Source organism: Canis lupus, chromosome 27, assembly GCF_011100685.1.
Source record: "Canis lupus familiaris isolate Mischka breed German Shepherd chromosome 27, alternate assembly UU_Cfam_GSD_1.0, whole genome shotgun sequence".
NCBI lineage: Eukaryota > Metazoa > Chordata > Mammalia > Carnivora > Canidae > Canis > Canis lupus.
In genome coordinates, this window is record NC_049248.1 from 46,412,817 (window position 1) to 46,484,778 (window position 71,962).

The 71,962-nt window shown below is 37.9% G+C and overlaps 3 protein-coding genes, 1 long non-coding RNA gene and 1 pseudogene across 4 annotated transcripts; 3 read left to right on the forward strand and 2 right to left on the reverse strand.

The window, feature by feature from the left end:
- The first annotated feature begins 1,076 nt into the window (after positions 1-1,076).
- Positions 1,077-8,616, forward strand: LOC119866338 (annotated as a pseudogene).
- Positions 8,617-11,376: 2,760 nt separating this feature from the next.
- Positions 11,377-12,315, reverse strand: OR6C75 (olfactory receptor family 6 subfamily C member 75). Its single transcript, NM_001389060.1, has one exon. It carries the CDS (start codon positions 12,313-12,315, stop codon positions 11,377-11,379), a length of 939 nt encoding a protein of 312 aa, NP_001375989.1.
- Positions 12,316-27,631: 15,316 nt separating this feature from the next.
- Positions 27,632-37,483, forward strand: LOC119866351. Its single transcript, XR_005380209.1, has 3 exons — positions 27,632-27,901; positions 28,852-29,024; positions 37,234-37,483. It is a non-coding gene; the product is annotated as an uncharacterized LOC119866351 (long non-coding RNA).
- Positions 37,484-43,083: 5,600 nt separating this feature from the next.
- On the reverse strand, positions 43,084-44,046 carry OR9K2C (olfactory receptor family 9 subfamily K member 2C). The gene has a single exon (NM_001017533.1). The coding sequence runs from the start codon at positions 44,044-44,046 to the stop codon at positions 43,084-43,086; it is 963 nt and encodes a 320-aa protein (NP_001017533.1).
- An 11,145-nt stretch (positions 44,047-55,191) lies between these two features.
- On the forward strand, positions 55,192-56,677 carry LOC477589 (olfactory receptor 12). The gene has a single exon (XM_038577886.1). It carries the CDS (start codon positions 55,657-55,659, stop codon positions 56,602-56,604), a length of 948 nt encoding a protein of 315 aa, XP_038433814.1. The 5' UTR covers positions 55,192-55,656; the 3' UTR covers positions 56,605-56,677.
- The last annotated feature ends 15,285 nt before the right edge of the window (positions 56,678-71,962 follow it).

A 71,962-nucleotide genomic window follows, 5' to 3' on the forward strand; every position in this document is an offset into this window, starting at 1 on the left:
GCTAATATGTCAAGGTAGGAGTCTAATGCAATTAGAGAAATATGTAGATATCACCCAAAAATTCTGACTTCGTTCTGAATGCAGGAAGTGCATAATATTTTTCTCTTTTTAAGAAAGAGTTGGAGGGTTTTTATTTTGTTTTTGATTTTGACAGTCCCGAGATTGATTGCTGGGTGTCAGAAGCAGAAATACATGTTTCAGAAGAGGCATGTTGCGGTTGGCTCTCAAAGTAGTAGGCTGTATTGATTTTTTTTTAAATCTAATATGCCTGGTGTTAAATTCCCCTTCCTAACGAAATGTTTATTACATTTATCTATCATCTATCTATCTATCTATCTATCTATCTATCTATCTATCTATCATCTATCATCTATCTATCTATCATCTATCCATCATCTATCTAATGCATAAGCTCTATTCTGAATTTGGGGCTTGAACTCACAACCCCCAAATCACAAGTTGCATGCCTACTGACTTAGCCAGACAGGAGCCCCTCATTATTGAAATAAACTTTTTCTTTTATGGTAGTTCTATATTTACAGAAAAAAACAACAAAGAGAGTACAGAGCACTACTACATATCCGTTGTCAAGCTTCCTACATTGTTAGCACCCTGCATCCCTATGGAATATTTGCCACAACCAAGGAAGCGAGGATGGGATATTACCACTAACTAAACTCCACACTTAATTCAGATTTCACAGACATTTTTTCCTCTACATGTCCTTCTGCTCTTCCAGGATTCTATCCAGGATACAGCATTAATTCTCATCTCTCCCAGGCATCTCTTGACTCAGACAATTTCCTCACAATGGTCTTGTTTGGATGACCTTATGTTTTGAGGAGCCCTGATCAAGTATTTGACAGAATGTCCTTCCATTTGGCTTCCTTTGATGCTTTTATCCCCCTAAACTGAGTGGATTGAAAGACTAGAGAAGTAGCTGTATAATTGGGTAGAAACCAAGGAAACGCGAGGGATGAAGTCCTTAAATGGAGTGTGGGTTCTGAGAAGAAAAACCACAGAGAAAAAGGGGCCTTTTTGTCACCTCATACCGGCAAATTCATACTATCAACAGGATGCAACAGGATGACATAAACTGTGGTCATCAGGCCAAGGTAGTGTTTTCCAGGTTCCTTCATTATCAAAGTATCTTCACAGCTTCCGTAACCCTCTGCCAGCACTTCACCTAGGGCATCTCAGACTCGGGCGGCTAAGCCCACTCTCTTGAGGTTGGAAGGTATCTACATAGGTTATTGGGAATTCTTCTGTACAAAAAATTTTTCTCCTCTGATTTCTTTTCAAATTATGATGTATCGTGGACTTGATATGTATGTTACACTTTGAGTTATCATACAATACCAGGTTCTTTATTTTATGTTCAAGTGTTTCCACCTTGGGTCATTGGACCTCTTTCAATTTGATGCCTGTGTCCTTTCAAAATGCCTCATGATTTTCTTTATGTTTTAAGGACTCTCCTACTGTCTGGCACTGGAAGATTCTTCAGGATCATCTTGAATGTCCCCTGTCCAACCCTAGCATCAGCCATTTGTGCAATCAATCTGCTTCCTTTGGCTGGAGAATGTGATCAGAAACCAGAATCACGTTGCTAGGTGTACTGGTTGCTACTGAGGTGTCATTGCCTCTAGACTCTCAACAACACCCCCACACATGTATGTTTACATAAAATCTGTCATTATCTCTGCATCTGCTCCTCTGCATCAATGCTAAAGATGAGTTCATACCAATGTCCCCAACTCTAATCCTGTATCACACGATTCATCCTCGCCGTCTCCTTTGCTGATCTGTAACCTCCTATTTCAACAGTGAGAAATGTGATGGTGGCCATCACTGGCCATGCATTTTCTTGTTCCTCCTGGGACGTACCCACTCAAGCTTCATGACTGTAAACCTATCTCGCTGAGAAACGACATTACCAACCAGAATGCAGTGTCTATGCGCTGTTCCTTGTGTATTTATTTTTCAATTTTCCAGCCAGAAAGCTGTTTTTTAAAGTTACTTAGGCCAGCAGCTTTCTCTTCATTATCTTCCTTAAAATTATGTCATATATTTGTAATGCAGTGTGATTCTGTGACCACAGCCTCCATTTCTTCCACGGATCCCCTGACTTCTTAAGTTTTAAAAATTTCTGTATGCAAGTATTCATTATTTGTGTCTTGAAGGTCTATGGGCTCTGACAGATGCATAGTGCCAAGGATCCACCACAGTAATACTGTTAAGATTAGTTCCACCACCAAATATCCCTTGGATTTCACGTGAACACAGGTTTTCAAATCAGCTAGGTAGATACCAAGGAGCACAAATTCTGGTTTACCAAAAATGTCTATTTTTAAGTAATAAGGAGCTGCCGCACTGTCTGCTCTATTCTTTTCCACCCTCATGAGTGATAAATGAGATTTCCTATTTCTCTACACCTCACCAATACTGAGTATTATCAAGTTTTGGATTGAAGCTATCTTATAGGTGTACCGTCCATTTTGAACATTCCATTTTTTTGTGGTATATTATATATAAATAATCTCTCCTCTCTCCTTCACTTGTCTCCATGTCCAGGGCTCCCCACCTCCACACGATTGTGATCCACTTCTCTCCAAAATCATATCTCTGCACCTCCTACCTTACACAATGTGGCCTCTTCTCTCCCTCGAGTCGTGCAACTTTTCCGCGAGCTTTCAGATCGAGTGCTAGGGTATTCAGAATGACCTGATTTTACCTAGCTGTGCAGGGGGTGAGGCAAGCCTAGGCTCCTCCTCCTCCTCCTCCATCTTAGCTCATTCCTTCCTATCACTAATGGTGACAACTTTTAATCAGCTCCATTTCTAGTTATCAAATCTCTGTAATAACTTTGTTTTCCTTTATAAAAAATAATACTTCTAATCTAATACTTGAGATAATCCTCACATTCATCCTGTTTTTCTTTCTTTTCATGGCTACAGTGATCATTCGAATTTAGAGCCTATCATCTCAATGAATATAAATTTTTAAATCCTGTATGATTATCTTCTCAGCATTCATATTTTCAAGTTTCCAGATATCTGTTTTCTAAAACACTATTTTAATTGTGTCATTCTTTTCTTAAGAGAAAAGATTGTACTTATTTATTGTGAGACTCTGAGGCTCCTTCCACAGTTTGGCTATTGTGGACATTGCTGCTATAAACATCGGGGTGCAGGGACCCCGGCGTTTCACTGCATCTGTATCTTTGGGGTAAATCCCCAGCAGTGCAATTGCTGGGTCAGAGGTCAGTTCTATTTTTATCTCTTTGAGGAACCTCCACACAGCTTTCCAGAGTGGCTGCACCAGTTCACATTCCCATCAACAGTGCAGAGGGTTCCCCTTTCTCCACATCCTCTCCAGCATTTGTTGTCTCCAGTCTTGTTAATTATCCCCATTCTCACTGGTGGGATCTCATTGTGGTTTTGATTTGTATTTCCCTGATGGCAAGTGATGCAGAGCATTTTCTCATGTGCGTGTTGGCCATGTCTATGTCTTCCTCTGTGAGATTTCTGTTCATGTCTTTTGCCCATTTCATGATTGAATTGCTTGTTTCTTTGCTGTTGAGTTTAATAAGTTCTTTATAGATCCTGGATACCAGCCCTTTATCTGATACGTCATTTGCAAATATCTTCTCCCATCCTGTAGGTTGTCTTTGAGTTTTGTTGACTGTTTCTTTTGCTGTGCAGAAGCTTCTTATCTTGATGAAGTCCCAATAGTTCATTTTTGCTTTTGTTTTCTTGCCTTCATGGATGTATCTTGCAAGAAATTGCTGTGGCCAAGTTCAAAAAGGGTGTTGCCTGTGTTCTCCTCTAGGATTTTGATGGAATCTTGTCTCACATTTAGATCTTTCATCCATTTTGAGTTTATCTTATCTTATCTGTATGGTGTAAGAGAATGGTCCAGTTTGATTCTTCCGCATGTGGATGTCCAATTTTCCCAGCACCATTGATTGAAGAGATTGTCTTTTCTCCAGGGGATAGTCTTTCCTGCTCTGTCAAACATTAGTTGACCATAGAGTTGAAGGTGCGTTTCTGGATTCTCTCTTCTCTTCCATTGATTTCTGTGTCTGTTTTTGTGCCAGGACCACACTGTCTTGATGACCATAGCTTTGCAGTACAACCTGAAATCTGGCATTGTGATGCCCCCCAGCTATGATTTTCTTTTTCAGTATTCCCCTGGCTATTCGGGGTCTTTTCTGATTCCACACAAATCTTAAGATGATTTGTTCCAACTCTCTGAAGAATGGCCATGGTCTTTTGATAGGGATTGCATTAAATGTGTAAATTGCCCTGGCTCACATTGACATTTTCCCCAATATTAATTCTTCCAATCCATGAGCATGGACTGTTTTTCCATCTCTTTGTGTCTTCCTCAATTGCTTTCAGAAGTGTTGTGTAGTTTTTACTGTATAGGTCCTTTACCTCTTTCGTGAGGTTTATTCCTAGGTGTCTTATGCTTTTGGGTGCAATTGTCAATGGGATTGACTCCTTAATTTCTCTTTCTTCAGTCTTTTGTTAGTGTATAGAAATGCCATTGATTTCTGGGCATTGATTTTGTATCCTGCCACGCTACCAAATTGTTGTATGAGTTCTAGCAATCTTGGGGTGGAGTCTTTTGGGTTTTCTATGTAGAGTATCATGTCATCTGCGAAGAGGGAGAGTTTGACTTCCTCTTTGCCAATTTGAATGTCTTTTATTTATTTTGTTGCCTGTTTGCTTAGGCTATGACTTCCAGTACTATGTTGAATAGCAGTGGTGAGAGTGGACATCCCTGTCTTGTTCCTGATCTTAGGGGAAAGGCTCCCAGTGCTTCCCCATTGAGAATGATATTTGCTGTGGGCTTTTCGTAGATGGCTTTTAAGATGTTGAGCAATGTTCCCTCTATTCCTACACTCTGAAGAGTTTTGAACCGGAATGGAGGCTGTATTTGTCAAATGCTTTCTCTGCATCTCTTGAGAGGATCCTATGGTTCTTGTTTTTTCTCCTGCTGATATGATGAATCCCATGGATTGCTTTACGAGTGTTGAACCAGCCTTGTGTCCCGGGGATAAATCCCCCTTGGTCATGGTGAATAATCTTGTTAATGTATTGTTGGATCCTTTTGGCTAGTATCTTGTTGAGAATTTTTGCATCTATGTTCATCACGGATATTGGTCCATAATTCTCCTTTTTTGTGGGGTCTTTGTCTGGTTTTAGAATAAAGGTGATGTTGGCCTCATAGAACGAGTTTGGAAGTACTCCATCTCTTTCTATCTTTCTGAACAGTTTGAGTAGTATAGGTATGTTTCTTCTTTAAACGTTTGATAGAATTTCCCTGGGAAACCATCTGGCCCTGGACTTTTGTGTCTTGGGAGTTTTTTGATGACTGCTTCAATTTCCTCCCTGGTTATTGGCCTGTGCGAGTATAAGGCCTGGGGTATAAGCTGAGGAAGAGAGAACCTCAAGCCGACTCCATGGAGAGCTGAGCATGGAGCCTGACATGGGGCCTTATCCCATAATACTGAGATCATGACCCTAGCCAAATCAATGCCCAACCTGCTGAGCCACCCAGGCATTGCCATGTCATTCTTTTCTAAGAGATTTTGTAAGTTCTCAATTTATATTTAGCAAATTAGGCTTTCTACTACTCTCCAAACTATAACCTCATGAAATTGATGGGCTGCCTCACTCTGCATCCATTCACCTTGCTCTGTCTAGGGTTAGCACACTGATGTGAATTATCCTCAATTTTCTCTCCTTGAGTCTAGTTCTAAATCCTACCAACATCTAAGATTCAGTTCATATCTCTCCAAGTTATACCATTGTTTGCTATAGTAGCCAATTTTGGCACCATTTCTTCACATGCTTTTTCAATACAATTATAGTTATCCTCATATATTGTAGTATCTAAGCATATTTTCATTATCTCATGCATATCATTTGACATTCCCAGCTGGATTTTCTGCTGTCTTAAGATGGAATGAATATCTCTGTAAGGCCCTATAGCATTTATTCCAATTAGGGTGCATTATGGATGCTCATTCATTTATTGATTGAATAAATTTGTATCTCCTTATTCTAAAATAATACCAGTAACTTGCAACAAAAGTAGTGAAAGACATTTTGACAAAAGTAGTATCAAACATTTTTCTAAATATTTTTACACAGACTGCATTATTTGTTTTTCAAATCAATTTTACCAACTGAATATTTGTTCTCCACATCTATTAAATCATTCCCTGACATTTAAAATCATTCTGAATGTTGAAGAAGCTCCTTTATGTGTGCCCCATTAATTACAGCTTAGAAATGACATAACATCAGAATGTTGGGAGTTTTTATTCATTTGACTTGTTCTTCCATCTTAGTTTATATCTTTGTGTAACTTTCTTGTATTATTAGTCTTTACAATTTTTTCTTATATTCTTATTTCTTTTAACTTTTTAGTATTGTTTTCATGATTACATTGTTCTTTGTGTCATGGCTTAATATTTATTATTTAAGTAAACACCGTGTGTGTGTGTGTATATGTGTGTATGTGTGTGTGTGTGTGTTAAGAACTGAAATTGCCAAGTGGTCTTTCATACTTTGATCCAGATTCATGATTTTTCAGAAGTTGGTTTTCCTTTTATTCTCTTTTACTTGTTTCTTTCTTTTTAAATTTTCTTTTCCCCTTTTCTCCTTTCTTTTCTCTCCTTTCCTTTGACCTTTCTTTTTTGCTTTTGCGTGTCCTGGATGATAGTTATTTTTCGGATATTTTCTTTTTTTCTTCCAGTGTTTTTATATTTTCCCTTAAATTATTTCTTCTTCACTCTAATATTCCTAATTATTTCTTGTCTAGATGTACCAAATAAACCAAAGTTTATTTATCCATACATCTACTGAAGGGATCTTGTTATTTTTTGTTTGTTTGATTCAACCTTGCAAACCGTGATTTGCCTTCAACCTATTGTATGCATTGCCACTAGAGGAATTTTTCTTTTTTTAATTTTATTTTTTTTATTAAATTCAATTTGCCAACATGTAGTATAACTCCCAATGCTCATCTCATCATATGCCCTCATTACTAGCCCAACAGTGGAAGGAGCTATGGTGTCCTTCGACAGAGGAAAAGATAAGGAATATTTGGTGTTATATATAATAACATAATATATATGTATATATATGTATATATACATGCAATGGAAAATTACTCAGCCATCAGAAAGGATGAATACCTACTATTTACTTCAACATGGATGGAACTGGAGGGTATTATGAGGAGTGAAATAAGTCAATCAGAGAAAGATAATTTTCATATGGTTTTACTCACATGCAGTTTTTTTTCTCTATGCTAAAAGCCTTCTATGACTACTTGTTACTGGATGACAATGGAGGCTGATGCTTGGAAACACTTTTAGGAGTTGTTTCTGAAATTGGGAATGGTAATTTTTAATATTAGACTTCAGCAAGGGGGTGAGGAATGTGGTTACTATGATCATGCCAATGTCTGACTTATTGAATATGCAGATGAGTAGTTCCTCTCCTTATTTGGAAGTGAAACATCCCTTGTACTAAAATCTCTAATTCATTTCAAAAGTACGTGCATGCACTGTGTGTCTGTTCCTTTACATCTGACAGAAAGCCACATCTTCTCGTGTGGTGCCAGGTCTCAGAGACAGGGTGAAGGTTGGAGTAACCCGACTAAGACATATTGGGCACCTGGTCACCAGGGCTACTTTGATCTACGGCCAAGTGGATATTGTTGCCATCAATGACACCTTCATTGACCTCAACCACATGATCTACATGTCCCAGTATGATTCCACCCATAGCAATAGCAATGCCACAGTCAGTCCTGGGAATGAGAAAATTGTTATCAATGGAAAGCCCATCTCCATCTAGGCCGCCAACATCAAATGGGGTGGTACTGCTGCTGAATTCACTTCATGACTGTGGAGAAGGCTGGGGCTAGTGTGAAGCATGGCACCAAGAGAGTCATCATCTATACCCATCATTCTTCTGATGCCTCCATGTTTGTGAGGAGTGTGAACCATGAGAAGTATGACAATTCCCTCCAGGTTGTCAGAAATACCTCCAATTACTTGGCTCCTCTGGGTAAGGTCTTTCATGACCACTTTAGCAACATGAAGGGACTAATGATGACAGTCCATGTCATCATTGCCACCCAGAAACCATAACTGGCCCTCCTGGGAGGACATGGTGTGGTAGCTGAGGAGCTGCCCAAAACATCATCCCTGTTTCTACTGGCACTGTCAAAGCTGTGGGCAGGGTCATCCCTAGCCAAATGGGAAGTTCGCTGGCATGGTCTTTCATGTCCCCACGCTCAATGGGTCAGTGATGCATCTATCTTGCTGCCTGGGGAGAAAACTGCCAAAAATTATGACATCAAGAAAGTGGTGAAGTAGGCAACATAGAGCACCCTCAAGGACATCCTAGGCCACACTGAGAACTAGGTTGTCTCCTGTGACTTTAACAGTGACACCCACTCTTCTATTTCTGATGCTGGGGCTGGCACTGCCCTCAATGGTGACTTTACCAAGCTCATTTCCTGGTGCCATAATGAATTGGTTACAGGAATAGGATATTGGACATTATGGCCCACGTGGCCTGCAAAGAGTAAGAACCCCCTGGACCACAAGCCCCACTGACAGCATAAGAATAAGTGAGAGGCAGTAAAAATTCATGATTTCATAACACTGTAAAATAATATTTCAATTTAAACATTTAATATTTGTTTTGGAAAGATTTATAGGGATTTTCACATCTTACTGACAATGTGAATGTTAGAATCAATTTCCTCAGGGAAGTTTTTGTCAATCAAGAAGATCAACTTTCCTTTACCTTCTTATTTTCCCCCTCTCTATCCTGTCTTCCTATATCGCTATCATATATACCACACATATGGTATATATTCATTTAGTTGACACTTGCATATTCTTTTCCACATTCCTGATTTTTTCTTTTGCACTTCTGCTTCCTTGGTATAGCCCTGGAAAATCAAGCTTGTATTATTTTGTTTCTTTACAAATTGCTCCATTAAAGAATTTATAATCCAATAAATTATTTAACTTTCACTTTGTGGTTTTATTGTGTTATATCTCTTTGGAAAAAATGTAACTTATTCCATTAACGTAAAATGATAAGAAACAGGTGAGTGCTCAGACAGTCTTGTCTATGAGCAACCAGAAAAGACTATGGATGGTGAGCTCTTCACTTTAACATCTATATCAGCCATGCAGGAAATTAAGATGAAAAACCAAGTCCACTTACTGTGTAGTAAGACTCCTAACTATTGTCCCAAGACAAACAATTTGGTTTAGTGATTCATTGCTGCTGAGGGGCTCACTGACTACAGGAACCAGACTTGGATGCGTTTTAACCATTACCTGCAAGAGTCATTCTCCTGAGTAAGAGTGAGGGAGGTACGACCTGCTGTGAAAGGGGCAATGGAAGGATAAAGACAGTATGGAGATTTTCTGATGAGGAAATCTAATAAGTCATATGTCACCATTTCCAAGATACTCTCTGAAGGCTACATCTCATTGCATCCCAGAGTCTAAGTGTGTCATTTTTCTTCATGTCAGTAGAAAAGACTGTTTTTTTAACAATGGAAATTATCCAATTATAAAAATGAATTTTATCAGGATAGCTTATTTTGCCTTTATAGTCTACAGTTTTCCTTTTAACATGATTGGTAAAATAGGGAAATCTTGAGCAAAAGACTTTCTTTCCTTAGTATTAAGGAGAAATTTTAGAGATATTAGTTAAAATACACATTTTTACTTAGTGCATATAAAATAAAATTTATATTTGTCTGTGGCTTCAAGTAAGCTTCTTATAGTACAGCAATATGGATTTTTTGTATGAATATATAAGCTTCCTTGCTTTGATATGAGAAACAATAAAGGTTATTGACATCTAAAATTTAGTTACCAACAATGTAAGAGGGTTCCCTTTTCTCCACATCCTCTCCAAAATTTGTGGTTTCCTGTCTTGTTAATTTTCCCCATTCTCACTGGTGTGAGGTGGTATCTCATTGTAGTTTTGATTTGTATTTCCCTGATGGCCAGTGATGTGGAGCATTTTCACATGTGCGTGTTGGCCATGTCTATGTCTTCCTCTGTGAGATTTCTTTTCATGTCTTTGCCCATTTCATGATTGGATTGTTTGTTTCTTTGCTGTTGAGTTGAATAGGTTCTTTATAGAACTTGGATACTAGCCCTTTATCTGATACGTCATTTGCAAATATCTTCTCCCATTCTGTAGGTTGTCTTTGAGTTTTGTTGACTGTAACCTTTGCTGTGCAAAAGCTTCTTATCTTTATGAGGTCCCAATAGTTCATTCTTGCTTTTGTTTCTTTTGCCCTCATGAATATATCTTGCAAGAAGTTACTGTGGCCGAGTTCAAAAAGGGTGTTGCCTGTGTTCTCCTCTAGGATTTTGATGGAATCTTATCTCACACTTAGATCTTTCATCCATTTTGAGTTTATCTTTGTGTATGGTGCAAGAGAGTGGTCTAGTTTCATTCTTCTGCATGTGGATGTCCAATTTTCCCAGCACCATTTATTGAAGAGACTGTCTTTCTTCCAGTGGATAGTCTTTCCTCCTTTATTGAATATTTGTTGGCCATAAAGTTCAGGGTCCACTTCTGGATTCTCTATTCTGTTCCATTGATCTATGTATCTGTTTTTGTGCCAGGACCACACTGTCTTGATGACCACAGCTTTGTAGTACAACCTGAAATCTGACATTGTGATGCCCCCAGATATAGTTTTCTTTTTTAAAATTCCCCTGGCTTTTCGGGGTCTTTTCTGATTCCACACGAATCTTAAAATAATTTGTTCTAACTCTCTGAAGAAAGTCCATGGCATTTTGATAGGGATTGCATTAAACGTGTAAATTCATTCATTTGGGAAACATAAATAATAGTGAAAGGGAATAGAAGGGAAGGGAGAATAAATGGGTAAGAAATATCGGAAAGGGAGACAGAACATGAAGACTACTAACTCTGGGAAACGAACTAGGGGTGGTGGAAAGGGAGGAGGGTGGGGGTGACTGGGTGACGGGCACTGAGGGGGGCACTTGATGGGATGAGCACTGAGTGTTATTCTGTATGTTGGCAAATTGAACACCAATAAAAAATAAATTTATTATAAAAAAAGTAAAATTTAGTTACACAGGTGAAGACTGGTCATTTTATATATAAGTGTAAATAGATAAGACCTGACTTTCAGCTAATAAGAAAAAGAGACATTAATGATATAGAAGAATGTTTAAGTGAAAGAACGAAATGAAGGGTTTCAAGAATTTATGTAGTAAAATCCAAGGATTTCCATTCTGCTCTGTTTCAGGGGTATGTATACATTTTTGCATAATGACATTCATTTATATGAAGAAAAGACCATTCTGTGGACCATGTTTTTGAAGGCTTGTTTCACCTGCTGGTTTCTTAAGGTATATATGAAAGGATTGAGAAGAGGAGTCACTGAGGTAATGATCACAGCTACGCCTTTGTTTAAACTCACCCTTTCCTTTGCAGAAGGCTTGATGTACATGAAGATGCAGCTGCCATAAGAGAGGGAGACCACTATCATGTGGGAGGAACACGTGGAAAAGGCTTTTTTCCTTTGACTCGTGGAAGGAATTCTCAGAATTGTGCGGATGATGTGTGTGTAGGAGAGCATAACTAGGGTTAAGGTGACCATAAGCGTTACCACCGCTAAAACAAATGCCATGAGTTCTAGAAAGTGAGTGTTTGTGCAAGAAAGCTGTAGAATTGGTGAAGAGTCACAGACAAAATGATCGATTATATTGGAGGCACAGAAATCCAACTTCAGCACCAGAATTACAGGTGGAAAGATGACCAGGAATCCTGCAAGCCATGAGCTAAAGACAAGGAGGATGCAGACTCTGCTGCTCATGATGGTCATGTAATGCAGAGGTTTGCAGATGGCCATGTAGCGGTCATAGGACATGGCGGTCAGGAGGTAAAACTCTGTCACCCCCAATAAGATGACGAAAAATACCTGAGCCAGACAGTCATTGTAGGAAATGGTTCTGTCTCCCGTCACAACAGTGACAAGGAATCTGGGAATTGCGGCAGATGTGAATGACATTTCTAGGAATGAGAAGTTTCGAAGGAAGAAATACATTGGAGTCTTCAGGTGGGGATCCGTAAGGGTGAGGAAGATAATGACCAGGTTCCCAGTCACACTGCACATGTAGGTGACCAGGAGAAATATGAAAAGTACAACCTGCCACTTTGGGTCATCGGTCAACCCGAGAAGAATAAACTCTGTTACCTTTGTGTGATTTCTCATGATTTTCCTTCTCTCTGCTGCTATTCTCTGTTTTAGCTGAAAATAGATGCAAAAAATGAGACAGAAAAGAAACTGGCACACACACAAGCGTGCACACACACATTTCAAAAACCATTGCTGTCTTTTGCATTAAGGGAAAATGGTTTTGTACTAAAAAGAGACAAAATACTTCTAAATTTATTTATGGTATCATATGTTGGTTCATTGTTTCTATATTTCTTTAGTTTTATTTTCACATATCTCTTTATAAATCTATCTTCTGAATATTTCAGGATATTCCTGAAAGCATGAAAAAGGAGATTAAAACCTCTGACACCCAAACCTCCTTTAATAAAACCATGAGCTTGCTCCCAGCATCCCATCATACTCTTTGAAGGTACTTTTTGTTGTTGCTTTCCTCTTCAGATTTTTATTTATTTTTCTCCTTTGGCTAAAAATTTCTATTTCCCTATTCAAACTTCTGCAATCTACAGAGACCACTCACTTGCGCACCCGGTAAAGTGTCCCTGATAACAGTATACGGACACAGTTAATCTAATTCCATGGCTCTGCCCTAAGACGTTCTAGTGTTCATGACTAAGCTGTTCTAATAGTCTCTTCTAAGATTGTTAATATGTTTTTCTTATGTATTTTTTTATTTATCTCTTTACCTCTCATGACATTCTCCTATATAAAGCAGTATTTTTATTTGAAGTCCTAATTTTGTTTTTGTAAACTCTTAATGTTCTCAAATAACTCAGGTACTTCTTTGCACATTGTCCTTTCTTTCTTGAGGGATGATAAAAGGGAATAGTTCAACATTCAGGCTACGTTTTGGGAGGCCAAAGGTACTATTATTTTTTATTTTCTGTTTGGCTCTAACAAAACCCTGGGTGTTGTTCCGGATTTGTTTGTTTTCCCTGTTCAATGTTATTACTTTCCATAAAAGCTTTAGATGTGCTCTCATCTAAGACCATTTTTCCCTTTTTTTTAAATAATAAATTTATTTTTTATTGGTGTTCAATTTACCAACATACAGAATAACACCCAGTGCTCATCCCGTCAAGTGCCCCCCTCAGTGCCCGTCACCCAGTCACCCCCATCCCCCACCCTCCTCCCCTTCCACCACCCCTAGTTCGTTTCCCAGAGTCAGGAGTCTTTATGTTCTGTCTCCCTTTCTGATATTTCCTACCCATTTCTTCTCCCTTCCCTTCTATTCCCTTTCACTATTATTTATATTCCCCAAATGAATGAGAACATATAATGTTTGTCCTTCTCCCATTGACTCATTTCACTCATTTTAAACATACTTTATCCAGAAAGCCTGGACAGGCTGAAATGTCTCCGTTGTTTTCTCTATCCTTCATCAGTTTCACAGCTTTCATAAGGAATGATATTTTCTGAGGATTAGCCAATTAATTTAAGATGTTAATGAACTTACTAAAATATTTTACCTGCCTCAGTGCCGCATAGAATGATTCTTACTTTCCATCATCTGTGTCTACCTGTTTGTGGTTATCAGATAAGGATCTTTTTGGCTTCTGCCTTTACATGATGGAAGCTAACCTTTACTAAGTATAAAGTCACACCGTGTCAAACGAAAGCATAAAGAATATCTGTTCAGTGTTAAGATATATGAATTAAATTGTTAGGAATCTTGCACAAAAATAATACAGTTTGTGTCCTGAAATTGATATTTACATGATTATTAAAAGGTATCTAAGCATATCTAGATGAACACAAAACATCATGAATATGTGGTTCTATCAATCACAAAATATCTGTGTTCTACAAAACAAAGATGTCAAAAATATTGAAGTAGTTTAATTTTTTTCATTTATATATTCCATATAAATTGTGTGGTTCAATTTTATTCATATATAGCATTGTGCATAATTGAGAATATTTATATAAAGCATAAACATATAGTATAAAAGCAAAAATATATTGCTCTAAGAAACTGTTAAGGACATACTTACTTTTATGTTAAATATGCCTGGTTTTGTCAATGCTGTTTCCTTGATTTATTTAAACATAAATGCTTGGGATTTTTCAAAAGCCTTTGTAATCTGTTTCTCCTCTGTCATTTTATGTTTCTAACCAAATACCCAAAATATTGGTCATAAAAAATAATTCCAAGAGCTCCTCTATTGTGCTTATAAAAGGGGTATTAGCCCATTACTGTCCATCAGCCCAAATTTCTCTAAGGATCTGAGGTCTAGCAGGCCCTAACTATTGTCATTTTAAAAAGTATTATATTGATACTTTAAATGAAATAAGCTATAGTTGAAACAAGGCTAACATATTGTCTTTCCAAGCTTAGTGGACAGAATGATGTGATCTTAGTGATGTTATTCAGGCTAGGCCTAATTTTATCTGCTCCATTCACAATGGACTCAGGGGGATTAGATGAATGAATAAACAGTAGGTTCTATGGTGACTGGCGTTCTCAGGACACGGGCATTAAACTACAGCCCTAAGTAGTACACAATTTAGAATAGAATACTTAGGTGAGATTGGCCTGAAATTAGAACAGAAAAATATATAGAATCAGTTAAACTTTTTCCTTTGGGATTTTACTTATTCATTCATGAGAGACACTGAGCGAGGCAGAGACACAGGCAGAGGGAGAAGCAGGCTCCCTGCGGGGACCCGATGTGGGACTCGATCCAGGACCCAGGGTCATGACCTGGGCTGAAGGCAGATGCTCAACTACTGGCCACCCAAGTGCTCCTAGAATCATTTACACTTTTCTAATATTTTGTAAATTCACAAGAAGAAACTTAGTAATGGGGTAATAGAGGTTAGCAATTTCTGAAGGGCAACAGACCAAGTTGTGATCAGTGGGTGTTTCTCCAATCTTAGGGAAAATATTAAGAATTGACCGTGATGATATAGACTGAGGCTGAGGTCTCCATCATTCTACACCATAAGAGATGTGAGGCTTGTCTTTATGGTTTCACATTTTTCTACTGAATGATGATATAGTAATCTTGATCATGATTAGAATTATTACCATTTCTCATAAAATAATTACTTTAATTTTAAATTATATTTTTCAATAAGTACACTTTTTTATATTTTTAAAAAAGATTTTATTTATTTATTCATGAGAGACACAAAGAGAGGCAGAGACACTTGCAGAGGGAGAAGCAGGCTCCCTATGGGTGGCTCCCCCAGGTCCCCAAGTACCTTGCGATTATGACCTGAGCTGAAAGCAGATGCTCAAACACCCAGGTGCCCCACAATAACTACTTTTTAGGTGCTTATTATGTGTTGGGCTCAAACTTAGGTTCTGAGAAAACAGAGATGATAAATCAACTTTTTGCATGATTTTCACTTGCAGAAAAATGTGAGATTTATTTTTGAAATTGCAGATTCTGTATTTCATGTCCTACTGAAGCAATATCCCACTCTCCCACCTGTATCATCTTATTTCTCATTGCATTGATCTGAAATCATGTGCACAATATCTGTTTCATATAATTATTTGAGACTTATATTTAGTTGCTATTTAATCAAGGAATTACATAAGATATATAAATAGATTAAGTTAAATGAAATTTGGGATTATTTAATGACCTTAAAATGATAGATCCTATCTGAACAAAGATTTTAAGATATTTTTACTGTTTCTTTGGGTGACATGAAGTTACTCAAGGTACATGACTACATAATGCAGAGTGCACTGAGGGATATTTTTAAGGCAGAGCAGCTATTTTGAACTAACAGTGTATTAGTCTATTAATGATAAAAGTCAATAATTTGAATAATGTGCCATAAACATACTCATATTTCATTACAAACATAGTTGCAATTCTATTTTAATGATGTTTGGATGTAGGCCAAAATAACATATTATTATACGTTAAACTAATACATTATGTGAACCTGTTATTTAACAAATATGCATGAAAAATTGTTTTAATGTATACGACATCATTCTAACTTGATTATGTAGGAGAGGAAAGAAAATTTCCCCTCTATTCTTCAGGGTTCTTTTTTTTTTTTTTTTTAATGATAGGCACGCAGTGAGAGAGAGAGAGAGAGAGGCAGAGACACAGGCAGAGGGAGAAGCAGGCTCCATGCACCGGGAGCCCTACGTGGGATTCGATCCTGGGTCTCCAGGATCGCGCCCTGGGCCAGAGGCAGGCGCCAAACCGCTGTGCCACCCAGGGATCCCTATTCTTCAGGGTTCTTGACTGAAATCATCGTCTATAATAAAGGATAGATTAACAAGAGAAAAAGAAAACAAGTTTTTTGGGATTTTGTTGTTGGTTTTTAGAAAGTGCATGTGCATGTATGCGGGGATCAGAAGGGAGGGTCAGAGAGACAGGGAGAGAGAGAGAGCCAACAATCAGGCTCCATGCCCAACATGCAGTTACAGCCCCACATATAACTGGATCTTGAGACCCTGAGATCATGACTTGAGGTGAAATCAAGGGTGGGATGCTTAACAAATTGAACCACAGTAGGCTTCCCAAACTCTGTAGCATAGAAATATCAGAAAGAAGAAAACATTAGGTACATCATGAATGCATAAAATATATGTAGACACCTCTATTCTATCATTTGCTATTGTTAAAGATACACAAATATACTGTAAAAAGTTAAATTTTTTTCTTTGCTCATTTGTTTTGTCCACAGGAGTGAAATCATTTGGCATTTGTCTTTCTCTGACTGAGTTAGAATGGAGATGGGTAGAAAATGGATTAAATAAGTGATTAAATAGGAGATTAAGGAGTGTATTTGTTGTGATGAGCACTGGGTGAGGTATGGAAGTGTTGAACACTATATTGTACACCTGGAACTAATATTACACTGCATATTAACCCGGAATTTATATGATAACATTTTTAAAATGTTAAAATTTATCAAAACTTACACAAACACTTGCAGACTATAGTGGCACCACTTAAAATGGAGGGGAATGTAAGCAGATGCAATGATTCAGTATTAAATCCCAACTGTGTAACATTAACTGTGGATCATACTCTATATCACTGTATGTCATACTGTGCACTGATAACGTTTCTTGCCACCTCTTGTTGCTATTGTGTTGAGCTCGAGTTTTATCAGCTTAAAAGGCCATGTGACCCTATTATCTCAGTGGGAGCCATTCAACTATCCTGGAAATTGCTTATCACCCAAAAAAGTGAAATCTCGCAGTTCTTGAGTAGTTCTCATCGTTTTTGGTGCAGTACCATAAACCCCGAATAAATATGTGCATGGAATGCACATTAAGCGCTGCTGGTGATGTTGGGAATGCTCCTAAGAAGCTGAGAGAAGTCACGACATTATAAGAAAAACTTGGATTGTTTGATGTCTACTATAGATTGAGTCTGCATTAAAAGAATGTTTCCGAATATCTGTATAAATATTTTTTCTTTGAAGTGAAGTTATGTAACATAATCAGAGACAGGTTTTTAAAGATTATTTATTTAATTATTTATTTAATAGAGACGGCACACATGAGTGGGGTGAGGAGCAGAGGGGGAAGGAGAGGAAGAGGGAAAGACCCTAAGCAGACCCCATGCCAAGTGCAGAGCCCAATGCGGGGCTCAATATTATGACCCCAAGGCCGTGACCTGAGCAGAAAACAAAAGTCGGCTGCTTGACTGATGGAGCCATCCATGTGCCCCCAGAGACAGGTTTCAAATTTAATTATTAACTATTTATTAATTTTATCTTTTAGTTACACTATTTTTTATCTTTCATTTTCTATGACACGACTATAACGGATTCAAAAGTAATAAAAAATTCTACCTGTTTTTCCTGAAAATATCTGAAGTCAGACTCCCATGAAGACATATAATAAGCTTTTCCCAAAGCACAAATTTTGATTAAGTTCTTCAGCTATATAGTAGGACACGACCTCATCTGCTCATTTGGTTTCAGAAACATCGATACTATGCTTTCACCTCTGTATGGGATTTAGTTTGGGGAAGAGAGCCTTCAAACTTGCATAGCTAGTGTAGTAGTAAAAAAATGGGAAAAAGGATGAATGTTTGAGTGATTTTTAAGTAATAAAAAATTTTTAATTGATGAAATTTAAAATAAGTAAGGGAGAAAGTTTAAATATCACCAATTCAGGTCTTCTTTAGAAAACAGAATCTAGGGATGCCTGGGTGGCTCAGTGGTTTGGAGTCTGCCTTCTGCCCAGGACATGATCCTGGAGACGTGGGATCGAGTCCGACGATGGGTTCCCTGCATGGAGCTGCTTCTGCCTCTGCCTGTGTCTCTGCCTCTCTCTGTGTGTCTCTCATGAATAAATAAATAAAATCCTAAAAAAAGAAAACAGAATCTATCTTTCCAGCTCTGAAAAACTTAACTCTTAGAAATAAATAGTGTGTAAACTATTAACACCACTGTAGTTAATACAAATTGTATATACAGATCAAGTTAAACCCTAGGAGTATACTAAATGACCAAATTGACTTAATCTTCTGCAAATCTCTTAGTGCAAGATCCTTAGCTTTTATGGAAAGTTACTACCACATGTCAGTATATTAAATCTTCCCTTGCACATAGCATAAACATATTATTCTGCCCATGATAATAAGCCCTACACATGAAGTTATCTTTAGAATTTAATGCTAAGAAAACTTTGCTTTTCTTGATGTGTTGGTATAACATTTTTTCTCCAAGAATACAAAAAAAATAAAATAATGCAAAGACTACTTTCCTGTTCAACCTTGATTGTCATACCTTCAAGGAGCGTATTTGAAACTAAACCATAGAAAAGATTCTAAGTAACCTATATAAAGTTTATACTTTCATTAGTTTTGTAAAATATTGTCATTTTTATTTTGCTGATTATAAACATGAATAGTTGTTTATTGGTTAAAACGGTTCTTTGAAGCCACAATTCCTGGATTAGAATTTTGGCTCCTCTGCTTTATATTAAATTGCTCCATTTTATCAACTCTACAATGATACAAATGGTACATAAGCGGTAGAGGTCAGTTGGTAAAATTGATTTGAGAAACAAATAATGCAGTCTGTGTAAAAATATTTAGAGAAATGTTTGACACAAATTGAGTTTTCAATACTTTTGATAAATTATTTTTCACTACTTTTGTTGCAAGTTACTCCATATTATTTTAGAATAAGGAGATACAAATTCATTCAATCAATAAACAATGAATGAGCATCCATAATGTACATTAATTGCAGAAAATGCTAGAGGGCCTTATAGAGAAATTCATTCCATCTTAAAACAACAGAAAATCCAGCTGGGAATGTCAAATGATATGCATGAGATAATCAAATTATAATTAGATACTACAGTATATGGGGATAACCATAATTATATTGAAAAAGCATGTGAAGAAATAGTGCCAAAATTGGCTACTATAGCAAACAATTGTATAACTTGGAGAGATATGAACTAAATCTTAGATGTTGGTAGGATTTAGAACTAGACTCAAGGAGAGAAAATTGAGGATAATTCACATCAGTGTGCTAACCCTAGACAGAGCAAGATGAATGCATGCAAAGTGAGGCAGCCCATAAATTTCATGAGGTTATAGTTTGGAGAGTAGTAGAAAACCTAATTTGCTAAGTATAAATTGAGAACTTACAAAATCTCTTAGAAAAGAATGACATGGCAATGCCTGGGTGGCTCAGCAGGTTGGGCATTCAACTCTTGATTTTGGCTAAGGTCATGATCTCAGTATTATGGGATAAGGCCCCATGTCAGGCTCCATGCTCAGCTCTCTATGGAGTCTGCTTGAGGTTCTCTCTTCCTCACCCTGCACCCCCACTCACACTGTCTCTCAAAATATATAAGTACAATCGTTTTTCTTAAGAAAAGAATGACACGATTAAAATAGTGTTTTAGAAAACAGAAATCTGGAAACTTGAAAATATGAACGCTGAGAAGATAATCATATAGGATTTAAAAATTGATACTCATTGAGATGAGAGGCTTTAAATTTGATCACTGTAGCCATGAAAAGAAAGAAAAACAGGATGAATGTGAGGATTATTTCAAGTACTAGATTAAAAATATTATCTTATATAAAGGAAAACAAGGTTATTAGAGAAATTTGATAACTAGAAATGGCGCTCATTAAAAGTTGTCACCATTAGTGATAGGAGGGAATGAGCTATGATGAAGGAGTAGGAGGAGGAGTCTAGGCTTGCCTTATCCCCTGCACAGCTATGAAAATATCAGGTCATTCTGAATACCCTAGCACTCGATCTAATAGCTCATTGAACAAGTTGCACAACTCAAGGAAGAGAAGAGGCCACATTGTGTAAGGTAGGAGGTGCAGAGATATGATTTTGGGGAGAAGTGGATCACAATCGTATGGAGGTAGAGAGCCCTGGTCATGGAGATAAGTGAAGAAGAGAGAGAGAGAGAGAGAGAGAGAGATTGGGAGACAGAGATGGAGAGGGAGATTGGTTGAGATTATGAGATTGCATAAGCATAAACAGAACACTTCCCCAAAGCCATTGACTGGGAAAACAGGAGGAGCTGACTTTGTGAGTTTTGTTACCAGTAGAGCTCAAAGACTGGAGTTTAGAGTTCCATAGTGTGTATAGTATAGAGCCCTGAGGGCACTGCAGTGCTCCTGTAGAGAAGGTGGGCAGATAGCAGGGAGGCAAAGTCATGATCTGAGGATCATCTGGGACATACCAGGAACAACCTTTCCCCCTTTTGGAGTGCACTGAGGGGAGGTGGCATTGCCTACCTGGGGGGACAAAGGAGCTGGCAAGCTCCACTGCCCCTCAGCATAAACTTCAGTAAGCAGGACAACATCAATAATGGCAGCCTAAACTGCTCACACCAAACCCCCTTCCTGGTGCTTTGCAGGTGTTGCTTTTCCCACACAAGTCTGCCTGAGAACCAGTTCAGTGGCCCCCTCACCCAGAAGACCGGCACAAACTCCCATATACACCATGTCTACTGACCATCGAGTACTATAAAGCTTCAGTTCTAGTGGAAATAGCATGAGGTCTCTCTTAACAAGCAGGCTAGAGCATATCTAGTTAAAATTCACCGCACTCTTGCCAAGGTCCAAACACTCCTCATTGCGGGCAAGGACACACTCTGCATAAGACTGATCTGAGGGAGAGAGCAGCCAAAACACAGTAGCAATGTGCATGTAGCATACACCAGAAACATTTCCGAAAGCACCAGGTCCCAGACATCATATGATGACCTCATCTTCAGAAAGCCATTGCTCTCAGGAGTAGGAAACATAGCAGGTTTTCCTAACACAGAAAAGAATACAGAGACCTAGACAAAATGCCAATATGGAGGAATTCATCCCAGAAGAAAGAACAAGAAAAGGTCACAGAGTTTAAAACAGATACAAGAATAGGCCTCATCCAGAATTTAAAGCTACAATCATAAGGATACTACCTGGGCACAAGAAAAGCTTAGAAGATACCTGGGAATCCCTTACCATAGAGTTAAAACCAAATTAGACTGAAATGAAAAATGCAATAACTGACATTCAACACCAACTGGATGTAATGATAACAAGTATGGAGAATCAGAAGAATGAATAAGTGAAATAGAAGATTAAATTATGGAAAATAATGAAGCTGCATGAAAGGGGAAAAGAAAAATCTAGGATCACAAAAGTAGACTTAGGGAAGTCAGTGACTCCATAAAACATAACTTTGGTATCATAGACTGTAAGAGAAGAGAGGTAAAAGGGGGCAGAAGGCTTACTGGAGAAAATTATAGCTAGAAAATTCCCTAATCTGTGGAAAGAACTACATCCAAGTCCAACAAAAGCAGGCCAACACCAAGAATTATCATAGTAAAATTTGCAAAATACAGAGATAAGGAAAGAATCTTGAAAGAACAAGGGAAAAGAAGTCCCTAACAGACAAGGGAAGACAAAGAAGGTTAGCAGCAGATCTCTCCACAGAAACTTGGCAGGCCAGAAGAAGGTAGCATGAAATATTCCATGTGCTGCATGGGGAAAATATGCAGCCAAGAGTACTCTACCCAGTAAGACTGTCATTCAGAATAGAGGGAGACATAAAGATTTCCCCAGACAGACAAAGACTAAAGGAGTTCATGACCACTAAACCAGACCTGAAATATATGAAAAGGAATTCTTTGAGTGATGGCTCAGTCAATTAAGTGTCTACTTTTGGCTCTGATCCTGGTCTCAGGATCCTGGGATCAAGCCTTCCATTGGCTCTCTACTTAGCAGGAAGCCTGCTTCTCCAGCTCCCTCTGCCCTTCCCTCCCTGCTCATGCCCTCTTTCTCACAAATAAATATATAAAATCTTTTTTTAAAAAGAAAGAAGCAAATGATATAGAAACAAAAAGAATCCCTAGTACAACAGATCAATGAAAACAGGAGCTGGTTCTTTGAAACAATAAATAAAATTGATAAACCCCTAGCCAGAGTTATCAAGAATAAAAAGACTCAAATAAATAAAATCACAACAAACAGCTCAGACATGCAAATAATTATAAGAGAATATTATGAAAAATTATATGCAAACAAGTTGGACAATCTGGAAGCAATGGATAAATTCCTAGAAACATACAAACTACCAAAACTGAAAGAGAAAGAAATATGAAACTTGAACAGACCCATAACCAGCAAAGAAATTGAATCAGTGATCAAAACTCTGCCAACAAAAAAAAGTCCAGGGACAGATGGCTTCAAAGGGAAATTCTCCCAAACATCTAAAGAAGTCCTCATACCTATTCTTCTTAAACTGTTCCATAAAATAGAAATGGAAGGAAAATGTCCAAACTCATTCTAGGAGGCAAGCATTACTGTGATTCCAAAATAAGACAAAGACTTCACTAAAAAGGAGAATTAGGGATCCCTGGGTGGCGCAGCGGTTTGGCGCCTGCCTTTGGCCCAGGGCGCGATCCTGGAGACCCGGGATCGAATCCCACGTTGGGCTCCCGATGCATGGAGCCTGCTTCTCCCTCTGCCTATGTCTCTGCCTCTCTCTCTCTCTCTCTCTCTCTCTCTGTGACTATCATAAATAAATTTAAAAAAAAAAAGGAGAATTACTGGCCAATTTCCCTGATGAACATGAATACAGAAATTCTCAACAAAATACTAGCAAATCAAATCCAATAGTACATTGAAAGAATTATACACCACAATCAAGTGCAATGGGTTGCAATAGTGTTTCAATATTTGCAAATTAATCAGTGTACTACATCATATTAATAAAAGAAAGGATAAAAACCATATGATCCTCTCAATAGATGCAGAAAAACATTTGACAAATACAGCATGATATCGATAAAAACTCTCAACCAAGTAGGGATAGAGGGACATCCTCTATCAACATCCTAAAGGCCATATTTGAAAGGCCCACAGCTAATATCATCTTCAATGGAGAAAAACTGAGAGCTTTGCTTCTACAGTTAGGAACAAGACAGGGATGCCCACTCTCATCATTGTTATTTAACATAGCACAGAAAGTGCAACCTCAGCAATCAGACAACAAAAAGAAATAAAAGGCATCTAAATTGGCATGGAAGAAGCAAAACCTTCACTATTTACAGACAATATGATATTCTATGTAGAAAACCCAAAGGATTTTACCAAAAAAATTGCTAGAACTGATACATGAACTCAGCAAAGTCACAGGATACAAATCAATGTACAGAAATCTGTTGAATCTCTATATAACAGTAACAAGCAGTGGAAACAAAAATCTGGGAATTGATCACATTTACAATTGCACCAAAAACCAAGAGACACCTAGGAATAAACTTAACCAAAGAAGTAAAGGATCTGTAATATGAAAACTATAAAACTCTTATGAAAGAAACAAAAGATGACACAAAGAAATGGAAATGCATTCCATCCTCGTGGATTGGAAGAACAAATACTGTTAAAATGTCCATATTACCAGAGCAATCTACACATTTAATGCAATCCCTGTCAAAATACCACCAGTATTTTTCACAGAGCTAGAAAAACAATCCTAAAATTTGTATGGAACAAGAAAAGACCTCGAATAGCCAAAGTAATGTTGAAGAAAATAAAAGTTGAAGGCATCACAATTCCAGATTTCAAGTTTTATTACAAAGCTGTAGTGATGAATATAGCATTTGGTACTGGAACAGCAACAAATACATCAATGGAGCAGAATAGAAAATCCAGACATAGACCCACAACTATGTGGTCAACTAATCTTAGACAAAGTAGGAAAGAATATCTAATGGAAAAAAGACAGTTCTTCAACAAATGGTATTTAAAAAACCAGAAAGCGACATGCAGACATATGAAATCACTTTCTTACATCATACACAAAAATAAATCCAAAATAGATGAAAGACCTAAATGTAAGGCAGGAATCCACCAAAATCCTAGAGGAAAATGCAGGCAGCCATCTCTGACTTCAGTTGCAGCAACTTCTTACTAGTCATGTTTCCAGAGGGAAGGGGAACAAAAGCAAAAATGAACCATTGGGACTTCATCAAAATAAACAATCAATGAAACTAAAAGGCAACCTAGGGAATGAGAAAATATATTTGCAAACGACATCTCTGATAAAGGGTTAGTATCCAAAGTCTGTAGAATTCATCAAACTGAAGACCCAGAAAATAAATATTCCAGTTTAAAATGGGCAGAAGATATGAATAGACATTTTTCCAAAGAAGACATATGATTTCGCTCATGTGGAATTTAAGAAACAAAACAAATGAACATGAGGGACAGAAAAGAGAAAGGCAAATCATAAAACAGACTTAACTATAGAGCACAAACTGAGGATTGCTGTAGGGGAGGTTGGTGGGATGATGGGTTAATGGGTGATGAGCATTAAATTAAGCAGGGCACTTGTGATGAGCACTGGGTGTTGAATGTAACAGAAATCACTAAACTCTACAACTGAAACTAATATTACCCTCTGTGTTAACTAATTAGAATTTAAATAAAAGGTTGAATATATAAAAAATTAAAAATAGAACACAGGCAAAAGAGAACCAATATATGAATCTCTGCAAAAGCAAAGCAAAATAAGTGAACACAAAAAAATAAACACTGGGAAAAAAAGGAAATGCAGATAGCAGATGTGTGTGCATGCGCACAGGAGCCTGCACATAAGTTTTTGTTGGATAAGAAGCAGGCGGCTAGACCTCTGTGTTTAATAATTGGGATAGTAAGCATCTAAGAGTCACATATTTTCATCTTTTGTACAAGTAGGTGTTTGACTCATCACTAATGTTTCCGTCAATATGATTTGTTGATTTTACTCTGCAATCGAAATTGTTTTCATGATTTTTCTCATCCATCATGCCATCATGTCAATGCTATGGCTTACATTGATAAAAAAAAAACTCATTACTTTGGGGGTTAGTAATTAATCTTGTGTTTCCTTTTGACTTTAATAACCATTTGTATGCCATTAAGTTAGGGTTGAAGGAGGAGTTGGCATGAATTTGTTTGACATCCTTTGGATGTGCAAATAGTCAATTATATATACAATGTTCATATTAAAGATGACATTTTTCCATAACGGTGGTAAATGAACACATGACGGGAAGAGTTATAAGGTATTCAGGATGAAGTTAACAAATAATTTCAGAATAGGGGTGAAAATAAAGAGATAAAACAGATATCCAGGTAAAAGAATAAAAAAAATGATGAGTGACAGTAAGGAGTCCTGAAACTCCAAGGTCTATTCAATCATATTGAAGGTGAGTATAAGTTGAAGGAGATGAGGGGGTAGGACCTGAGGCTGGAAATACACATTAGGAAGCCAGATTATAAAAAGCTTATCAGTGAAGCTAGATTGTGAAAAATTTTAGTTTTCTGGGTTCTCTGCTTTTAAGTAGAATTATAATATTCAACTTACACATATGAACAGTTGTTGAGATGACAATTGAGCCGATCCACAGATATACTGACTGTAACAGACAGGGCTATTTTATCATCAGCTTTGTAGTTACGTATCCGTATGACAAGGTTTGGAATATATCTGATCATCTGTCCTGATATCTTCTTAGATTTCACAAAGTAATATGGTGATTCCAGAATCAGGAAAAGTCAAGTGAAACTCTTTTCTGATTAAGGTAATATTAATTCAGAAGATTATTATATACTGTGTTTTTATTTTAGTGAGATTTAAAAAAAGGTTTTATTTACTTATTTATGAAGGACAGAGAGAGAGAGAGAGAGAGGCAGAGACCCAGGCAGAGGGAGAAGCAGGCTCCCTGTAGGGATCCCGACGTGGGACTCAATCCTGGACCCCGGGGTCATGTCCTGGGCCGAACGCAGATGCTCAACCACTGAGTCACCCAGGGATCCAGCCACCCAAGGCGTCTCTCAATGAGATTTTTTAAAAGTCTTTGTGAAAATCGTCCGGATTTACAGTGATTTAACAAGTGCACATTTTTAAAATAAATTAATGGAGTATTACAGGTATTTTTACACCAAAATTAGAATAAGTGACTATGGATCTATGAAATCAAACTACATGAAAATTTCTGCCTCCATGCTGACAAAGTTTGCAAACATTTGAATGAAAATCAGAGCAAAATGCAAATTTAAAATGATTAAGAAGACCTTCCAGTCCCTGATGATCTACAGAAATAGCAACAGCCAGAATCCATGAGTCATAGTTTTTTTTTTTTTTTTCTAATCCTACAAAACTATTTCAGAGAATTGCAGCATGAAATTTTTCAGAAGTTTGGAGGGAGAAGTCCCTCTGAGGACTGAAAATAAGTCAATTATACTTTCATAACAAGGGCCAGCGCCAGGGTCATCCCACGAGGACTACACCACAAGCAAACACTCCCTCTTATTTCTTCCCTCGTCAATACTCTAAGGACAATTACAAACTTATTTTGCGTAAGACTTTTTGTTAGAAGGTATAATTTTGCTGAGGAACACAGCATTTACTCCAACTTCCTAGATATTCATTTAAATGAACAAACAGGTAAACAAAATGCTTACTATACTTGAAGCAGCCTCAGCCCCTCCCTTTCACATAATAGTCTTTACATTTTATATGTTTAGATCACGCATTCTTTCCTAGAAAGAACAGAGCACTTCTGCACATTATGAAACAGGAATCAAGTCCATTTGCACAACCTCCAAACACTGAGATAATGTCTATGGCTGACACCATTGAGTCTGCATGTAATCGAGAAATGTTATGGACCCGCATTCCTTTAACTGCCTTAAACCCCTATAAAAATGCCTGTGCCAGGCAGACACTTTGGGTTTGGCCTTTTGACAAGAGTCTACCCTCCCCCGAGGTGGCTGGTCTCCGGAATAAAGCTCATGTTCTTTTCCAGTCAATGCTCATCTCTTGAGTATTGGCCTTTCATGTGATGAAAAGAACTTGGATTTCTGTAACATTCTTTTGGGTAAGTGGTAGTGACTAGCAAAAGATCTTAATAGAAATGAGAAGGAGAAAGGTAGGGCAGTAACCCAGGGAATTTTCCAGGATGCCTCCTAATACTACTATGACTGATGGCAAATATTCATGAACAAGTAGAGCAGTTCAACACGGCAGGACAACGTGAGCTTAGATCCTTCAACAATGAAGGTTTATGTCATCCCACCCGGTGAATAGCTTCTGGACACTGAGGTTATTGTTGAGACCAAGATACGCATGGAATGGAAATATCAACTATTGCCTTTGACCAGTTGCGTATGTGAGGACTTTATGAGCTACCATTATTTTCTTCCTTTTTATCCATTCTTCTTTCCTTACTATTTTACATAAGGTATATTTATGGCAGTTAGCTTAATAATTTAATTTTTTTCAGGATGCCTGGGTGGCTCAGCGGTTGAGCATCTGCCTTTGGCTAGGGGCATGACCTCGGAGTCCGGGGATCGAGTCCCACATCGGGTTCCCAGCAGGGAGCCTGCTTCTTCCTCTGCCTGTGTCTCTGCCTCTCACTGTGTCTCTCATTAATAAAAAAATAAAATCTTTAAAAAATACTTTAATTTCTTCATGTAAAAATTGAGATTTTTTGAAACAGAACTATTTTTAAATTATCTAAAGTGTGTACAGTGATTGTGACTGTGGGGAAATACATTTTTTAAAGATTTTATTTATCTATTTGAGAAAGCAGGTGCAGAGTGGAGGGAGAGACAAGCACACTGCATGCTGAGCATGGAGCACAGCAAAGGGCTTGTTCCCAAGACCCTGAGATAATGACCTGAGCCAAAATCAAAAGTCAGATGTCCAACTGACTGAGACACTCCGTCATGCCAGAGAAATTGTTTACTTAATGTAGAGCCCCTGAGTAAACAACTTTCAAGCAAGTAAAGTTACTAAGTAAAACTAACTTTAGATCTGGTTGATCATCATTTAACCTTTACTTAAAGAATTAGAGGATATTCGTTGGACTTTACCCCACACCATTGTCATGTTATTGTACTTATTATTATCATTGACAATATACAGTTAAAGAGTAAATGCAGACAGTTTGGGGTGAGAATTAAACTAACTTTATTTCCCCATAAAATATGTTTCATAACATAGTATTTCCTTTCATATGTATTTCTGGTTGCCTATCCAAAACTTTGCTGCAAGGATAAATTGAAATACTTCTTTCCTGCTGAAGAAATTAAGATCAGAAAATTTTAGTCTCTCCTAAAGGAGTCACAAAACAAGAAAAGAAAGAAAATGAAAAAACGCATTCAACGCATATTGAATCCTTTGATTTACTCCCTGAGAAACAAAGATGTCAAAGAGGCTCTAAGAAAACTTCTAGAGATGAAAAATACTATTCTTTGATTATTATTTCTCATCCATCAAAGGTGTTGTGGCTATTTCTTTCATATTCCTTATGACCATTAATGAAAGTTATTCTCCTGAACATCCTAAAAATATTAACAGATGCTTTTTCAAGGTGTCACATGTCCCACATATTACTATTTTTCCTCAGTGGCATTGTTAATCCAAAACAGCCTCGATTTAGAGATGCCATGGATATTAAGGAAACATCCTTCAAACTGAACGCTGCCACTGGTCTAAAATAACATTTTATATTATTGAACTGACCTCTATATCTTGATGGCTTGTTGCTAGACATGATTTTTATCTAACTATAGTGTATAAACAGTGCATATTAAACAGTTGTTGAATTTTCACTTTCAATCAAGTATTTATTTTTCATATATTGAGAAGTATAATAAGAAGAAACAAAGAATAAGCAATCTTAATATACATTAACTTGAAAAGTTGTTTATGATATGAGTGCTCTGATGCTCTCCAGTTGCTAGATCCTAGCTAATATGAGGAGCCAAGTGGGAGATAGAGAACTGCAAACATTTTTGAGCAACCATTCCCTCAATTTCCATCTTCATAATTTTTATCTTTGTTTATTATCCTAAAGAATGTTTTTAAATGTATAGCAGAGAGCTACCTCTCTCATCAAATAGTGTGTGACCCAAAATTTACTCTTTCATGCTTTTGAATATTCATTTATTTGATCAATTTTACTGACTACCTGTGTAATATATTCTGGTCCTGGGATAAGCTAGGGTATAAATAAGGTCATTCTTTAGGGAGCTTACAACTTAGTGTGAGTAACATCCTTGCACAGACAATTATAATCCAGGTATATGTTTGCCAAAAATACACAGAGATGATAAAGTAGGGTACCTGAAGGTGATGGTTGGTAATAAGGGCAAATCTTCAGGGCTGTGTGGAGGATATATTTAAAGAGAAGATTGGAGCCAAGGAAACTGCTGTATCAGTTCATATTATTGATGAGGCTTGAAGTATGACAATGTAAAATTTAAAAGTCTTGATTTCAAAAATTGCACATAAAATACACAGTACTGATTAACTGACTAGTATGAATAGAGTACACCAAAGGAGGTGTGTTTCACACCTTTGAACTCACATGATGTGTCTGGTGATGGTAAAAAGTAAAAGAGCTCATATCAAACTGGAAGGGAATTTCCTAAACTTGAAAATGAACATTTAAAAGTTCTATAGTTAAGAGAGTATATGTAATGGTGCAAAGTAGAACTTTCCTGCTAAAACAGGAACAAGGCAAGGATTTCTCCCCTCACCTCACCTTTCCAACATCCTTTTGAAAGTCTTAGGTAATGCAAAAGACAAAAAAGCAAATAAAAGTGTTACAGGCTGAATTATGTCTTCTCAAATGTTATTTTGAAGCCCTAATTCCTATTGCCAAATATATGACTATATTTGGAGATAGAGCTTTCAAATATATAATTAAAATAAGGCTCTTATGGTGGATTTAATTTAATTGGACTGGTGTCTATAAGAAGAAATTTGGGGAATGTAAAAAATAGTGAAAGGGAATAAAGGGAAAGGAAAGAAAATGAGTGGGGAATATCAGACAGCACATGATAGACTCCTAACTCTGGGAAACAAACGAGGGGTGGTGGAAAGGGAGGTGGGCGGGGGGTTGGGGTGACTGGGTGATGGGCACTGAGGGGGGCACTTGATGGGACGAGCACTGGGTGATATGCTATATGTTGGCAAATTTAACTCCAAAGAAAAAGAAAAGAAGAAAGAAAAGAAAAGAAAAAAAAAGAAGAAAAGAAAAGAAAAGGAAAAGAAAAGAGAATACACAGAGACATCAAGGCACCCATGCACTAGGGGTAGCTATGTGAAGAGAGAGCAAGGGGCAGACAGCTGCCGGCCAAGGAGAGAGATCTCAGAGGAAACCAAATCTTCTGGCATCTTGTTCCTGGATGGTCAGTCTCCATAATTGTAAGAAAATAAATTTGTTGTTTAAGCCATTCAGTCTATGGTATTTTTGCTTTGGGAGCCTTGGAAGACTAGTCCAAAAATGTACACAGAATGGAAAAAAAGGAAAGCAATAGAGGTTTTTTTCACATGATATCTATGCTGAAAATCTGAAATAATTGACAAAAAAATGTCTTGAAACTGAGAGATAATAGAAAGGCTGCTGGATACATGGTTAATATACAAAAGTTAATTGTTTTCCATAAGTAGCAATGAGCAATATAAATGATATTATACCATATATATTATCACCCTCTGAAATACAATACTCACGTATAAGTCTCACAAAATACGTACAAGAATAATAGGGGAAAATTATAAACCCCTAATGGGAAAATACTTTAAAAGAACTAAGTGAATGGAGAGACATTCTATATTTCTGGAAAGGAAGACTCAATTTTTTCAAGATGTGGGTTTTCCCCAACTTGTCAACACATTCAATGCAGTCCCAATCAGAATTCCAACAAATAATATGGATATTGACAAACCTTAGAAATTGAATCTAAAGTTTATATAGAGAGCCAAAAGACCAGAATAGCCAACACAGTATTGAAGGAGAATAGAATCAGAAACTGACACCATACAACTTCAACTATACACAACTGTACAACTAAAATAATCAAGACAGTTTGGTATTGGTGAAAGAATAAAAAAGATCAGTGGAAGCAAATGGTGGGTATTCATCATTTCTAATGGTTGAGTAATATTCCATTGTATACATAGACCACAGCTTCTTTATCCATTCATCTTTCCATGGACACCGAGGCTCCTTCCACAGTTGGGCTATTGTGGACATTGCTGCTATAAACATCGGGGTGCAGGTGTCCCGGCATTTCACTGCATCTGGATCTTTGGGGTAAATCCCCAACAGTGCAATTGCTGGGTCGTAGGGCAGGTCTATTTTTAACTCTTTGAGGAACCTCCACACAGTTTTCCAGAATGGCTGCACCAGGTCACATTCCCACTAACAGTGCAGGAGGCTTCCCCTTTCTCCACATCCTCTCCAACATTTGTTGTTTCCTGCCTTGTTAATTTTCCTCATTCTCACTGGTGTGAGGTGGGATCTCATTGTGGTTTTGATCTGTATTTCCCTGATGGCAAGTGATGCAGAGCATTTCCTCATGTGCATGTTGGCCATGTCTAGGTCTTCCTCTGTGAGATTTCTCTTCATGTCTTTTGCCCTTTTCATGATTGGATTGTTTGTTTCTTTGCTGTTGAGTTTAATAAGTTCTTTATAGATCTTGGGAACTAGCCCTTTATTTGATACATCATTTGCAAATATCTTTTCCCAATCTGTAGGTTGTCTCTTAGTTTTGTTGACTGTTTCTTTCATTGCATGCAGTTTCTGACAAGCTTCTAACATAAGAGAGTTAGAATCTATGTCAAGAGTTGGTGTGGTGGCCAATGGGAATGCACTATACATAACTTCAAGGAACAAGGGTTCCTTGAAGGCAACTTTCAACTTGCCTCTAAGAAAAAGAAGCCTGGGGATGTCTGGGTGGCTCAGCGGTTGGGTGGCTAATTTCAGCTCAGGTTGTGATCCAGGGATCTGGGATTGAGTCCCACATCCTGTTCTTGTGAAAAACCTGCTTCTCCCTCTGCATAAGTCTCTGCCTATCTCTCTCTCTGTGTCTCTCATGAATATAAAAACAAATCTTTAAAAAATGTATAAAACAAACAAACAAGAAAATAAAAAGAAGCCTGATTCTATCTCGAGAGTAGGAGGTGCAGGAGCACTAGAAGTGAGCTGTACTTAAGTCTGAGAAAGAAGCATTCTCTGAATGCAGCTTTCAATTAGCTTTTCACATAAGGGAATTAGGAAGTATCTTAACAAGGGGCGCAATGGAAAGACCCTGCTTTAGCTCAGAGAATCGGTCGTTCTTGTAGGCGATGTCCCCCTAGACTCATACATACTGCTTAAGACTCCTAACTGTGGGAAACGAACAAGGGGTGGTAGAAAGGGAGGTGGGCGGGGGGTGGGGTGACTGGGTGATGGGCATTGAGGAGAGCACTTGATGGGATGAGCACTGGGTGTTATTCTATATGTTGGCAAATTGAACACCAATAAAAAAATAAAAAATAAAAATAAAAAAAGATCAGTGGAATAGAATAGAGAGACTAGAAATGGAGTGAAATTAATAGAGTCAACTGTTCTTTGACAAAGGAACAAAAATAATAAGTCGGTAAAAAACAGACTTTTTAACAAAGAGTGCTGGAACACCTGGACATCCATGCAAAAATGTGAATGTAGATATAAACCTAACACTATTCACAAAAATTAACTCAAATGGATGATAGACCTAAATGTAAAATAGAAAACTATAACTTTTCCTAGAAGATAACATAAGGGTGACTTAGATGATGTTGGGTATGGTGATGCCTTTTTAGATACAACACCAAGTCATGATCCATGGCTAAATTGATTAGCTGGACTTCACTAAAATGAAAAAAAAAAATTTCTGCCCTACGAAAGACGTTATCAAAAAAATAACTTTGAAGAAATGAAATAGGTTGGGGGAACATATTTGCAAAAAGACATATCCGATAAAGGATATCCAAAATATGAGAAGCATTCTTAATATTCAACTATAAACAGCAACAATAACAACAATATGATTGGTCCACAGATACCTCACCAAAGAAGATGTACAGATGACAAATAAATATATGAAGAGATGTTCCACAACATATGCCATCAGAGAATACAAATTAGAACAAAATACACAGCAGTCCTATCAAAGTCACCCAAATCCAGAACGCTGACAACATCAAACACTAGTGAGCATGTGGAGTGACAAGAACTCTGTACGTTTCTGGTGGAAAGACAAAATATTACAAGTACTTTGAAAGGCAATTTGGCAATTTCTTACAGAACCAAGATGCTCTAACTGACCTGCAGTGCAGAAATTATGCTGCTTTTTATTTATTCCACAGAGTTGAAAATTTATGTCCACACAAAAACCTATAGCAGTTTTATTCAGAATTGCCAAAATTAGAAAAGAATCAATATTTTCTTCAGTACGTGAATGAATAAATAAAGTATGGTACATCCAGAGAATGGAACATTATTCAATATTAAAAAAGAAATGAGCTAACAGCTGTGAAGAGACAATGAAGAAGTTTTATTGGATACTACTAAGTGCAAGAAGCCCACCTGAAAAGGCCACCTATGCATGATTCCCACTACATGACATTCTGGTGACAGAAGAAAGATTGGCCATTGCCAGGGCTCGTGGTATAAAAGAGAGGATGAAAAGATGGAGCAGAGAGTGTTTAGGGCAGTGAAAATACTCCACATGGTATCAAAATCATAGATACATGTCATCATGTTTTACTTAAACCCATAGAATATATAGTATTAAGAATGTATCCTAAAGCAGACTACGGATTTTTGGATGATTAAATAAATCAATGTAGGTTAATCAATTGTAATAAATATGCCGAGCCGGTGAGAGATGTTGATAATGGGCTATTAAGCTGTGGAAGGACATGAAGGAATCATAAGTGCACATACTCTGGAAAGAAGCCAGTCCAGAAAGGGTATATACTGTGTGGTTGTCACTAACATTTTAAGTTATTGTATTTTTAACAGCAGAATATATGTTTGAAATAATTTCTATATATTTGTTGTTGTTGTTTTTAATAAGTTTATTTTTTATTGGTGTTCAATTTGTCAACATACAGAATAACCCCCAGTGCTCATCCCGTCAAGTGCCACCCTCAGTGCCCGCCACCCAGTCACCCCCACACCCCGCCCTGTTTATTTTTCTTGGCTATTTTATTGGATTCTGTTTGTTCTGAGAAGCCTTTCATGTGACTTCTCAGAGGTACAGCCTTCGGCTTGTGCATACTCATAGATGACAGTGGCTTTATCAGGCTGGCTTTGGCTGCGTCTTCCGCTGATCGTTTTATTGGGTGTGCCTCTGTAGATTTTTCATCCAGTAGGGAGGTTCCATTAATTCTTCTTTTGTTCTATCACTTTGAAGATGTTGTGGGACATATATTTCTCAACAGTCTGATCAACTTTTTTGGTCTCCTCTGCAAGGATAGTGTATTTTTTTTCTAAAGATTTTATTTATTCATGAGAGACACAGAGAGAGAGGCAGAGACACAGGCAAAGGGAGAAGTAAGCTCCCTGCAGGGAGCCCCATGAGGACTCGATCCCGAGACCCATGGATCACAACCTGAGCCAAAGGCAAATACTCAACCACTGAGCCATCCAGGGGCCCAGCAAGAAGACTCTTTCAGGCCAGTCTGAGGTTTGCTCCAACACTTGGAGGCCTTCCTTCACTGTCTCCTTCCGTCCCTGGTTCTCTCTGGTAGACTTCTAGTTGGTCTATAGTTAGCTTTTTATTCTCATGGAGTTTCTGGCCTCTCTAACTGCTTATCACCAAATGTGTGTTAAGCTTGAGAGTCCCTTATGCTTATACTTGAACTTCCCAAACTTCATTCCAAATAAAGTCAGTTCACTTGAGGACAGCTTTGGAGCCCTCTATTATTATGGCCTGCCTTTCACTCTACGTAAAGCCTGTGTTCCACTGTTCTTGAACAGGAGCAGTGGCCCAGTTCTCTGAGTGACACCCTGACTTTATGAGCAGGTTACTGGGTGACGTCAGTTGCCTATAGTCTTCTAAGCTCGTCTCTCTTGGCAAAAAAACTCTATATTTTGGACTGGGGTAACTGAAAGTGGGGATCCATTATTCTTGACCTATCATGTCTAAGCTAGAGCTTCTACCTTATGAACGGTCCTTGGGTAGAGGGCAAGATCTCCAGACATTATAACCACTCTTGCCTTAAATAGAGCTTCTGCAACATGGAGCTCTCATGGAAAGAAGAAATGTTTTCAGCCTGCCACTCTCAAGGGGATATGGTAGCCCATGATTGGGATCTAGAGGAAGAGGATCCCCTAGGTTCTCGTCTGCATTTGCCTATGTGCTTCCCGTCATGCTGAGCTGGGACAAGAGAGGGAGGGAGTAGCCCTGGTTCAAAAACATGCATTTGAATGTTCCCATTGGCTTTATTCACAATATTTAAAAGGGGGAAAACACCTCAATTGCCCATCGGTTTAAGAATGCACAAACAAAATTTGGCCATATGTGTATAATGGAAAATGGAATATGACTGAGCAATAAAAAGAATGAATTACTTAAAGAGATAACAAAATAAATAAATGTCTAATTCAATACAATTCAAATACAATAAAGAAACCTACCAAAAAGAGCACATACTGTATGCAGATTATATAGGGGGATATGCAAAACAAATCAGATCACTGATGATGGGGAAATGGAGTTGGACGGAGGCCTGGACTAACCAGAGGCATGATAAATCTTTCAGAAGTGTTGGAAGTGTTCTGTATCTTATTGTGGTGATGGTTTCATTGATGAAAAGTTTATAAACTTTTGAGACTCACAGAATTGTACACTGTGAATAAACAGAGTTCATTTCACACAATCATCTCTCAATAAAATATGTGAGAAAAAAATAATGGCCAGACTTGTTTTTTGTTTTGTTTTCTGTTTGTTTTTAGGAACCAATGACTTCATTTTACAGTGATGGTGCAGAAATGTCTTTCTTTCTTTCTTTCTTTCTTTCTTTCTTTCTTTCTTTCTTTCTTTCTTTCTTTCTTTCTTTCTTTCTTTCTTCTTTCTTTCTTTATTTCTTTCTTCTTTCTTTTTTCTTTCTTCTTTCATTTATTTGACAGGAGATTTAATTTGGGCCTAAAACACAGTAATCTATTCAAAGCAATAGAAGATATTAACTATATTACAAAAATCTCAATGCATAAAATTGGCTAAAACCTTTTAACATAATTGTTAGCGTAGCAGTTGAACAATGATTTACCACCATTAACATTATCATTTAAATTAAGAAAACTTTCTAGTTATTGACCCTACAGCTAGCTATAATTATACATTTTTTGAGAAGTCATTAGATGAACTTGAGGAAGTTCCTTATGTGCATAATATTTTAGAGAAAGGGTGTTTTTTAGGTACTAACAATGATGTTCTTCAAAAGCCTAGCAATTCCCAAATCAAAATATTAGCTATACAGTAATAAAATGACTTTTTACATGACTTCCCTTACAACTTTGATTATTTTATGAGCAGCCTTATGATGTATAGATCATATTTAGAGAATTACCTATATATACATTATTGTGTATGTATGCATTTATGCATATATTTTCTGTTAATCTATATTAACAGGCTATTTATTATTTTTTCCATCAAATCAAAGTTTTCAGCACTACTGAACAGCACATGAATCTTACTGGAATCTAAAAGTAAAATGAGAAGAAAGAATTCCAAACAGGAGTGAGAACAGAATAACCTGAATGTAACTCTTGTAGCAATGACAAAAATTACTTGACATCAATAAAATAAGGGAAAAAGGTCAACACTGAAAAATTACTGTGCATATCTTCTCATGGTGAGGTCTGTTCGCTTCTACCTTAGCCTGACAATGCTTTTCTGAGTCAGCTGGATGTCACCTGGACATGTATTGCCCTGGGGAGTGAAATAACCAGTGATCATTCTTGATGTTCTTCTCAAAGGTATCCTGGGGTGTGCGTGCATGTGTGTGTTTGTGTGTCTGTGTGTGTGTCGTGAGAGAGAGACAGATACAGAGAGATGGAGACCATGATTATGTTTTTATTTACATGTATATGTGTGTCTGATGGTGGTTGTTGGGAGGTGGGGTACGTGGTACATATACAGACACATTGTTATCCTAACAGTCAACACTATTGTGAGGGTCTTTTTCTTCAGTTTGATAAAGGATTACTAATATTCAGTGGATGATGATTTAAAGGATGAGGGGCTTCTTTCGTTGCAGGCTCATTCCATTATAGGACTCAAGAAGGGTTCTGCATTTTACTCATGTGGGAGTGTTTGTAAAATATGCTTCTTTCAACCTAAAACCTTTCTGCTTGATCTGAGGAGAGAGACAAGATACAACCTTAGCATAGTTAGCATTTACATAAAAATTCTCCTGAAGTTTTCCTACTTAGTGAGTCCCCTGTTTCCCCCAGTAATCTATGCTTTAAAAAATGTGGGTGAAAGAGGTATAATTTGTTGAATTATAAGAGAGTATTCTTAGAGAAAGACATGAGTAGAGATGAACTGATACCACATTTGATGATGTGCATTAATTGGGGGCCCTCTTCTTTTTGTTTTGAATATTTTTTAGTAGTTTTCAGCAAAAAAGAAAAAAAGACTGAAATAGCAAAGTAAGGTAACTCAAGCTCTATGGAAATGAAAACATAGGTACTCTTGGAGGCTTGGGAATGCTTCATAGCTGAGACTGAAGGGAAAGAGTCAGAGAAAGTCACTGTTTTCCTCTTTAAGACTTAAAATGAATAGTATTAAAGGCATGAAGAAATAACAAACCTGGAAGCCAATAAATATATAGATTTAACAACTTTGTATGAAATTTATGTAATTTAATCATTCAAGTAACTCTGAGATTTAGATACTGTTATGCACCCTATTTAACAGGAGGACATTACAATGCAGAGATACTATGTAATTTGCCCAAAGCTACATTGGCAAACATAGAATATGAAAGTTCAGTTTGACATCTGGGCTCATTTTTTAAACTCTTAAGTTAACAATGAACTCTTATTACTCATATTTTCTTCCTTGTTTTATGAGGTGGCATTTCTCCAGCAGAGATGCTCAAAACTAAAGTCATTATTCACTTCTATCTTATTCTCATTTTATCAATCATCTGTCAGTATTTAGCTAACTTTACCTGCCATTCTAAAGATAGTCTGTCTTCACTGTTTATAAGAAGACAGTCTTTGATAAAGCCATCATAACCTCTTACTTGGATGATCACACACTTTCTAAGACTACTATTTCCTCCTTGTGAATATTTATCTTTCATAAAGCTGTCGGTATGATTTTTGTGAAACGCCAAGTGGAACAGAATACTGTCTTTCTTAAAAACCCCCAATGAATACCGTACCTCTTGTCTCCAGAATAAAGGTCTTCCTTGGCTTGACATAGAGGTCGGCATGATTCCCATGAATTTCCTTTAAAGGCTGATCACTAATTCCTTGTCTTGTGCATTACAAATAACTTATCAAACGTCATGTACTTCACCATACAGCGCACAGTAACTTGTCTATGTCATCTTGCTAAATTTACCTATCTTTAAAAATGTACAGAATATTTTCCTGATCATCAGGATCATTCATCTCAACACAAAAGTTCAGGACCAGGTGGCTTCTCAGGGGAATTCTATCAAACTTTTAAAGAAGAAATATCCATTCTACTAAAGCTGTTTTGAAGGATAGAAAGGGATGGAATGCTTCCAAACTTGCTTTATGAGGCAGCATCACCTTGATTCCAAAACCAGACAATGATCCCACTAAAAAGAATTATAGACCAATATCCCTGATGAACACAGATGCAAAAATTCTCAAAAGATACTAACCAATAGGATCCAGCAATACATTAAGAAGATTATTCACCATGACCAAGTGGGATTCATCCCTGGATGCAAGGCTGGTTCAACCCTCATAAAATAATCAACGTGATAGATCACATTAACAAGAGAAAAAACAAGAACCACAGGATCCTCTCAATAGATGCAGAGAAAGCATGTGACAAAACACAGCATCCATTCCTGATCAAAACCCTTCAGACTGTAGAGAGAAAGGGAACATTCCTCAGCACCTCAAAAGCCATTTAGAAAAGCCCACACAAATCTCATTCTCAATGGGGAAACACTGGGACCCTTTCTCCTAAGATCAGGAATGCGACAGGGATGTCCACTCTCACCACTGCTATTCAACATAGGACTAGAAGTCCTAGCCTCAGCAATCAGGCAACAAAAAGAAATAAAAGGCATTCAAACCCAGAAGACTCCACCCCAAGACTGCTAGAACTCATACAGCAATTCGGCAGTGCGGCAGGATATAAAATCAATGCCCAGAAATCAGTGGCATTTCTAGACACTAACAATGAGACTGCAGAAAGAGAAATTAAGGAGTCAATCCCATTGACAATTGTACCCAAAAGCATGAGATACCTAGGAATAAACATAACCAAAGAGGTAAAGGATCTATACCCTAAAAACTACGGAACACTTCTGAAAGAAATTGATAAAGACACAAAGAGTGGAAAAAATATTCCATGCTCATGGATTGGAAGAATTAATATTGTGAAAATATCAATGGTACCCAGGGCAATTTATACGTTCAATGCAGTCCCTATCAAAATACCGTGGACTTATTTCAGAGAGTTGAACAAATCATCTTAAGATTTGTGTGGAATCAGAAAAAAACCTGAATAGCCAGGGGAATATTGAAAAAGAAAACCATCGGCAGCTCGGGTGGCTCAGAGGTTTAGGGCTGCCTTCACCCCAGGGCGTGATCTTGGAGATCCAGGATCAAGTCCCACGTCGGGCTCCCTGCGAGGAGCCTGCTTCTCGCACTGCCTGTGTCTCTGCCTCTGTGTGTGTCTCTCATGAATAAACAAATAGAATCTCAAAAAGAAGAAAGAAAGAAAGAAAGAAAGAAAGAAAGAAAGAAAGAAAGAGAAGAAAGAAAGAAAGAAAGAAAGAAAGAAAGAAAGAAAGACAGAAAGAAAGAAAAAGAAAGAACGACAGAAAGAAAGAAAGAAAAGTACCGAAAACTAATGAAAACCGCCAATACTCCAACTAGCAATCCTCCACCATCCTCCCCCACCCCTCACCACTCCCTCCCCTCCCCCTCCCCACCCCCCTCCCTCCCGAAAGAAAAGAAAGAAAGAAAGAAAGAAAACCAGAGCTGGAGGCACCACAATGCCAGATTTCAGGTTGTACTACAAAGTTGTGGTCATCAAGACAGTGTGGTGCTGGCACAAAAACAGACACATAGATCAATGGAACAGAATAGAGAACCCAGAAGTAGACCTTCAACTCTATGGTCAACTAATATTCGACAAAGCAGGAAAGACTAGCCACTGGAAGAAAGACAGTCTCTTCAATAAATGGTGCTGGGAAAATTGGACATCCACATGCAGAAGAATGAAACTAGACCATTCTCTTTCACCATACACAAAGATAAACTCAAAATGGATGACAGATATAACTGTGAGATGAGAATCCATCAAAATCCTAGAGGAGAACACAGGCAACACGCTTTTTGAACATGGCCACAGTAACTTCTTACAAGATACATCCATGAAGGCAAAAGAAACAAAAGCAAAAATGAACTATTGGGACTTCATCAAGATGAGAAACTTTTGCACAGAGAATGAAACAGACCACAACACTAAAAGACAACCTACAGGATGGGAGAAGATATTTGCAAATGACACATCAGATCAAGGGCTAGTATCCAAGATCTATAAAGAACTTATTAAACTCAACAGCAAAGAAACAAACCATCCAATCGTGAAATGGGCAAAAGACATGAACAGAAATCTCACAGAGGAAGACATAGACATGGCCAACAAGCACATGAGACAATGCTCTGCATCACTGGCCATCAGGGAAATACAAATCAAAACCACAATGATATTCCACCTCACACCAGTGAGAATGGGGAAAATTAACAAGGCAGGAAACAACAAATGTTGGAGAGGATGTGGAGAAAGGGGAAGCCTCCTGCACTGTTGGTGGGAATGTGAACTGGTGCAGCCACTCTGGAAAACTGTGTGGAGGTTCCTCAAAGAGTTAAAAATAGAACTTTCCTATGACCCAGCAACTGCACTGTTGGGGATTTACCCCAAAGATACAGATGCAGTGAAATGGCAGGACACCTGCACCCCTGCCAGGTGTTTATAGCAGCAATGTCCACAATAGCCAAACCGTGGAAGGAGCCTCGGTGTCCATCAAAAGATGATGCATAAATAAGCTGTGGTCTATGTATAGAGTGGAATATTCCTCAGCCATTAGAAACGACAAATACCCACCATTTGCTTCAATGTGGATCGAACTGGAGGGTATATTGCTGAGTGAAATAAGTCAATCAGAGAAGGAAAAACATTATATGGTCTCACTCATACAGGGAACATATAAAATAGTGAAAGGGATTTTAAGGGAAAGGAGGGGAACTGAGTGGGAAAAATTAGAGATGGAGACAAACATGAGGGACTCCTAACTCTGGGAAATGAACAAGGGATAGTGGAAGGGGAGGTGGGCAGTGGGTTGGGGTGACTTGGTGCCAGGCACTGAGGTGAGCACTTAATGGGATGAGCACTGGGTGTTATACTATATGTTGGCAAATTGAACTTCAATAAAAAACAAATGAAAAGAAAAAAAAAGACTATTCACCTCCAAAGACTGCACTCTTTTCATATATTCTATAAATGTCTCTTTTTACTGGGTTTCCCTGTAGCATTTTTAGTTCTCTAGCCAGCTATAGTCTCCATATCTGATTGTGTGAGCTTAACTACAGAAATTAATTATACCTAGGGATCTTCATAAAGCAAAATGTACATCAAAATTCAATAAATATCATTTGATGAATTAATTTTAAGACATAAACCATAGAAATGAATTATCCTTATTTTTGTTTCATTTTCATTATAGTTTTCTTTTCAAAAAGAATTTTCAGGAATTATTTAAGCCATGGAAAACTGTGAAATATGTGTGTCATTCATTGAGTCTCTAGATAATTAAGAGTGACTCGAATGTCACCCTTAGGACTGTGTGCACTGCCAAGTACCTGATTCTCTCACACAGGACTCAATGAGATTTCTTCAGTAAATCTGATATTTTATTCTTTCTTCTTATCGTATCAGACTTTGTTACTTCTACCAATTATATACATATTATATAACACTGGTCACTGGCTCAAGATAAACAATACAAACCAAACATCATCCTCAGGGTACCAGCAACAAACCTGGAATATATTTTCCCTAAACTTGAAATGCACAGAAACCATGATCATTACCCAATGAAGATGAAGTACAGAGAAAGCCATTTCACTTCAAAATCCACAGGCAGGCGAATATCATCCAAATGTATTCTTCAGCTGTAAGGCTATGGGATTCAATAAATAAACTTTTTGAGATTGAATATTTCAAACTCATTGGGTGCATTCTTTGGATTGATGCCTTCCCAAATTGTCATAATATCCAGATCTTTCAGTTATATCACTGTTAAGATAGAATTAAATAAAAATATTTTTTTCCCCAGGATCTTTCTCAGAGCCTCTTTGACATCTTTGTTTCTCAGGGAGTAAATCAAAGGATTCAACATGGGAGTGACTAACGTATAACATAAGGAAGCCACTTTACTCAGCTCAGGGAATCTGTCAGGGATGAAATACATAAAAATGATGGCACCGTACAGGACGCTCACGACCCCTAGGTGAGAGCTGCAAGTGGAGAAGGCTTTCTTACGTCCCTCAGTGGATCTTATCTTTAGAACTGTGGACACAATATACATATAGGACACGAGAATGACAATGATGGTGGGCAAAATAATAATGCTGCATAAGAGAAAGGAAACTATCTTATGAAAGTAGAGATCAGAGCAAGAAATCCTTTGAAGTGGACGGTCATCACAGTAAAAGTGGTCAATGGCCCGGGAAGCACAAAAGGACATACTAAATGTCATACTCGTCTGAAGAACCGAGCTGATGCAGCCACAAAAATAGGAACCAGCCACCAACTGGATGCAGAGACGCGTTGACATCTGGACGGAGTAGAGGAGTGGGTTGCAGATGGCAATGAAGCGGTCATAAGCCATGGCAGCCAGGAGAAACCCCTCAGCCACAATGAAGAGGGCAAAGAGAAAGAGCTGGGTCGCACAGCCTGCAAAGGAGATGGACTTGCTCTCAGACCAGAAGTTGATCATAGCCTTGGGGGCAATTACAGAGGAGTAGAAGAGGTCAATGAAGGAGAGGTTGCCCAGGAGGAAGTACATCGGTGTGTTCAGCCTGGGATCAGTCAGGATAACGGCCACCATCCCAACATTCCCCAGCAGGATCATGGCATACACAAGCAGGAAGAGCAGGAAGAGGAGAATGTAGAGCTCGGGGCGGACCCTGAAGCCTACAAGAATGAAGTCAGTCACTTCTGAGCGATTGCTGGTTCCCCTGTCACCCATGGCAGAAACCTGAGAGAGGCACAGGGATCAATAAACCAATGCAATCCTGGCTTTTTTTCTTGTGACATAACTATTTTCTTAAATATGGAATAAGTTAATTGCATCTTAATTAAATATTGCATATAAAACAATTTTAATGTCACGAAGGTTCAAGAATTTGCACTAGATACTCCGAGGCTTGTGAAACTATTATTCAGTTAGTAAGCAGTGAAAGAAATTTAAATCATATTTAAATTTAAATTTAAATCATAATTTCGCTGAGAATTAGGCCAATAAGTAGCATATGATATAGTCTAATTTGGATCACATATGAAATTTCTTTCCCTAACATTTTTGTAACTAAATAATTTTCGTTATAAAACAGGAGTGTTGCTAGAATCTAGAATAGAGATATTACATGAATTCTCTAGACATTGTTTGTAGCCTTTGATAGCTGAGTACTTGAATCATTACATGACATTAAAAGTATATTTTAAAATATTATTACCTTATTTACCTCAATTTCTTTAGTTTTCATTACTACTTTATCCATCTTTGAAAGTAGATTAAATATAAGTAGGTTATTTGTATGTTAAATTAATGAAATTTAAAACCCTCTAATTTTAGATTAAATATAATGCTCTACAGGGCTTTCTTAATAAATGGTCGTTTCCTCAGATCAAGTCCTCCATGTTCATTGCCTTATTATAAATATTTTACTTCTTCTAGTAGTTGTTTAATTAAAATCTGCCATACTCAGTTAGCTCTTTTCCTGAAGGAGGGAGACACTGATGAACATTCCGGTCCTCACACTGCAATGATGTCTTGCTACTAAAGCTACACGAATTCATGGGATCTTGCTCTTTAAGCAGGGCAAGCGCATTTAAGGAATATATATAAAGGAAAGTTCCTTTCATAAATTCTAGTAGGCTTTAAGCGTCTTAAGGCTAATGAGATAACCATGAGTATTAAGGGACCATACAGCTCTGTGTCATCCAGGGTCCATCATCATTTGTTGGAGTATCAACAGCGGTTGCTTATGATGGTCTTACTTATTTTCAGTCTTGCAAAAACTTTCTTCAGGATATTTCAACATTAGGGCTTTGCTCATCTTCTGATGGATTCCCCTGGGAGAGGAGTAATCATGCGGACAATTACGGAGACGTAAGTGTAGGCTCCAGGGCGGTTGTCCATGAGGACTACAGTAACAAACAAATAAGTAATAATAGTCCAAAAACAAGGAACTTTTGCTTTCTGGTTGTACGTATCCTTTGGGAAATTTCTTTGGACTTAGTTTTCTTCATTGACAAAGCAAAACTTTCCGGTAATTGTCACAGCTTACCTATTGACAGACACAAGAGAAACAGGTTTAAAAGTTTATACTGTATGAGAAAAGTGTTAGATAAGTGAATATTTTAAATTATGTTGTAAATTACACTCATCATGTTTCAAAAAAGACAAAAATTCACTCCAAATTATATCTTACCTGTATTTCTTAATGTAGACATATTTCATGATATGAAATATACCCTGAAAATCACAAACTTACAGTCAGATAATGTCTTGTGATTTCTATGCTTTCCTATGTTCAAATACTAAGCAATTAGAAAAATAAAATAAAATAAATAATAGCATCCAATAATATTATTTTAAAATTCCTTATTGTATGGGCAACCCGGGTGGCTCAGTGGTTTAGCGTGACCTTCAGCCAAGGGCCTGATACTGAAGACCTGGGATCAAGTCCCTGCATCAGGCTCCCTGCATGGAGCCTGCTTGTCCCTCTGCCTGTCTCTGCTTCTATCTCTCTGTGTCTCTCATGAATAAATAAATAAAATATTTTAAAATAAATTAAGTTAAATTAAAAATTCCTCAGTGAAACATTTTAAAAGACCTTAATGACTATTTTGTGCCTAAAGGCTACATTAAAACCATAGACATAACACTCTACTTAATGTGCTTAATATTTTGAAGATGCCATTTTTGTCCCAAATATTTCCATAAATTAATTGTAATCCTACATTTTAAATCCCCTTTTAACTAAGAATTATTTCTAGAATTTATCTAGAATTTTTCAGAGTACAGAATACAAAATGATATAGGGCAAGAGCTTCCCATTATCATACTGGATTAGCGGAAGTTTGATCAGTGTAGTAAAAATAAACAGGTTAGGTACTTAAAATAGGAAGATATTAAGGTGAATTGAGGCCTACAGATTTGGAAAGGCTGGAGAAACTTCAGGGTGACACTCTTTCTTCTTTTTAAAGATTTATTTATTTATTTTAGAGAAAGAGAGCTTGCACATGTGTGCACAGGCATGTGTGAGCAGGGGGCAGGACAAAGGGAGATGGAGAGAACCTCAAGCGGATACCTCCTACCGAATCCTTCACAGGGCTTGATCTCACCACCCTGAGATCATGACCTGAGCCAAAAATCAAGACTCTGACGCTTAATGGACTGAGCCACCCAAGTGCCCCTGAGTGACACACTTATTATGACCCTTGGGGCAATTTAGGATTAACTCACAGAGAGAAGCCACCATTGGAGGTACAATTAAAAAAAAAAAAAGGAATAGATCTTAAAAGTTCTCACCACACACACACACACACACACACAAATTGCAATTGCAACTGTATGTGCTGAAGGATGTTAAGACTCATTGTGATCATCTTACTAATTTTTTACCATTTATTTTTTTATAAATTTATTTTTTATTGGTGTTCAATTTGCCAACATATAGAATAACACCCAGGGCTCGTCCCGTCAAGTGCTCCCCTCAGTGCCCATCACCCAGTCACCCCCACCCCCTGCCCTCCACCCCTTCCCCCACCCCGAGTTCGTACCCCAGAGTTAGGAGTCTCTCACGTTCTGTCTCCCTCTCTGATATTTCCCACTCATTTTTTCTCCTTTCCCCTTTATTCCCTTTCACTACTTTTTATATTCCCCAAATGAATGAGACCATAAAATGTTTGTCTTTCTCCAATTGACTTACTTCACTCAGCATCATACCCTCCAGTTCCATCCATGTCGAAGCAAATGGTGGGTTTTGTCATTTCTAATGGCTGAGGAATATTCCATTGAATACATAGACCACAGCTTCTTTATCCATCATCTGTCAATGAACACCAAGGCTCCTTCCACAGTGTGGCTATTGTGGACATTGCTGCTATGAACATCGGGGTGCAGGTGTCCCGGTGTTTCACTGCATCTGGATCTTTGGGTAAAACCCCAGCAGTGCAATTGCTGGGTCATAGGGCAGGTCTATTTTTACCTCTTTGAGGAACCTCCACACAGTTTTCCAGAGTGGCTGCACCAGTTCACATTCCCACCAACAGTGCAGGAGGGTTCCCTTTTCTCCGCATCCTCTCCAACATTTGTGGTTTCCTGCCTTAACTTTCCCCATTCTCACTGGTGTGAGGTGGGATCTCATTGTGGTTTTGATTGTATTTCCCTGATGGCAAGTGATGCGGAGCATTTCCTCATGTGCGTGTTGGCCATGTCTATGTCTTCCTCTGTGAGATTTCTGTTCATGTCTTTTGTCCATTTCATGATTGGATTGTTTTTTGCTGTTGAGTTTAATAAGTTCTTTATAGATCTTGGATACTAGCCCTTTATCTGATACGTGTTTTGCAAATATCTTCTCCCATCCTGTAGGTTGTCTTTGAGTTTTGTTGACGGTATTTTTTGCTGTGCAAAAGCTTCTTATCTTGATGAAGTCTCAGTAGTTCATTCTTGCTTTTTTTTCTTTTGCCTTCGTGGATGTATCTTGCAAGAAGTTACTGTGGCCAAGTTCAAAAAGGGTGTTGCCTGTGTTCTCCTCTAGGATTTTGATGGAATCTTGTCTCACATTTAGATCTTTCATCCATTTTGAGTTTATCTTTGTGTCTGGTGCAAGAGAGTGGTCTAGTTTCATTCTTCTGCATGTGGATGTCCAATTTTCCCAGCACCATTTATTGAAGAGACTGTCTTTTCTCCAGTGGATAGTCTTTCCTCCTTTGTTGAATATTAGTTGACCATAAAGTTGACAGTCCACTTCTGGATTCTCTATTCTGTTCCATTGATCTATGTGTCTGTTTTTATGCCAGGACCACACTGTCTTGATGACCACAGCTTTGTAGTACAACCTGAAATCTAGCATTGTGATGCCCCCAGCTGTGGTTTTCTTTTCAATATTCCCCTGGCTTTTCTGATTCCACACAAACCTTAAGATAATTTGTTCTAACTCTGAAAAAAGTCCATGATCTTTGATAGGGATTGCATTGAATGTGTAAGATGCCCTGCATAACATTGACAGTTTTACATTATTAATTCTTCCAATCCATGAGCATGGAGTGTTTTTCCATCTTTTTGTGCCTTCCTCAATTTCTTTCAGAAGTGTTCTGTAGTTTTTAGAGTATAGATCCTTTACCTCCTTGGTTAGGTTTACTCCTAGGTATCTTATGCTTTTGGGTGCAATTGTAAATTCGATTGACTCTTTAATTTCTCTTTCTACAGTCTCATTGTTAGTGTCTAGAAATGCCACTGATTTCTGGGCATTGATTTTGTATCCTGCCACACTGCCGAATTGCTGTGTGAGTTCTAGCAATCTTGGGGTGGAGTCTTTTGGGTTTTCTATGTAGAGTATCATGTCATTAGCAAAAAGAAAAGTTTGACTTCTTTACCAATTTGAATGCCTTTTATTTCTTTTTGTTGCCTGATTGCTGAGGCTAGGACTTTTAGTACTATGTTGAATAGCAGTGGTGAGAGTGGACATCCCTGTCTTGTTCCTGATCTTAGGGGAAAGGCTCCCAGTGCTTCCCCATTGAGAATGATTTTGCTGTGGGCTTTTCATAGATGGCTTTGAAGATGCTGAGGAATGTTCCCTCTATCTCTACACTCTGAAGAGTTTTGATCAGGAATGGAGGCTGTATTTTGTCAAATTCTTTCTCTGCATCTATTGAGAGGATCCTATGGTTCTTGTTTTTTCTCTTCCTGATATAATCTATCACGCTGATTGTTTTATGAGTGTTGAACCAGCCTTGCATCCCAGGGATAAATCCCACTTGGTCATGGTGAATAATCTCCTTAATGTCCTGTTGTATCCTATTGACTAGTATCTTGTTAATTTTTACATCTGTGTCCATCAGGGATATTGGTCCATAATTTTTTTTTTTTGTGGAGTCTTTGTCTGGTTTTGGAATTAAGGTGATGCTGGCCTCATAAAACAAATTTGGAAGTATTCCATCTCTTTCTATCTTTTGGAACAGCTTCAATTGAATAGGTATTGTTTCTTCTTTAAAAGTTTGATAGAATTCCCCTGGGAAGCCCTCTGGCCCTGGACTTTTGTGTCTTGGGAGGGTTTTGATGACTGTTTCAATTTCCTCCGTGGTTATTGACCTATTTAGGTTTTCTGTTCCAGTTTTTGTATTTTGTGGTTTTCCAGAAATGCATCCATTTCTTCTAGATTGCCTAATTTATTGTCATATAGCTGCTCATAATTCTTTTTAAAAATCATTTGAATTTCCTTGTTATTGGTTGTGATCTCTTCTCTTTAATTTATGGTTTTATTAATTTGAGTCCTTTTTTCTTTTCAATAAGGCTGACTAATGGTTTATCTATCTTATTAATTCTTTCAAAGAACCAACTCCTGGTTTTGTTCATCTGGATGAGATACTACCTCACGCCAGTGAGAATGGTGAAAATCAACAAGATAGGAAACAACAAATGTTGGAGAGGATGTGGAGAAGGGGGAACCATCCTGCACTCTTGTTGGGAATGTGAACTGGTACAGCCACTCTGGAAAACTGTGTGGAGGTTCCTCAAAGAGGTAAAAATAGACCTGCCCTACAACCCAGCAATTTCACTGCTGGGGATTTACCCCAGAGATACAGAGGCAGTGAATCAGCAGGACACCTGCACCCCAATGTTCACAGCATCAATGTCCACAACAGCCAAACTGTGGAAGGAGCCTCGGTGTCCATCACAAGATGAAGGATAAGGAAGCTGTGGTCTATGTATTCAATGGAATATTCCTCAGCCATTAGAAATGACAAATACCCACCATTTGCTTCGACATGGATGGAACTGGAGGGTATGATGCTGAGTGAAGTAAGTCAATTGGAGAAAGACAAACATTATATGGTCTCATTCATTTGGGGAATATAAAAAATAGTGAAAGGGAATAAAGGGGAAAGGAGAAAAAATGAGTGGGAAATATCAGAGAGGGAGACAGAACATGAGAGACTCCTAACTCTGGGAAACGAACTAGGGGTGGAAAGGGAGGTGCGTGGGGGGTGGGGGTGATTGGGTGACAGGCACTAGGGGGGCACTTGGCGGGATGAGCACTGGGTGATATGCTATATGTTGGCAAATCAAACTCCAATAAGAAAAAAAACTCCAATAAGAAATATACAAAAATAAATGAAATAGTTAAATAATAAAAAAATTAATAAATTAGGAATTATCTTCTCATTTTAAATTCCCTGGGAAAGTTTGCATAGAATTGTTACTAAGTTTTTACTTAAATGTTTGGTAGAATTCACCAATGAGCTAACCCAGAGTTTTTCTTTGTGGGATCATTTTTAAGTACACTATTAATTTTTTGAAGTGCTCTCAGTGAAATAAACTGGGGTGATCACTGGGCTTACCACATTTCTTTCCCACTTTTCAGGAATCACTGTTTCTCGTTGCCTCCAGTGCCATGAATGTGTATGTACATATTTGTATGTATATGTGTGTCAGTGTGTGTGTGTGTATCTCTGTGGACAGAGAAAGTGAGAGCCAGAGTGAGAGGGAGCGAGAGATGTTCTCTTCTTGTTGACTTAATAAGAGAGTGAATCTGGCTCCTCCAACTTCTTCTTGACCAGAATCAGATGTCTAGGCATTTCTCTTTTATTTTCCAAGTAGGTTAAACTTCTTTGTCAACCGTCAACGTGAGTAGCAGGAATACTGTAGTTTTCGTTAGTATTTTTTTTTTAATTATCAGTTTAACCAGGGGCTCCCAAAGGTATGGGCAATGTACCCATTGCTTCTCATTGAACATTGAAGAGTCCTGTGGATTAAAATCAAATTTCCTGTGGATAAAACTATTCTACTCTTGATGAAGCTGCCTGCACAGGCTGCATGATGTTCAGGGAAGAAAGTTCTATAATTCTGTTCTTTTTTAAAAAGTATAGTCTCAAAAAAATAAAAAATAAGTAAAATAAATAAAAATAAAAGAATAGTCTCCCTTTCTGAAGGCCACACTCTTTTGGAGATGACACTTTGAATTCTTAAGACCACTTCTCTTAGTTCTCAAAATTTTGTATTCCAAACTCAAGAATTCTCTTTGATTCTATGTCACAAATGATTTGGGTGTCCATCATTCATAGACCAGGAATGATTCCTCGTTTCCTTTCAAGGAACCACTGCAGCAGGAGTCAGTCACGTGCTTTAAAAAAAAAAAAACGTAAATCTCCATGTTCGAGTTCATGCATTGCAACTTTTTACCCCATCAGTGCTGTTATCCTGTTTTCTGGACAGTAAAACTACATTTACTATCCCACTCTGCCACTCCTATACTTTAGGAAGACAGACATCTTCAGGCCTCAATAATAGTTTACTTTCTTCAAACCAACAGAGTTTCTTTTAAAATTTGTTTTGCTGCAAAGGATTACAGCTTTCCTCTTTCATGGGCAGGCTCTTTTATGTTCTTTATTTTTTTCTTGCTACTGAATATTCTTAGTGTAATATCATGTTGCTGTTGCTATTGAAATTTTACCTTAATATTTTATAGTATATGTGAGATTTAATAATAATGATACCTTGCATATATATATGGCTGTGTTTTACATATTTTAATTTATTTAATCCACACAGCAACTCTATGAGAAGATACTATTGTTATTTCTAGTTTCCAAATGAGGAACATATGTGATTGGAAAAAATTTTTAAACGTGGAGATTGTGAACAGTATATGCAAATATAAGAAATTTAAATATATTTGATACCTGGCATTGAGGAGAGATTATGAGTACTAGTAGAGTTGACTATACGAGCACTGCAAAATTAATAGATTTAAGTAAAAAGTCAAAATGAGAACAGTTTGAGATAATGAATATATTATGCAAGAATACTCAAGTATAACTACATCAGTATAGTAGGAGTGTTATAGAATTTTAAAATAGTAGCTATTACAAGGTATTTTATAAAATATGATTTTATATACACAACAAAAGTATAAAAAGGAAAAATAAATTTAATATGACATTTGCCATGTATTGATATTAATTAACTGAATAATGCATATTAAAAGTTAATTTGCAACTATGTAGAGTAAAAAAAGTTACACGTGTTCTTTGCTTTCATTGTCCTATTATTCTTGACCTGTAGGTGTACCACTTGTAACATTTATTTATTTATTTATTTATTTATTTATTTATTTATTTGACTTTATTTATTCATGAGAGACACCAAGAGAGGCAGAGACACAGGCAGAGGAAGAAGCAGGCTCCCTCTGGGGAGCCTGATGTGGGACTCCATCCCAGGAATCCAGGATCAGGACCTGAGCCAAAGGCAGGCACTCAACCACTGAGCCACCCAGGTGCCCCTCACTTGTAACTTTTATTGTTAATAATTTTAGATTTGGAGTTGTTTTTAGAATTTGATATAAATCATTAAACTTATGTCATTTAAATTGTAGAATCTTATTTAAAATTATTGAAGTTTCATAAAATCTCAGAGCTTCTTCAAATATTCCAGACCAAGACATTTTACTATATATAAAATATACTTTCCACTTTATGGCATTATTTAAATGGTCTTTTAGAACCCAAAATAAAAGTAGATGTATATATAGAGTAGAAATGTAAAGAAAGTAAAGGAATACCTTCGAAGTGAACTTGGTTTAAATAAACCTATAGTAATCTACTTTAAATATCCATTGCATCAGAAAAGCAAGAAATGGGTTGTATTTATTACATATTTGTTTTGGTTAAAGATAGAAGTTCTTGGGGGTAGTATTTGTAAAACAATGCAAGGAAGGGTCAAAAGTGTACTTTTAGAAGAAACATTATAATTAATCATAATTTCGATTGACTTTGATGGAGAAAATCACTATTCTTCCAGGAAGTAAGAAGAAGACCAAATTCACTGATTCCCAAACTTCTACATGGGGACTGATTCTTTTTTTTAGTCAGATGGAAATCTTAAAATATAAACAACTGTTTCTCCACACTCATCTCACTACTAGATAATTTTCAATATTCAGCTGAATTAAGAATGAGATGTGGTCCAAGAGTCAGCATTAAAAGCAGAGCAAAACAAAGCCTCCCCAGCTGACTCTGAGGTAGGGGGAAGTTTGGCAAAACCTGACCTAATTGACCTCCTGGGCCTTCTTACTTTTCATAAACATTATGCATTTACATATATGTATTTCTAATCTCCCATCTTGGGTTTAAGAATAAACTATATGGCTGGATGAAACTTATGGCAGAAAACGTTTTTTGTTTTCTGTTTTGTTTTGTTTTTGTATTCAGTCTTTGCAGACCATAAAGAGTAAGATATTTCTTGAGTTTCCAACTGAAGACCCAAACTAAGATTCTCTTTTGGTTCAAATAAGTAAAAATGAGGTACATGAGACTTAGAAATAAAAAAGTCTACTGATTGAGTGTACTCAGTAGAACAAGTCTAACATAGACTATGAAGCGTTTTTATAATTAACTACACTTTCCTCCAAGCTTCCTTTAAAGGAACAATCGGCTTTTTTTTTTTTTTTTTGGAACAATCAGCTATTAACATTCTTCAGTGATGCTTTGGAATCTGCTGGATCTCAAGTAAGGTACATGGTTTTTGAAAATCAACTTTTTTTGAAGACCATTTTTCTCAATTTAGCAAACATTCTTTTTTCTGTTCAATCTTTCATAGATCCATTGGTTATTGAGCACTTTTTTCTTCTCAGATGTTACATATTTCATTTAATTTATACATGTCATTTAATTTAATCCTTATAACAACAATCCAGTGGGGGTAAATGTCCTAAGACACAGTTTGCTAATGAGAAACCTGAGGATTGTGGAATTTGAGCAATTTACCCAAGATTAGTCAGTCAGTGAGTGGCAGGACATGAATAAAACTCAGATTTATATGAATTGAAATGTCACACTTTTAACTAAAAAAACATTTTGACTTCACATACACAAAAAAGACAGAAGCTGAATCAGTTTCACCTCTGACTCTAATTTTATGAAAATTTCTAAATAAAAATGTGACTTCAATAAGTTCCTTGAAAGGAAAACAAAATTTTGTCAGTTCAGAAATTAAGTAAAGTAATGGAACTACATAATTTTAACATGAAATTTCTTTTATGGATTTAATTTTTCTGATAATAAATATTATTTATACTTAGAATTATTAATATTTTATCCATGTGCTCCTTTGTCTTTTTGTTGTTATTAAGATGGATAGTCATTTAAGAAAGGAAAAAAGCCAAACCTATGTAATATTGATATTTTTTGCTCTATTTGTAACATCTTCTATTTAATTAGCAATATATGTAGGAAGAGAAACCACTTCTTTGTTGTTAGAGAAGTTAATCCTGTACTTCAACCATTATATGTCTCTCTATGCAAACAGAATAATTTCCATAACTAAGATCTTAGTTAGCATTTGACAGGAAAAGAAAAAAAAGACTTGCTGGAGTTTGGCTGCAGCAAGGGCTTGGAGGTACCAGAATCAGAAAGCAGAGATTCAAAGTAGATGAAGTAGGAAGTAGAGTTTGAACAGAGCATGTTCATGTAGGAGTCTGATTGATCATTTCACATGACTTTGATGCTTCATTCTCCTTCATGAAGCAGTGACCTCATGTTTCTTAATGCCTTTTATTATTATTTTTATGTTTTATGTTTTAAATTTATTTTATTTATTCATGAGAGACACACAGAGAGAGGCAGAGACACAGGCAGAGGGAGAAGCAGGCTCCATGCAGGGAGCCCGACGTGGGACTCGATCCCAGGTCCCAGGATCATGACCCAAGCCAAAGGCAAATGCTCAACCACGGAGCCACCCAGGCATCCCTCTTAATGTCTTTTAAATAGTGAAATGTTTTGAGAACCAAATTAACTGCCTTTGTGGTGGAGAAGGAAATGACCTGTGTTTTCACCCAGGTTTCCATTCCGAATGCAAACATAATTTTTAGGTGCCTATTTGCTGATTTATTTATTTGGCTAATATTTATTATGCTTTTAAGGTGTGCTAGTAACTGAAATGTTTCTTTTTCTACTCTCTCATGTTATCCTCACAGTGGTCCTCTAATGTAGGTATTATCAGTATCTTCCCTCTGAGAGAAGATTTCAAGGCATTGGAAGTGCAGGTAGTTATCTTAGATTTATTGGATTGAAAGAAGTAAAGTTTAGACTCAGTGCACCTGACTCCATAGCTTGGAGCAAAGGGCATAGGGTGGCTGATGTCATCACTGTCCCAGACATCCCTGCCTGTCTACATTCCCCACAGCATGAGGACACTAAATATATTAGAAAAATAAGGTTCTTCTGTCAGATACGTTGCCAAGGACACCTCTTAGCACTTTTTCTCTCACTGAAAACTTCAGCAGTCGAAAGTTAACAAGGCATTCCACAGGCTTCATGGTCATCCCCTCATCTTCTCAGATAGATCTCAGCCATGAAGAGCGAGCTGAGCCGGAATTCCTCAGGAGTGACTGAGTTCATTCTGCTGGGCTTCAGAACAGCTCCAGACATACAGATCCTCTTATTCCTATTCTTCTTGCTGGTCTACGTGGTCATCGTGGTGGGAAATAGCAGCATGATAATTGTCATCAGGATGGACTCGAGGCTTCACACACCTATGTATTTCTTCCTTAGAAACTTGTCCTATTTAGATCTCTGCTACTCCACAGTCATTGCTCCCAAAGCTCTGGCTACTTTCTTGTCCAAGGACAAGAAAATTTCCTACAATGGCTGCGCAGCACAGTTCTTTTTCTTTGCTCTCTGTGTTGGGACTGAGGGCTTTCTTCTGGCCGTGATGGCCTATGATCGTTTCTCAGCCATTTGCTCGCCATTCCTCTATCCTGTCCGTATGTCTCAACAGGTTTGTGTTCACTTAGTAATTGGCTCCTACATCTGTGGAGGCCTCAACTCCATGGTCCAAACAGGATTCACCTTCAGCTTGCGTTTCTGTGGAGAAAACCGCCTGGACCACTTCTTCTGTGACGTCCCAGCCCTGATCAAGATCTCATGTGTTGACACGTCTGTGAACGAGATGGTGCTGTTCATCCTCTCCTCCCTCATCATTGTCACCACCACGACTGTCATCCTGGTTTCCTATGCTTACATACTCTCCACTGTCCTGAAGATCCCCTCCACCCACGGCAGGGGTAAGACCTTCTCCACCTGTAGCTCTCACATCACTGTGGTGAGTTTGTTCTATGGGACCGTGTTCTTCATGTACGCCCAGCCCGGGGCCATCTCCTCCCCAGAGAAAAGCAAGATTATAGCTGTGTTCTACACTCTTATCATCCCTATGTTGAATCCACTGATTTATAGTCTAAGGAATAAGGAGGTGAAAAATGCTGTAAAAAGGGTATTGTTGAGAAGATTATCTTTCCATTGATGCCAGCCATGTATAAAACTATGTTCAACTAAAAGCAATATTTTCAATAATTTGTTATAGAATAGTTTCAAGTAAAGCCATCTAAAAGTTTTGAAGATCAAAGTTTATTTTATCTTTATAACATCAATAGATTCTTTAGGAATGAATTTAAAAATCAACAGATTTTTCATAATCCTACATAATTATTTCATGGTGTGATATCTAGCTACCATGTAGGTTTGCTGTTTATGTTTTATTTTTCTTAGGTGTATGCAAAGTTGCAACTTACAAATACAGTATACTAAATTAATACACACCTGCAGTTTATTATATCTATAAATTGTTTATATTTACAAATGTATATATGTAAATATTTACATATCCATCTATATGTCTGGGGAGGGAGAAACGTGAGAGAGACATTACTGAATGTTCTATGCTCTTTGTTTTCTCCAAATCATAATCCAATCTGTCACAAATGCGTACTCACAGTGATATGGCAATGTCAATTATTGGCATTGTCTAAATTATACAAATTGATACAAAGTATTACTCCAATAATATCCTTAATAATATCCTTCTATCATCCAAAAACTAATGATTCCTAAATAAAAAACAAATAAATGTGATGTGGTTGCTGTAAAACTATCTTGTCATGGGGGTCTTAGTTACAAATGTTTGGTAATCTTTCCAGTATCACTCATGCTTACTTGCTTGTTGGTCTCATTACTGTCTACTTATATTCTGGGGTCATTTTCCCAACCTGTATACTGATTGAAAAATCCTTATTCTTCTCTAGATTTGAAAAATTATTGCTGTAGAGTGACACAAAATCACATCTTACAATAATTTAATTCTTTCAGTGTCTGTGGTTAGCTATGCTTTGTATTATTAATCTTTAGAACTTTATCCTATTTATATTCTTTAATTAAATTTGCCATGTGTTTGACTACATGCCATTAGAATTTTGAATTTCTGGTTGTTATTTTTAAGATAGTTTATAGTGTGGGATCCCTGGGTGGCGCAGCGGTTTAGCGCCTGCCTTTGGCCCAGGGCGCAATCCTGGAGACCTGGGATCGAATCCCACATCGGGCTCCCGGTGCATGGAGCCTGCTTCTCTCTCTGCCTCCCTTTCTCTCTCTCTCTCTCTGTGACTATCATAAATAAAAAAAAAAAAAAAAAAAAAAAAACTTAAAAAAAAAAAAGATAGTTTATAGTGTGATATCTAATTGTTGCATAGGTTTATTTTCCTAGTTTTATTTTGCTTAGATGTATCTAAAATTGCAACTCATAAATTTGATACATACTCATTAATTAGATTCATTAATATAACATCTGTATATACGTTTGCATGTATGCAGAATTATTTTAACTCATTTACTTAAGATCTTCTGGTTGTATTACATTTTTGTTTCTGATCTCATATGTTGAATGTTTGATTAAATAATTTTTTGTTTTTACTTTAATGACATATTTAAAACTTTTACACAGTTTTCCATGTGATTTGTGTTTTCATTATTATAAAAATAATTTTTCTGTTTACTTTAATGTTAAGGATTCTTCAGATGATTTTTCTTATTCCAGTATACTTGACTTACTTAGATGATAACTTTTTATTGTTGATTAAATATAAAAACAATATTGTCTCATAGGTAAAAGAATATTTGATAGTTTTTACTCTATTTTATGATTTTAAAAACAGTGAAATCAGAAAACTTCATCAATCTGTCAAATTACAGTTATAAAAACTGAATGAACACACATTCTAAAGTGGAATATGTAGACGTATTTTCTTTAAAATTAGGAAAAATACTAAAATAAAATAAAATAAAATTAGGAAAAAGACAAAATGTCCATTATCCCCAATGCAGTTCACCATTTTATTATACCTAGTAAGAGCAACGTGATAATAAATTTAAAGTTAAGGGATTAAGTGTAGGATTAAACTGTTTATTAAACATGATTATTTCCAAAGAAAAAATGAAAGAAGTGTTTATATAGATGTCTGGACTAACATAAAAAATCAATTTCATATCTCTAGACCAGTCATGAACAACTAAAATATTTAATTAAAAGCCTGCACCATTATATGTGTATCCAAGATTCTCAAGGGTTTAGCTAATTCAGCAAAAGATGTATAAGATCTCAATGTGGAAAATTATAAAATTCTTTGGATTATGCAATAGAAAAGCATCATTCAAAAATTACGAAGAAGAAAGAAAGGAAGAGTGATGTCAGAAGATGAAATAAGCCATCCCCTTTCCATATTCCTGAATGATAATTTGGCATCCATCCGTAGACAAAACTGCCTCCCTCATGGGAGGTTGGGATCCAGGTAGGAGACTGTGCAACCCTGGTGCAGCAGCCCAAGACCACAGAGAACTGTTTTGAGATCACAGGCCTATACCCAAGCAGCTTGACTTGACGAAGGGGTCCCAGCTACAGTGCTGGAATCAGATCCATACCCCTGAGGACTCAAATACAGCCCCTTTGACTTGGCCCTGTGACCAGTACCATATGGCAGGGCACTCAGAGGGAATCATGTCCATCCACGGGTTAAGAGGCATGCAGACCGCCACTTGGCTGTGGACCCAAAGGAGCTGCCAAACCAGCTCAAGTCCCTCCCTGCCAGAGTCTGAGAGCCCCTGGAGATGAGCCCACCAAACTGGGTCAGACTGTAGATTCTTTTTTTTTTTTTTTTTTTCAGACTGTAGATTCTGAGTAGTTCTGCAATAGGGTTCCAGCCTGCCCCAGGAGCAGTTCATCAATTGTCTTGCTGACACAGGGACTAAGCAGGAAACACTCCGTCTGCACCCTCAAAGATCCTGAAAGGGCCATATACTTGACTTAGCCCCTACAGCCACAGTGGCCAGCAGTCCTGCGGGTCCAGAAGACACTCCCCATTTAATCAGAAAGAAATGAAAACGTTAACCTTTGTCACCTGGCTAAGGTAGTGCTTATCAGGGTTTTCCTCTCTAGAGTGACTTTTTCTCTCTTTTCATACTGTTCTCTTGGAAAGCAAATCACTAAGTGTAGCTTCCTCTTAAGGAATGAGGAGTTAAGCTTTACCTCCTTGTGGGGGTGTGGACATAAATTATTTGGATTCTATATGTGATCCTCTTTGATAAAGTAAAGGCAACTGAAATAAAAATAATTATGAAGACCTTGGGATGGGAGGACACAGCTATGAGAGTTGATGTGATTCTAAGGCCACCTTAGGTTCAAAATAGGGAGACGTGACCTTCAGCTCTTTGTAGGAAGGAGCTGGAAAATATCACAGTGTTATTTGTCATTAACTACAAAGTGGAAGGTGGAGAGCAACGAGTTACAGCAAATCCCCCTGATGCATGTCCAAGTTATACGCAATTCCTGCGTTGTTTATCTCAGGACATGGCTTCTTGAAAGAGAAATTAATTTATAGTTTATTTAAGCCACATTAATTTTGTGATTAATGAGCTAACAACTTCCAAGAATTGCTTGCAAAGATGCAATTTCAGCCTGGAACCTTCTGTAGGGAAGTCAAAGCTTTACTTCCCCCCATCTCTGGTTTTCATCTGGGACTCAAACAAAAAGACAGATTGACCAGAGAAAAAAAAAACATTTTATTAATGTGTGCAGTGCGCAACACATGGAAGAAACCTAAAATAAAAGAAACTTGAAAAAGCCGTTTGGAATTCCAGCTTATATAGCATCCTCAGAAACAACAGTAAATTTACAGAGAAATGGGCAGACAGAGGAAAGCAGTTTTGGGCTCCCACATGGCAAACTGAGAGAAGGTAAATATATGTCGTGAAACACTAATGGAGTAAGCTGTATTTGCAGATTTTTCTAGTGCCATCCCTGGGCTAATAAGAATCTATCTCCAGGGGGATCCCTGGGTGGCCCAGCAGTTCAGCGACGCCTTTGGCCCAGGGCATGACCCCGGGGTCCCGGGATCGAGTCCCACGTCGGGCTCCCTGCAGGGAGCCTGCTTCTCCCTCTGCCTGGGTCTCGGCCTCTCTCTGTGTGTCTCTCATGAATAAATAAATAAAATCTTTAAAAAAAATCTGTCTCCAGGAAAAGAATTAATTTCTTTAGGCAAAAAGAGAGAGCTTTTGCTGTGTTTGTTATTTCTTAATTGCCTTTATCTCAAAATACTTTTTGTGTGAAGGAGGCATATTTTGGGATGACATTCTGCTTCCCTTCCTTCCCCCACATGGTAATGCTTGACGATTGCTTCTCCCACACCACAGATTTGAAATTTATTTCCCAGGAAGTGTAAAGCAAAGGACTTCTAGATTTGAAGACAGCACAGAAAATGAGTGGGCTTCATACCCAAAGATCAAGCAATTTAAACTATATTCTAAACAAATGTGAGGTGTTTCAGGATTCCTCCCTCACTCGCATACCAGAATACTGGCCATCACACTGCTATCCATCCCTCAGCAATTCATATTTCCCAAAAGAGGGACTCAAATATACTGAAACTGAGAATTCACCAATAAATGATCTAGCCAGATTACAGTAAATTCTCAAAGCGATAAAAGAATCATGTTATCTAAAGAAAGGAAATGTGCATTTTAGACATTTTGCCTTTATCAAAGGTCTTCAATAAGCAATGTGCTGAATAAATGTGGAAAGATAAAGACACAAATGTATCAGATAAAAATATATGGAGGAAATGTACATGTAGCAGGGTCTCTTTTGCAACTTTTTTTTTTAAAGATTTATTTATTTATTCACGAGAGACAGAGACACAGGCAGAGGGAGAAGCAGGCTTCATGCAGGGATCCCGACATGGGACTCAAACCCGGGACCCCAGGGTCACACCCTGGGCCGAAGGCAGACGCTCAACCGCAGAGCCCCCAGGTGTCCCTCTTTTGCAACTTCTGAACTCTGTAACAAGAAAACAACCATAGATAAACGTGAATGAATCAGCTTGGCAGAGTTCCCACAAAACTTTATTGACACTGAAATGTGAGACATATGATTTTCTTATGTCGTAAAATATTCTTCTTTTGATTTTCTCCAATCATTCAAAATTATATATTTAAAAGTGAAAAATGTTGTTAGCTCACAGACATATAAAAACTTGTGGCTGGTCAGATTTGACCCAAGAGCTGTGTAGTCTGCTAAACAGTTATCTTTAGGGAAATTTAAAATGAGAAAATCAGATTTTATCGTACCTTCGCTTAGTACATTTTGAAACTTTTTCCAATTTAAATTCAACTTTCCAAAATGTAGTATAACACCCAGTGCTCATCCCATCCATGCCCTCAATGCCTGTCACCCAGTTACCCATCCTCCTGTTTTGAAACTTTTAATTTCTTTCTGTAGATTCAAGTTTTGGGTCTGTGTTATATTACCTCCATATGAAATACTTCCTTACACAATTTTTTAAAACTGGGAAATGGATTTTTAAGTTTTTATCTTAAACAGTCTTTCCCTTTATATCTGAAGGATGTTCTCATTGGATATAGAATTCTAAGTCTCTAGTTTCTTTTTCTTTTTTTTTTTTCTCAGCAAATTAAAGATATTATTCTATTATTTCCTTGCTTGCATGGTTTCTTATGAGCACTTTTCTGTTTTCCTATTCTTCTTATCCTTATTTCTTTTATAGGTGCCCTCCCTTCACTTTTCTGGCTGCCTTCAAGCTTTTCTCTTTGTCTTTGGTCTTAAGTACTTTGAATATGGTATGTCCATGTGCAGTATTTTTTGGTATTTGTCCTGGTTGGTGTTCTCAAAACTTAGTGGATCTCTGGTTTGGTGTTTGTCACTTATTTTGGAAAACTTTTTGTGACCCAGGAGCCTTATTTATCAAAGTTACCTGCAAACCTATCTGTAACTCATCTGAGACTTCAATTACACGTGTGTTGTACTGTTTGATATTGTCCCACAGTTCTTGGATGTTCTGCTCTCTCTCTTTTAAAAATGTCTCTTTGCACTTCATTTTCAATAGTTTATATTGATTTATCTTCATGTTCATTCATGCCTGTAGTTTCGGGGAGATGTGTGAAGTATGCTAATGAGAATATCAAAGGCATTCTTCATCTAGGCTACTGTATTGAATTCTAGCATTTCCATTTTTTTTCTTAGAGTTCCCATTTTACCCCTAAAATTAAATTTGTGATCTTCCATGTTGTTTTTTTTTTAATTTCCATTACAGCCATTGACATATTATTCAAAGTTACTTTAAAGTCCCTGCCAAAGAGGGGTGCCTGGGAGCACAGTTGGTTAGGCCTCCAACTCTTAGTTTCAGATCAGGTCCTGATATCAGGGTTGGGAGATGGAGCCTTGTGTCAGGCTCAGAGTGGAGCCTGCTTAAGATGCTCTCTTTCCTTTTGCCTTTCCCCTGCTATGTGCTTTCTCTAAAATAAGTAAAATCTTTTAAATAAATAAACAACAAATAAATGCTCTGCTAGAAAGTTACAGATAAGTTGAAAAAATAGTAAAAAAAAGAGTTTCCTTAAAAATCCCTGCTTTCCATAATGTTAATGTTTTACATAATCATGGAACAATTATCAAGAATAGAAAATTAAATAGTATCTTGACTAACCCCTATGACTAAAAACAAAAGGTCATAAAAAGTGTTGTAATCCAGTAGGGAAAAGTGTTCTTCACAATTTCGTTTTTAATTCAAAAATATTTGACTCATACTATTTTCATTATTGTGGAGCTCTAAACACGTTTAATAGTTTTTGACCAGTGGTTTACTTGGTAACAGATAAAACATTTTATAAGTACGAAGGAACTGTTGTCCATGGCTTAGAAGCTCAAGGGGACGCCATCCATCACCAACAGTGATGAACAGTAGACTCCTGAGAAGCCAGATTTCATGCTGCACTTAAGCTGTACCTGGTACTTGGTCTCAATGCTCTGCTACAGTGAGACCTTTGCCAAGTTGCTGCAGTCTGAAGACCTGAGTGAGCATAAGCTCAATCAAGGTTGATGGCATTAGTATGTCCTTCTAGAATCTTCTTGCAAAGGTCTGTTTTCATCTCCATTTTTTTGTGGTGGAGTAGATTTCTGCATCTGCATGTACAGCTGCTCCACCCAGGGCCACCGTGCCTGCCTCCTGGTGAAGGGGAGAAGCCCCTATCTGTTGATGGGAATGCAGTGACCAGACATGGCTAAGAAACTTTCTGGAGGAGATGAAAGCAAGGCTGGCCAAGTGCTGAGCCTGGCCTACAACCTCTTGGGGACAGGGCGCATGACCTGGGCCCACCATGGCCCACCATTCAGAAGGCAAAGTGAAACTTTGCATTGGTTTTTCTTTTCATTTTTACTTTTTTTTATAAATTTATTTTTTATTGGTGTTCAATTTGTCAACATATAGAATAACACCCTGTGCTCATCCCATCAAGTGCCCACCTTAAAACTAAAAGACAACCTACAGGATGGGAGAAGATATTTGCAAATGACATATCTGATAAAGGGCTAGTTTCCAAGATCTATAAAGAACTTATTAAACTCAACAGCAAAGAGACAAACACTCCAATCATGAAATGGGCAAAAGACATGAACAGAAATCTCACAGAGGAAGACACAGACATGGCCAACAAGCACAGGAGAAAATGCTCCACATCACTGGCCATCAGGGAAATACAAATCAAAACCACAATGAGAGCCCACCTCACACCAGTGAGAATGGGGAAAATTAACAAGACAGGAAACCACAAATGTTGGGGAGGATGTGGAGAAAGGGGAACTGTCTTGCACTGTTGGTGGGAATGTGACCTGGTGCAGCCACTCCTGGAAAACTGTGTGGAGGTTCCTCAAAGAGTTAAAAATAGATCTGCCCTACGACCCAGAAATTGCACTGCTAGGGATTCACCCCAAAGATACAGATGCAGTGAAATGCCGGGACACTGCACCCAGATGTTCATTTTTTTAAAATTTTTATTTATTTATGATAGTCACAGAGAGAGAGAGAGAGAGAGGCAGAGACATAGGCAGAGGGAGAAGCAGGCTCCATGCATCGGGAGCCCGACGTGGGATTCGATCCCGGGTTTCCAGGATCGCGCCCTGGGCCAAAGGCAGGCGCCAAACCGCTGCACCACCCAGGGATCCCCAGATGTTCATTTTTACTTTGACTCTTTCCACCTGCTTTGGCAAGAAGCCCTGATGCAGCCCCCAACCAGCAGGGGCTCTGGTACTAGGCCGGCTGCTTGAGGAGCAAGCATAACCAGTGTCCAGGCTGAGGGCACTTAGTGGACAGCACAGGGTGGTGTGTCCATCTTCTGTAAGGCCACCCGAGTCCCACAGGTACCCCAGATACCCTGTCTGTGGGGACCTGCTCATCGCAGAGACACTCCCCTTTACTCTCACAGCCGTGGGTCAGGACACCTGATGGCCAAAGGGTAATGCAGGATGCTGTCCATTATGTTCCCTGCATCCCACCTGTGTGTTCATGCGCTGGGTGAAGGCTGCCACCCAGGGTGGGGGTCCAGTCAGGATCCCTAATGGAGCAGGACCTGGGCCTTATTGGTTTACATTTTCTCTCCTATTCAGTGAAATGGGTCTTGATTAGCATTGTTTGGTGAGTGGTGAGACCGTTTGGGATTCCAGGTCCCTCTTATGGCTGATTGCCCCATGGGGTTTGTCCCACGCTGCGCCCACAGCTGCCAGGTAGGCCCAGCCCAGGGGTGACCCTCGACCCTGGAAGGCACCTCACGTGCTGGGCAAGGGGACTCCAGACCATTCCCATAAGATGCTCTTCCTCAGAGATGATGGTCCTCAATAACGCGGTAATTTCTTTTTGATGAACCCTGTCTCTTTAGCATGTAATCTATTAGAGAATCCTGTGCTTGACAGGATGAGCACTGGGTGTTATTCTGTATGTTGGCAAATTGAACACCAATAAAAAATAAATTTATTATTAAAATGAAGAAGAAAGAAGAAAGAGAAAAGAAAGAAAGAAAGAAAGAAAGAAAGAAAGAGAAGAAAGAAAGAAAGAAAGAAAGAAGAAAGAAAGAGAAATAAAGAAAGAAAGAAAGAAAAAAAGAAAGAAGAAAGAAAGAAATAAAGAAAGAAAGAAGAAAGAAAGAGAAAGAAAGAGAAAGAAGAAAGAAGAAAGAAAGAAAGAGAAAGAAAGAAGACGCACGTCCTCACTTCATCCATCCGCCCGCCCTCCTCCTCCCTACATCACTCCCTCCCAGCCCCCGCCACCTCCAAGAACGAAAGAAAGAAAGAAAGAAAGAAAGAAAGAAAGAAAGAAAGAATCCTGTGCAGTGATTCCAGAACCTCAAAAATGTACGATGTTATATAAGGATTGATTTGCTATTGACAATTCTGGATAAAAGAGAGACATGTTACACTGTTCTAATGATTTTATGTCAAGATGCTTGTAATAAGCTTGTAAAACAAACAAATATGAGGGAACTGTCAAGGAGCTTTTCTAGTTTTTGGCTATTTTCAGAGAATGTTATCTGCATGATATGTATTTCTAATTGTGATGAATCTAACTTGATTGCCTAATTTATGTTTGTTTGTTTTGTAATCATTCCTCATGTGCTGAAGAAGAAACTATTCTTTTTGTTTTGGGGATACACACACATTATACATGTGCTATTTATATATGTCTAATTATATATCTTGTTACTTGCACTTTTTACATTTTTTCTCATTTCTTGTCTGCTTTATTTTTTTTAATATTTAGTGAGATATGTGATCATCTATTATGATAGTGAACTTGGCAATTTGTTCCTGTAATATGTTTTCTATATAGAAGCTATTTTATTAATTAATTACAGTTTAAGAATAGTTTCATTTAGTTCTAAATTTCATTTTTATCAAGATAAGAATATTTCTATCTAATAATGTTCTTATTACACTGGCATCTTTATGCATTTTATTTTTTATTTAATTTTTAGATTAAAAAATTAGTTATTTAAGAGAGAAAATGCACTGGCAGGAGTGAGGGGAGGGGCAGAGGGAGAAGCAGACTCCCTGCTGAACAGGGAGCCCCATATGGTGCTCAATCCCAGGGCCTCTGAGATTGTGACGCCAGCCAAAGGCAGACGCTTCACCAACTGAGCCACCCAGGTGCCCCCTTATCTATGCATTTTAAATAAATCTGAAGTTGACAAAATGTTTTATACAGCCCCCAGAAAGGTCGGAGAGTTCCATAGCTCTTCATCTTTGCCAATGCTTATTTATCTTCTTGCTATTAGCCAGTCTACTCTGTGGAAAGTGAGATTACAGAATGATTTTAACTTTAATTTCCATACTAATAATGTCAAATTAATGTGTTTCCATGAACTCATTGGCCATTAGTAGTCAAATAAATGCATGTTCTTTCGTTCATTTTTATGGTGATATGTTTGTCTTTTAATTTTTAAGTTATAGTCAGGATAAAAGTCTCGTGTCAAGATGCATGAATCATAGACATTTTCTCTTAACCCATATTTTGCCTTTTCATATCAAACATGATGTCCTTTAAAGGACACATATTTTAGATTTTGATGAAGTCAAATTTATCATTTAAAAAAATAATTAGTGTTTCTTTTGTCCTTTCCCAGGGATCCTTGACTTCTCCATGTTTTCAAAGATATGCTGTATTTTCTTCTATAAGTTTAATAGTTTTGGTTTTATGGTTAGGTCTGTGATCCTCTTGAAGTCAATTAGGGTGCATAGCATATGGTGGGATCCAGGACATTTTATTTGTTTTTTTTATGGCTAATTGTTCCTGCACCAGTTGTTAAAAAGAATTCTCTTTGTCCAGTGAATTCTTCCTTGTCAAAAATCAATAAATCATACATGTACAGTCTTTCTGAACTCTCTTTTCTGCTGTTCTTATATACTCTTATGCCAATACAACAGTTTTCTGATTGCTATAGTGTTATACTAAGTCTTGAAACCAGTGTAATTCCTCCAACTTTTTCTTTAAAATAATTATTTTGACTATTCTGTATTCTTTGGCTTTTCATGAAAATAATAGAATCAGCTTTTCAACTTTTACAAGATATGACTGGAATTTTAATTCAAATGGTATTAACTTTATAGTTCATTTTGGGGGAACTCAATATCTTAATAATCTTAATTCATTAGCATAGTAAATCTATTTATTATTATTATTATAATAATTTAATAATAATTTATTATTATTATAATTTCAAAAAGGAGATTTCAGTGCATGTTTCGGTAAATTTACTGTAGGCTTTTAAAAAAGATAAATAAATCTTTCAATGCTCTCTACTAGATAGTGTTTTTAGTGCTGTTATTCAGTTGTTCATTGCTTATAGTAAAAATGCATGCTCTAAAAAAATTAAATGAGTGTCTTGCAATCTTGGTAACTTAGAAATTTTCTTTTTTGTATACACCTTGAAATTCTAAAACATTTTGTGTTGAGATAGAATATACATATAATAAAATTCACCAATTTTAAGCATACAATTTAATGGGTTATATATATGTATACATTCATTAAACCATCATTAAATCAATGTGGGGGGCACCTGGGTGGCTCGGTCAGTTGAGCGTCGGACCCTTGGTTTCAGCTGAGGTTATGTCTCAGGATGCTGGGATCAAACCCCATGTTGGGCTCTGCACTCAGTGGGGAGTCTGCTTAAGGGTCTGCCCCTGTCCCTCTGTCCCTACCTCCCTCTCAAACAAATAAATAAATCATTAAATCATGACATAAGGGTGCCTGGGTGGCTCAGTTAAGCATCCACCTTTGACTCGGGTCATAATCTTTGGATCCCTGCTTAGAGGGAGGGGGGGATCTCCTTCTCCCTCTCCCTCTACCCTCCTCCCTGCTCATGCTCCCTCTCCCTCTTTCTCTCTCTCTCCCAAATAAAAATCTTAAAAAAAATAAAAAACCAAATCATGATAGAGAATACTTCCATATTCCAAAAAAATTTTCACACACCTTCACAATCAATCCCCTTATTTCATCCTTCGCCTCTACAAACCACTGACAGCTCTGTCATTATATTTATACATTTTCTAGAACTGCATACAAATGGAATCATGTGATACTTTTTGTAATAACATCTTTCTCTTAGCATAATGCTTTGGAGATTTTTGTATGTTAATAAAATGTTAATATCAGCAGCTTGCTTTTTTCATTGCTAAGTAGTATTTTATTACATAGATGTACTGTGATTTGTTTACCCACTTACTGAATTATTGAATCTGAATTTGATTTACTTTCTTTAGCATTTATGGAAAAAGCTGCTATGAACAATTGTATGCATAACTTTGCGGTGGCATATATTTTCATTTCCCTTAATAAAATATTTGGGATGAGATTACTGATTTAGTATGTTTTTTTAATGATACTCCACACTGGCTATATATTTGCATTACCACCAGCAATATGTGAAAATTCAAGTGGCTCCAAATCCTTAACAACACTTGGTATTCTCAGTGTTTTTAACTTTAGTCATTCTAGTGGATATGTATGGACTTAACTAACATTACCCTGGTGATTCGTGATATTAGGGATCTTTTCATTTGATTGCTTAACATTCATATATCTTGTCTGGCAATGTTTCTGTTAAAGTTTTTGTCTATGGGGTTCTTTGTTTTTTTGGTTTCGGTTTTGGTTTTGATTTTGGTTTTTTGTTTTGTTTTGCTTTGCTTTGTCTTTTTTTTTTTTTGCCTTTATTCGTTGAATTGTAAAAGTTCTTTTTAATATGTTGTAGATCACTTTTAATAGATAAATGTTTTTCAAGTATTTTCTCCCAACCCATAGCTAGCCTTCTTCTCCTACCCCCCAGCTTTTGGCCTTTACCAAAAGATACTTTCTATCTCTGTGGTTTTAGTTTTTTAGTTTTTTTTTTAAAGATTTTATTTATTTACTCATGATAGATGCAGAGAGAAGTAGAGACACAGGCAGAGGGAGAAGCAGGCTCCATGCAGGGAACCAGATGTGGGACTCGGTCTGAGACTCTGGGATCACGCCCTGGGCCTAAGGCAGATGCTCAACTGCTGAGCCACCCGGGCGTCCCTATATTTATGGTTGTGACAATTTTAACTACTTAATGTGAGTGGAATCATACAGGATTTGTCTTTTTGTCTGGTGACTGCTTATGTCACTTAGCAAAATGCCTTCCAAGTTAATGTATGTTGTAACATGTCAAAATTTCCTTCCTTTGTGGGACTGAATAATATTCCTTTGTATGTATGTATCATATCTTGCTTATCCATTCCTCCAGTGATATGCACTTTGATAGCTTCCATGTTTTAACTATTGTGAATTATGTTGCTAGAAACGTAGATGTACAAATATCACCTTGAGATCCTGCTTTTAATTCTTTTGAGGATATACCTAGAAGTGAAATTGCCGGATCATATGGTAGTTCTATTTTTGATTTTTTTTTAAGAACCCACTATGCAGATCTTCCTCCACTATGTTGGGGTTACATTCTGATAAACCCGTCGTAAGTTGAAAATAATAGAAGTTGAAAATGCATTTAATATACTTAATCTACTGAACATCATAGCTTAGCCCAGCCTACCTTAAGTGTGCTCAAAATACTTAGCCTCTGATTGGTCATAATAATAGAACACAGAGCCTATTTTATAATAAAGTGTTGAATATCTCATGTAATTTATTGAATATTGTACTGAAAGTGAAAAACAGAATGTTTGTCTGGGTGCAACACTTATTGATGGATTACCTTCAGGATCATGTGGCTGACTGGGGGCAGCAGCTCCCTGCTGTTGCCCAGCGTCAGGAGAGAGGATCATACCACGTCACCCTCACCTGGGAAAAGATGAACATTTAGAGTGCAGTTTTTACTGAATGCATATTGTTGTTGCATGATGGCAAACTCAAAACATAGTAAGTTGAACCATCATAAATTGGGGAACATCTGTGTATACTGTTTTCACAGCTGTACCGCCTTACATTCCCATCAAAAGTGTACAAGGTTCCAATTTCTCCACATCCTCACCAACACTTCCTTTCTTCTAAAATAATAACCATCATAATGGCTGTGATGGGATATCTCAGTAGGGTTAATATATTTTTCCCTAAAGATTAGTGCTACTAGGGGCAAGATGGCTGAAGAGTAGGGTCCCCAAATCACCTGTCTCCACCAAATTACCTAGAAAACCTTCAAATCATCCTGAAAATCTATGAATTCGGCCTGAGAATTAAAGAGAGAACACCTGGAATGCTACAGTGAGAAGAGTTCACGCTTCTATCAAGGTAGAAAGACGGGGAAAAAGAAATAAAGAAACAAAAGGCCTCCAAGGAGGAGGGGCCCCTCGAGGAGCCGGGCTGAGGCCGGGGCGAGTGTCCCCAGGACAGGAGAGCCCCGGCCTGGAGAAGCAGGAGCTGCACCAACCTTCCCGGGGGAAGGGGCTCGCAGGGAGGTGGAGCAGGACCCAGGAGGGCGGGGATGCCCTCGGGCTCTGGGGACACTAACAGACACCTGCACCCCGGGAGAGTGCGCCGAGCTCCCTAAGGGCTACGCGCGCACGCCGGGACCCGGAGCAGCTCGGGGGGGGCTCGGGGGCGGCTCCGCGGAGGGGGCTGCGGGGCGGGAGCAGCTCGGGGGGGCTCGGGGGCGGCTCCGCGGAGGGGGCTGCGGGGCGGGAGCAGCTCGGGGGGGCTCGGGGGCGGCTCCGCGGAGGGGGCTGCAGGGCGGGACCGTGAATCCAACAGCGCAGGCCCCGGAGCACAGGGCGCTGGGACACAGCCCAGGATCTGGCCTCCCCCCGGGACAGGCAGAGGCCGGGAGGGCCCAGGACAGCAAGGACGCTCCTGCCCCGAGCTGAGCAGATCAGCGGCCCCGCCCCGGAGCCTCCAGGCCCTGCAGACCGAGAGCTCTGGAGCTACTGCGGGAGCTGACTCCAGGGCTGCAGAGCTGGCCACCACCACTGCGGTTGTTCCTCCTGGGGCCTCACGGGGTAAACAACCCCCACTGAGCCCTGCACCAGGCAGGGGCAGAGCAGCTCCCCCAAGTGGTAACACCTGAAAATCAGCACAACAAGCCCCTCCCCCAGAAGACCAGCTAGACGGACCAGTTCCAGGGGAAGTCAAGGGACTTCAAGTATACAGAATCAGAAGATACTCCGCAGTGTTTTTTTCTTCTTCTTCTTCTTTTTTTTTTCTCTTTCTTTTTGATTTCTGATTGCTTCCCCCACCCTTTTTTTCACCTTTCATTCTTTTTCTTTCTCTTTTTCTTCACTTTTTCCCTTTTTTCTTCCTTTTTTCTTTTTTCTTTTTCTGTTTACTTTCCTTCTCTCTCTCTCTTTTTCTCCTTTTCCCAATACAACTTGTTTTTGGCCACTCTGCACTGAGCAAAATGACTAGAAGGAAAACCTCACCTCAAAAGAAAGAATCAGAAACAGTCCACCCTCCCACAGAATTACAAAATCTGGATTACAATTCAATGTCAGAAAGCCAGTTCAGAAGCACTATTATACAGCTACTGGTGGCTCTAGA

Excerpts from the sequence above, each read along its gene's own strand:
- OR6C75 (NM_001389060.1), bottom strand. The coding sequence starts at position 12,315 with ATGAGAAATCACACAAAGGTAACAGAGTTTATTCTTCTCGGGTTGACC.
- OR9K2C (NM_001017533.1), bottom strand. The coding sequence starts at position 44,046 with ATGGGTGACAGGGGAACCAGCAATCGCTCAGAAGTGACTGACTTCATT.
- LOC477589 (XM_038577886.1), top strand. The coding sequence starts at position 55,657 with ATGAAGAGCGAGCTGAGCCGGAATTCCTCAGGAGTGACTGAGTTCATT.